Source organism: Megalobrama amblycephala, linkage group LG16 (genome assembly GCF_018812025.1).
Source record: "Megalobrama amblycephala isolate DHTTF-2021 linkage group LG16, ASM1881202v1, whole genome shotgun sequence".
In the NCBI taxonomy this organism is placed as follows: domain Eukaryota; kingdom Metazoa; phylum Chordata; class Actinopteri; order Cypriniformes; family Xenocyprididae; genus Megalobrama; species Megalobrama amblycephala.
Window position 1 is genome coordinate 11,104,205 of NC_063059.1, and position 72,089 is coordinate 11,176,293.

The 72,089-nt window shown below is 37.2% G+C and overlaps 2 protein-coding genes and 2 long non-coding RNA genes across 6 annotated transcripts; 1 reads left to right on the plus strand and 3 right to left on the minus strand.

The window, feature by feature from the left end:
* The first annotated feature begins 9,493 nt into the window (after nt 1-9,493).
* On the plus strand, nt 9,494-21,033 carry LOC125249699. Of its 2 annotated transcripts, XM_048162041.1 has the most exons (10): nt 9,494-9,825; nt 16,721-18,366; nt 18,447-18,584; nt 18,704-18,832; nt 18,910-18,978; nt 19,087-19,181; nt 19,288-19,414; nt 19,506-19,626; nt 19,715-19,875; nt 20,003-21,033. In XM_048162041.1, exons 1-10 carry the CDS (start codon nt 9,543-9,545, stop codon nt 20,099-20,101), a joined length of 2,868 nt encoding a protein of 955 aa, XP_048017998.1. In that variant the 5' UTR covers nt 9,494-9,542; the 3' UTR covers nt 20,102-21,033. The 2 variants fall into 2 exon arrangements, 1 of the variants encoding a protein (XP_048017998.1); XR_007180606.1 differs by lacking the exons at nt 19,087-19,181; nt 20,003-21,033 and having other exon boundaries at nt 19,715-19,855.
* On the minus strand, nt 11,418-12,593 carry LOC125249700. 2 transcript variants are annotated; one of them, XR_007180608.1, is made up of 5 exons: nt 12,353-12,593; nt 12,108-12,248; nt 11,858-12,007; nt 11,657-11,765; nt 11,418-11,539 (listed from the first exon to the last, which is right to left on the minus strand). It is a non-coding gene; the product is annotated as an uncharacterized LOC125249700 (long non-coding RNA). The 2 variants fall into 2 exon arrangements; XR_007180607.1 differs by having other exon boundaries at nt 12,108-12,574.
* A 12,137-nt stretch (nt 21,034-33,170) lies between the features above and the next one.
* Nucleotides 33,171-36,564, minus strand: LOC125249562. The gene is made up of 3 exons (XR_007180580.1): nt 36,319-36,564; nt 36,131-36,207; nt 33,171-33,871 (listed from the first exon to the last, which is right to left on the minus strand). It is a non-coding gene; the product is annotated as an uncharacterized LOC125249562 (long non-coding RNA).
* Nucleotides 36,565-68,138: 31,574 nt separating this feature from the next.
* LOC125249636 (P2Y purinoceptor 14-like) lies at nt 68,139-70,720 on the minus strand. Its single transcript, XM_048161961.1, has 2 exons — nt 70,256-70,720; nt 68,139-69,285 (listed from the first exon to the last, which is right to left on the minus strand). The coding sequence occupies exon 2, from the start codon at nt 69,275-69,277 to the stop codon at nt 68,276-68,278; it is 1,002 nt and encodes a 333-aa protein (XP_048017918.1). The 5' UTR covers nt 69,278-69,285; nt 70,256-70,720; the 3' UTR covers nt 68,139-68,275.
* Between the last annotated feature and the right edge of the window lie 1,369 nt (nt 70,721-72,089).

Consider the following 72,089-nt stretch of genomic DNA (forward strand, 5'->3'; position numbering starts at 1 on the left):
AGCTCTTTCTGATTCTGATAATTGCTTATGAATGGAAACATCAAGTCAGTCAAGTTACTACTTAGTATCAAAATATTAACAGACTGCTGTTACAATTAAACCCGTTAACCAAGTCCCCACCACCCACCACCCCAAAAAAAAAGGAAACTCGGAAAGTCTTTTGAAAGCCTTTTAAACTATCACAAACCATGTAATACAAATCCTGAAATTTGTAAATGTAAAAACATTTGTTCAAAACAGTATATCAAATGATGGAAACTCTCATCATCAACTTTTTTCCAATCATTTTGGATGTCACAGGGTACACGTTTTCTCAATGGTACAGTTCTCCAGTCGCAAGCAAGTCGACAAGGCAGATAAATGCAGAAGAACATCCAGAGTATGGAAAAGTGTCACATAAGAAGCTTGTTTTTCAAGGAGCGAACTTTCGGAGAGAGCTTGAGTCCATCGAGATCCATGAAAAGTTTTTGGAAGACCTCAAATGTGTATTTTAGTGTCGAGGGATACTGCAGATTTAGAAGAGTAGATTAGTCCCATTAGAAGAGCACAAGCTTTACTGGTGTTTTCACATTTAGTTAGGACCTTTGTTCCTTCCAGCACAATGGAAATCCCTGGCTCGCCGTCTCCATTTGCATTAACAAGAATCACCATCACTTCTTCCACGAAAGTCTTCTTGATTGGCATCCTAATGCAATCCAGGAAGAAGAGAGGGGAAAGCAAATTTAAAATGTTAATAATGTTTAAAAAATGGTCAGGACAATTTAACATCTTTCCACATGACAGATTGAAGCAGCCTACCAGGCTTTGCAGTCTTATGTCACCAACATGAGAATGACTGGGATACGGTGATTGGGTAATTAATGATTCGGAAATTGAGAAATACATTTTTACTTAAAGTGTTAGTTCACCCAAAAATGAAAATTCTGTCATTAATTACTCACCCTCATGTCGTTTCACACCCGTAAGACTTTCGTTCATATTCAGAACACAAATTAAGATCTTTTTGATGACAGAATGCTGTCAGATTTCCTTCCATAGTCTGCCTTCGCATCTGAAGCTTCAACACTTCAAAAAGTTCATAAAGCGATCGGAAAACTAATTCCATATGAATTGAGCAGTTTAGTCCAAAATTTCTAAACAGATTTTGATTGCTTAAATGATGAATAGATTTAATTTTAGGCTTTTAATGTAAACATTGATCAGCGAACATAAACTGAAACTCAACCAAACCTGAATGATGCACAAGAACAAACCTCTTCCGGAAGCTCAAACATGCTTGCGTAATACACGAGAATGAATCTCATTGGTTAAGCAGCATGTTTGAGCTTCCAAGAGGAGGTTTGTTCTTGTGCATCATTCAGGTTTGGTTGAGCTTCAGTTTATGTTCGCTGATCAATATTTACAAGCTCTCGGTTTCTCAACTTTGAACGATAGTTGCCCATTTTGTATTTAAGACTTTGTTGCCAGCCGTACATCCCTGAACAACATCCAGGTTCCTTCAGGCATGGATTACTTTTCTATCAAAGCCTCTATGACTGACTGTATCTGGGGATTTGTGGGATATGCTGTGTATTTAAATATAGATTCAGCAAAGCTTTTGCAGGATGTCAGATTTCACACTATGATTTTGAAGGAGAGTACCATCTTCAAAATATGCTTGGTTTCCAGCTTGGAGAACTCTGTGAATATCAAAGGAAAACTCAGGAACTTCAAATTTTTCCAGCCACTTCTCTGAGCGACCCTCAGATGGTGCCGATAGCATGGTATTCCTAGAACTAGTTGAGGGTTGGTCATCTGTAGAATGCTGGTCCACATCTATTGAAGGTAATAAGATGTCAGAGTCACAAACAGGTGTCAGTGTCAGAATGACTGATGGATCTTCTTTTTTAACGATTTTGATTGAGTCCTTGTTCTTAATGTCATCAGTAGAGGTCAGAGTAAAAATCTGACCAAAATCAGTGTCCATGTACATGAGACTGAAATGTTCATCCAATTGAAAAGTCTCTTTTACAATTGTCAAAAGATCATTGACTGTGTTTGGAATCCCAGATGGAAGGAATGTATTATAAAATAGGCACATAACCCTTTAATAGACACAAATGTAGTGTTTTAGAGACACCATCAGGTATCCTCCCATGGTGTAAGCTGCCAGTGGATACACATCTGTTAGCTGGACTTGTTGGATGACTTTAATATCACGAGTGGGTTCTAACATAAAAACCCTGAGATGTTCATTGTACCAGGTGCTTTGCAGCCTGACAACAAAGCTGAGTTCATCTTGAACAACGACCATTTGAACAATTTCTCCAAATTCAGGCAATCCTCCAGTTGATCCAAATGCTAACATCATTCCGACGGTGTAATCTATGCCCAAATAGTCAACCTTATTTGTCACGTGCACTGCAGTGGCATTGGGGAATTGTTTTCTCAGGGTTTCTTTTATTTCTTTATTTAGCACTTCAAGAGGCACTTTAGACATTTTTGTCACAGAAATGGCAGGTCTTGCATGATCAGAGTCATACAAATGGAACGCAATCATTGTTTGATGCTTTCTTGCCAGAGACATCAAAGCATTCTTGAAGCAACCAGTTTGCCGAAGAACTTTTCTTGAAGAAACGGTGTTTACCCTCGAACCTCATTGTCCATAATGCCACAAGGGGGCCAAAGGCTTTAATAAGCTGAGGGTAGTGTTCAAGAAAGTGATGTTTCGGAAGCAGTCTCTGTTGGGGAAAAAGTTCAAGGAACCTGTGTCGATGTTCAGAAATCTTGCTGTCAAGAAAACCAATGCTTGCATCTGAAAAGACAGGTGACAGAGCAAGATCAACGACATCTTTAAGAGTCATCATCAACTGCCATGCCTTTTCATCCTCTGGTATTTTATCTCCAACCATAAGTGACAGCAACCTCAATAAACACCAGTTTTTTGTGGGCATTTTGATTTGATGGTTGAGCTCAGCAAGAGTAAAATACTTTTTCCTTATCAACACATCCAAACACAGCGCCAGCTCAACTGGTACAATTCCTTCAAGCAAGTCATGAAGCACATCAGGAGGATACCCTGTTACTACATGAAAGTGATTCAGTTGGTCAGTATTTGGACATTTGTCTTTCACCCCAAAGCAATGGGTTGCAGTCCTCAAAGCTGTTTGAACATGCGTTTCGTGTTCATGTTTTTTTCTTGGTGAAAATGCACCAGATCTGACCTCCAACTGTTGGAATTGGGACCGTGCCCCAGTACAAAATCTGCAGATGTGTGATCCGATAAAGTTTTAAAGAAATCCTCCAACTGCATGAGCTCCAAGATTGTCAGCAATCACACAGAACACTGTGCCCTTGATAAATCCCCCAAAAGAGGACACAAAAACACTGTCTTGCTCCAAGCTCTTGAGATCAGTCAACAATGGTTCAAGAACACAAGAAAATCCATATTTCTTTGCATCATTTGCTTTGCACTGTGAATATGTTTCCCAAGACCCAATAGACGGCAGTAAATTTGTGTTTTTTTTCGTGACGTCCCAAGTGGATTACACACCTCCAAGTCATCAATGTTAGAGTATAAGAGGGATTCTTACTTCTCCAGACAAAAATATATTTTCTTTGAAATGTGAACCATCACAAAAGGATTCATAAGTACCTTATAGAGGTAGAGCTTTGTGTATTCCTGAATGCCTCACAGTTGTTTACTAAAATCTGTGTCAACAATGGCAAAAGGGGAACATACTGGAATGTTGAGTTTTCATCTAGTATGCACTCTACAGGTTCAACAATAGAAAATTGCTCCTTCAGAAATCTCTCTCTTTTGTATGAGGTCTTGAAAGGTCCATCCACCCCAAGAGCTGCATTTAGAGGATTAAGGGAGGTAAGATTTTCCACCAGGTCTAAGACTATGGACTCATCAACATTGCAACCATTACTTTTTATAGTTGTCTCAATAATCTGTTTGATAACTGGGCTTGAAGCAGTTGATGTTATAAATTGTAATTCATCTATTAATTCATCAATGCACTTATTAGACACATTGAAAACACTTTCTAATTGAAGAAAAAGGCAACCCAACTTATTGTTGATTATTTTGCCAAAATCTTATTCTTCCTCAACAGGTTCACATAAATTATTTTCATCAACACTAAATTCAGTATCTTCGGGTGTTTGGCAAGTGTAATTTTGAAGGATGGATGGTTTGAAATGTTCAAGTGAGTGGGGATTATGCTTCCTGCTTTTATGGGATGCAAAAGTTGAATATATATTTGTACTGTACTCACAATTTTTGAAAACACAGGTCACTTTTTTAGATGACCTCGAATGTGCTCAAAGTATTGTTTTTCTGAATGGTTACTTGCTGAATTACAAACGAGACACCTAAATGAGAGGACTTGAATGACTCTCTGTGATCTCTGGACAAATGAGAATGCAGGGCACTCCGGGTCCTGAAGCATCAAGGACAATCTGAGTAAGGGCAAGGAATTGAACGGTTTTGTGTGCTGTGCCAGTAGCCTGGGTGCCAGCCCGAACCCCGCCCACAACATTTTTTGGACGGGAAGTTCGGTCTGGACTCGATCCATTGTGGAGTAATTATGCTCGGCTCCCAGAAGGCCGAGCCAATCAAATTGCCAGGGCGGGCTTTAATCGATGATGGACAGGCTATCTGCGGTTACGTAACCACCCACGTCATCAAAGAGCGCTTGGGGAGTTTGATTGACAAGCGATCTAACCAATCAGAACGCCGCATCCGCCATTTTGTCCGACAAAGCAGTCAGGAGTTAGAAGATTAACATCGGTGGAGTTAAACTTGAAAAATTGTGCATATTGACGTCTTTCCGCGTTTGAAACAACATTCATTCTCATGTCCATTCGTGTTTATTTGATGCTATAAATGGACTAGTAGGAAGAGATGATCGGTTAACGAGCCTCTTGAGCTGAGGCGCTACAGCAATCTGTCACGATCATGGTCACAACACATTAAAGAGCCACAAAATGGTTTTTATTGTTTGAATTTTTTTAATAACTACACAGTTTGAAAGCTGGGACTTTGTTTAATATCATAAGTAACCTGCTCTGTCTCGTCTGTCGATGTGTTGTCAGTTTCCCCTTTGCTCCGCGATGTATTTTCCACTCTGTGTGGCGTAACAGCGCCACGGCTTGTCGGACAAAGCAACAGTAACTGAGGGGGGCAAGTCTTTGCGAAAGGTCAATTAGTTTACAACAATGATGGCTGTTGTTGAAGAACTGAGATGTGTAGATTCCGCCATCGCGTCCGTTATAGAAGATATCGACAGCGCATTAATTTTAAAAGAGGAACAGAGGACCGCGATCAAGGCATTTGTCGATGGGAAAGATGTCTTTGCCGTCCTTCCTACGGGATTCGGCAAAAGTTTGATTTATCAGCTGGCCCCGATGGTCGCTAAGAAGAGTTCTGTTGACAACTATGCGTCGCTCAACATACGTTACTTACTCTGTAGCTCTGATTGGTTGTAGGTCTATCCAATTGAGGTCTTTCCTGGATCGGTTGAAATATGCCCCCATAATCAAAGCCCAGTGGAGCAGTATCAGACTCATATTCTGACTAGAATTGAGTATGACCACGTCAGGCTACTGTGCCAGTGCTTCAGTCGGTAATGTTTTAGAAGTTCAGATCTTTGCAATGTAGTAAATTGACATGTTTTGTACAACCACCTCAAAAATTAATGAAGATTTGATTGAAGAAAGTTCATATCAAAATGCTTGAATCAATGTATGAAAAAAATCAGCTGTACCACTGAGTGGACTTCAGGGCAACAATTAATTGGTCTCTCTCTTCTGTCCCTCTCAACCGGTTTACATCAAATGCACAAAGGACTGGATGCACGTGCAAAATATTCTGAAATTAAGAGAAAAGACAAAAAAACGATCAGTAAACAGCAAATATTTTTACATAAAAACTTAATATTTTATTCACATCATTAATTTCACAAATTTAATGATTAAAAAGTAATTTTGACACTGCGTTTCTAACATAAAAACAATCCCGAAGAGCATCTGTGAGTTTTACAATTTTTTTTTTTTTTTTTTTTTATGTTTAGCCTGTTGCCCAGAATGAGATCACGCAAAGCACGTGTTAAAAAAGTGATCAAAAGAACTCAACAACGAAACGTCATAACTATCTAACGTCACAAATCAGATAAGACCATAGGGATAAGACACATTAACAGCATAACCGTACTAAGTTCTCGTTGCCATTTCCTCACATTAATGCTAGCATGTGACGCACAACATGAGAATAAATATATCCTGGCCACGAATTAAGAATTTGGTCCCTCGATTTACTAAATCGGTTGCACATTGTACTAATTAGCTCACGAGTTTTGATTTAAATAGGAATTATTGTAATTTACAACGTCGTCACGGTTTAGTAAAAGAAGAGAACAATGTATTAAACAGTATGCACGATTTAGTACATTAATTAGGAGATGGGGGAATGAATCATATCGTGCATATTTACTTAAAATGACGGAAAACCTACTCACATAATGTTAAATTGTGGCCGATACATATGTTTACCCTCCATAAAGAACCAATGCACACAGAATAACACATATTAAACAAAAAGATCACAGTTAAGGAACATATTCAAGTTTTTTAGGCGTATTTATTTAACTAGCGTTATATTGCTAACGTTTTACGAAACTAGCTCATCATTAAGAACACTCAAAACTTGTCAAATGTACAGCATTAGGTGATGATAACACAACCATTGAATGAAATTACATTTACTGAATAAATTAAATCTAAAAATCGACAATATAATGCAGTTTATTGCTTACCTGTCGAGACTCGAGTGCAGTGCTGATTGGAGAAGCCTTTGATGAGCGCGGGTTCAAGATGATGTAAATTTTACTCGATTTTTTAAAATAGCTTCAAGTACTTTATTAATTCATGTAAATATGCCAGAGAGTCACAAGTGAAATTTACTTGTCTGTTGGATGTCTAATATATACAAGTAAAAATTGAGTACATGTTTAGATTTTACTTAATATTATAGAGTTTTAACTTTTACAAGATTATTCGAAAGCAAAAGATCCATGATTTTTCCTGTTTTATTTACTTAGCCATAACATCATTTTTTACAGTGCATTACAGGCGACGTTCTCGTGACCATGCGCAACTTTGCCTAAAAGTTCTCTAAAAGTGATGAAAATTCTGAAATTTTACAGAACATTTGGGACATAAAACGTCTTCTTTTGGTAATGAAAGTGCTGCAGTTCAAGGTTCCTTATGACTTTAGGGGGACGTTTCAATTTGGGTAATTTTATGGTCACATAAGAATGTTACAATGAGTATATTTGGGACATTAACTGAACGTTGCCACATGGTCCTCTATTGGTCATTTAATAATGTTAATAAAGATATGAGTTTAGGAGGATGTTCTATTTTGGTTATTTTATGGCCGCACGAGAACGTTACATTTGGGACATTTGGGAAGTTATCAGAACGTCCTATAGTAAAAGTCCCCTAAACATTCCCAGAACTCCCTGAATGTTCCCTGAAGGTCCACCAAATAACATTCCCCAAACCTTAAAAGAACTCCACATCGTGACCGTCTCTGAAAGTTCTGTGAACGTTACTAGACAACGTCCTTGATACCAGTGGACGTTCTGAGAATGTTCTGGAAAATAAAATTTCTAGCGGGGTAACCTGTCACCTAGTAACGTTCCCAGAATGTTCAGAGATGGTCACGATGTGGAGTTCTTTTAAGGGTTGGGGAACGTTATTTGGTGGACCTTCAGAGAACATTCAGGATGTTATGGGAATGTTTAGGGGACTATTACTATAGGACGTTCTGATAACTTCCCATAAAATAGCCAAAATAGAACATCCTCCTAAACTCATATCGGGAACGTTATTAAATGACCGATAGAGGACCGCGTGGGAATGTTCTGTTAATGTCCCAAATGTCCTCTTTGTAACATAATTTTTTGACCATAAAATAACCAAAATGGAACGTCCCCCTAAAGTCATATAAGGAACCTTAAAGGTGCCCTAGAACTTTTTTTAAAAAGATGTAATATACGTCTAAGGTGTCCCCTGAATGTGTCTGTGAAGTTTCAGCTCAAAATACCCCATAGATTTTTTTTAATTCATTTTTTTAACTGCCTATTTTGGGGCATCATTATAAATGAGCCGATTCAGGGCTACTGGCCCTTTAATTCTCGTGCTCCACGCCCACGGAGCTCGCGCTTGCCTTGAACAGTGCATAAACAAAGTTCACACAGCTAATATAACCCTCAAATGGATCTTTACAAAGTGTTCGTCATGCATGCGGCATGCATGCGTCGGATTATGTGAGTATTGTATACTGTTATATTGTTTACATTTGATTCTGAATGAATTTGAGGCTGTGATCTGTGGCTAACGGCTAATGCTACACTGTTGGAGAGATTTATAAAGAATGAAGTTGTGTTTATGCATTATACAGACTGCAAGTGTTTAATAATGAAAATAGCGACGGCTCTTGTCTCCGTGAATACAGTAAGAAACGATGGTAACTTTAACCACATTTAACAGTACATTAGCAACATGCTAACGAAACATTTAGAAAGACAATTTACAAATATCACTAAAAATATCATGTTATCATGAATCATGTCAGTTATTATTGCTCCATCTGCCATTTTTTGCTATTGTCCTTGCTTGCTTACCTAGTCTGATGATTTGGTTGTGCACATCCAGACATTTATACTGGCTGCCCTTGTCTAATGCCTTTCATAATGTTGGTAACATGGGCTGGCATATGCAAATATCGGGGCGTACACCCCGACTGTTACGTAACACTCGGTGTTATGTTGAGATTCGCCTGTTCTTCGGAGGTCTTTTAAACAAATTAGATTTATATAAGAAGGAGGAAACAATGGAGTTTGAGACGCACTGTATGTCATTTCCATGTACTGAACTCTTGTTATTTAACTATGCCAAGATAAATTAAATTTTTCATTCGAGGGCACCTTTAAACTGCAGCACTTTCATTACCAAACTTTGCAAATAGTTTTTGCCTATTTGTCAGCAAGTATTTTTTACTCATTTAGAATTCAATAAAATTCATTATGCTCACTTATAAGTTAGAATTTTGTGAATTTTTTGAATGAAAGATCAAATAGATAAACAATGCAGATTTATTTTCACAGCTGCTTTTGCTCATATTTACTAAGGGTGCCAATATTTGTGGAGGACACTGTATATATGTGTGTGTGTGTGTGTGTGTGTGTGTGTGTGTGTGTGTGTGTGTGTGTGTGTGTGTGTGTGTGTATACATAAAGTACACAAACTGAATATGCATACATGTGTGTGTCAGAAACTCTTTATAATGCTTTATACTGTATAGATTGTTTCAGCAGACAAACTGAAAACTGGCAAGCAGCTCTAACATGCCAACAATGTTGTGTTTTCAGAACAAGAGATAAGAACACTTTCCAAGGACAATCCTGGCATATATCCTGTCTCAGTGCTCAGATATATTCAGAATGATCACAGACATTTCCAGTGACCGAAGATCCCACAGAAGAATGAGACATGGGTCGATATAAAAAACGTCAAAAACTCAAAAGATCAGGTCTATGGGAAGAGGCAGGAGGGACCGATTCTATAATAGAAAAGCTGCAGAAAGCTGATATTTTGAATAGAAACACTGAATATTCCTCAGATATATGGTCAGAGCTTGCATTAAGTTTTTTTAGTGAGGACTCACTAAAAAACCGTCGTTGGTGTTGGACTATGTGGACCAAAAACCGCAATGGCCTGAGAGAAAGGCTAGCTACAGCAGCAGCGAGACAAGAAATACAGCCAAGAGTTCAAGGTAAACTTTTTTTTCTTATTTACAGTGGGCTTAGTGCACTCAAAAAATATTTAACCCCAAAAATTAAAACTTATGTAATTCAATTGCATATAAAATTTCCATCCATTTTAATCACATAAATCCAATGTAAAAAAGTTAACTTTTACTTAAGCTTCCCCATCATGTTCAGTTGACTTGAATTAATTAAATAAAGGTTATGTTAACTGATAAACTGCAATTTAAGCTTGTGTAATACATAAAACTTACTCTTTTATTTATTTATATTAAATAAATGGTCAAACACATGTTACATTCATAAAAATTTATTGTCTCAATTGCTGCAGGAATAATAAGAAACATCCAATCTGACAAAAAATAGAACATAATGCAGTATTTCACAAGTTAAGACAACTGTTTACAGCAGTTTTGTGCTTTCTCCGAAACTAACACAATGGTTATGGCTCCTTGTTTGACTTTTTAGTTTTAAGTCTGTGTGCCAAAAAGTTCATAGATCAACAAGGAACCAAATTTCAACATCAAGCATTATTTTCATATATTCGAGGTAACATTGCGATCTCTCTGCATAGTATGGTAGTCAGTTTGTGCTTTTGCTTGTCTGAAACTTGAAACATAACAGTAAATGGTTACATTCCTTGTAAACGTGTAAAAAAAAACAAAAAAACAATCAGGACACTTGGGGAAAAAAAGAAAAGCAATTTGAGGGATTATATTTGACTTTACATATAACAGGTTTTCTGTTATCTGTCACATTTCAGCATTTAGACATTCAGCAGCCCAAGTGTCCTACTCACAAGTTAACTTCCTGGACAAGGAATAGCACAAGGGCTAACATCTCTGTTAAAGGGTTAGTTCACCCAAAAATTAAATTTCTTTCATTAATTACTCACCCTAATTTTGCTCCAAACCCCTAAGACCTTCATTAATCTTCAGAACACAAATTAAGATATTATGCGTGTACAACCTCAGCTGCGTAGGAGACTGACATAAAAGGGAAGAAAGTCGTTTTTTTTGTTTTGTTTTTTGCGCTCAAATAGTATTCTTGTCACTTCATAACATTAAGGTTGAACCACTGCAGTCACATTGACTATTTTAACAATGTCTTTACTACCTTTCTGGGCCTTGAAAGTGGTAGTTGTGTTGCAGTCTATCTGAGGTCAGATAGCTCATGGATTTCATCAAAAATAACCTAATTTGTGTTCCAAAGATGAACAAAGGTCTTACGGGTGTGGAACGACATGAGGGTGAGTAATTAATGACAGAAATTTCATTTTTAGGTGAACTAACCCTTTAAAAATATCAGTTAGAGGAAGTCAGAAGGTGCATTAGGTGTAGTCTCTTGATTTGAGTTAGTGTCATTGGTTCATAGTGTCATCGATCATACGGCCTTCAATTCAATGTTACAGAAGTTTAAACGTTTTCTAAGTCCTTCCAGTGGATCGAAACATCTATGTGATGTCCTAAAATCTAAATTCATCAGTACCTTCTGGAAGAATTCAAAAGTGAATTTGAGACTCGGAGCATAGCTTGATTGCGTAGATCAATCCAAACAGCAAACAGCATCCAAAGGAAAAACTCCTAAGTGTTGTAGTAGTTTTAAACTCTCTGTTGCTACGCCAACATCCACTGGCTCATCCTCAGTGCTTTCTTTAAGGGTCACAAAAGGGCCCAGAGTGGTCTCAGAAATTCCTCCCTCAGTTCCTTCAGGATTGCAGTCCTACGCAAGTAAATGAACAAATGAATAAATATATAACACCTTGTTTAGTTTCACTGAAATATTGGCAGCACACAGCATTATACTAGGTCATTACAAAAAAATATATACAGTACAAACCTGGAATTCTGGAAGAATTCTGGAGAACTGGAAGTGTTGTAATGTCCCCATTGAGATACACACACAGACTCTTTATGGCACAGTCTCATTTGAAGTGTATATCTTCGCACTGAAAAATATGACACAATATTAAAAACAGTGAATGATTATAGTTCAATCTTTGTAATTAGTTCCAAAGAACGGTAACGCAATTTACCACACCTTGTCTGCAACTGCAATGTGTGTGATATCTTTTGTCCAGAAGCTCCTTTGCTGCTGAAAACTTTAATTTGATTAACAGTGTATCTGTCCAGCTGCTATGAACATTGACAGAAGTGGCACAGTCGTTATCCGCATTAATTCCGCTTTTATCTGAGAGGAAAAAAGGAAGAAGGAAGAGATGGAGGCCTACTGTAGAGGAAACTATAGTAATTTACAAAAAAAATCTAATGTAAATAACAAAAACACTTACTTAATTTACTGTGAACAGGTTGACTGAATCTCTCCTCAAAATGTCCAAATTTAATCTTAGAATGTTTCAGTTACTTAAACATATTGGATACTTCTGTGATGCTTCTTCCACACACTTTACGTTTCCACAAAACTCACATATCTGAAAGTCAAAAAACAGAAAATCGACATCAACAATTTTACAAAGAAATGAAACGAGTAAATTTTAGTTTTAATACAAGAAATATGAAAAAATATTACACATACCATAATTGAGTTATTGTCCCACTGATGAGGTTTCTGAAATAGTAAAGATAACATACACTTTATTATTATTATTTATATATTTTTAATGAAATTACGACTTGAAAAGAATTCATGTTCCCTTTCATGGACACGACTTTTAACAGGATTTTTATTTTTTTTTAGTTTATATACAGTTGAATGACAAACACACTCTGTCAATGTTTTGGTATATTTCAAAACTATATTTCAAGCAAAGTAAAATGCACATCGAGATGACAAAGCAGGTATTTATATATATATATATATATATAACTTACTTGTAAAGGTACACAGTCAGTTGAATACATATCTCGAAATGATCAAATTTACAAATACTTGTAAGACAATATAATAGATAGATAACGTATTCATTAACGTAGATAACGTATAAGTTACAATAATGAAGTGTGTTTGAGCAACGTTTTGGCTTATTTGCAAAGCAAAACGTTAGCAAAGAACGCTGAAATGACGAATCTGTTATTAAAATAATAATAATAATAATAATAATAATAACTCGTAATCTATCTAAATGCGAATATGATGCACGGTGCACCGTCAAGTCGACAGCATAACGTTATCTTAAAATGAGCACAGTTACATATAACGTTACTCCTTTTACAGATGAGAAGACCTAAAATAAAAGTTAATAACGATCAATTCGCTTTAGCAAAAATGCGCCTTCACGCTAAAACTAAGAAAACAAGATAGAATAAACATAAAAATGGTCATTGTTTAAGTTTAAATCATTAATAAACATATCTTACCTTGTAAAAAATCCACATCTGTTCATCCAAATCCTCCTTTTCGCCGAGTCAGACAGTAGATCGCCATTGCGCCTTCAGTTGTTGTTTTTTGAACTCAGACTTCAGTGAGCATGCGCAACACTTGCATTTGCGCCTTATGGCAACAAATTAAGTATAGTTTATGTAATTTGATCAGGTTGGTCTTGTATCCATTTCATTCATGTTGTATAAAAGTAATTTGGAGTAATAATAGGTATTTTTATTAGTTTTTAAATATGTTTTATTAGATTTTTTTTGCTTAATTTCAAATAGTGGCAAGAATCATTTTTTTTGAGTGTGGTTATTTATTTAAATATTTCTTCTTATTTGTTTAAGATTATAAAAGTATTAATTTTAAGGGAAACTAAAATAATTTGTTTGATCAATAGCTAAACAAAAAATAGTTCACCCCAAAATGAAAATTCTGTCATCATTTACTCACCCTCATGTTGTTCCAAACCTGTATAAATTTCTTTGTTCTGTTGAACACAATGGAAGATATTTTGAAGAATGTGTGAAACTGAACAGTTCTGGGGCACCATTGACTTCCATAGTTTTTTTTTTTTTTCTTACTATGGAAGTCAATGGTGTCCTAAAGCAGCCTGTCTTTAAAATGTCTTCCTTTGTGTTTAGCAGAACAAAAAAATGTATACAGGTTTAGAACAACTTGGGAGTGAGTAAATGATGACAGTATTTTCATTTTTGGGTTAACTATCCCTTAAATCTGATTGAGCTTCAGGCATCACAAAAGACAGGCATGACCAACCAACTAGACAGGAGGAGGAGCTCATCTTTATCTTTTATATGCAGATTTATGTTCATGGTAGCATCATCAACTTGCACTTATTATAATCTTAATAATATAAAGTGATAATATTCAAAGATAATTTGAAGATCTTTCAGAGCTGTAGAACACAGAATTTTTGTGAAACTGTCACAAAATTAGTGATGCCTATAACAACGGACATTAGGTCTTCATAAAAAATAATTATTAAATAGTTTTTCTAATTTTATGTATTCTATGTTGTGATCATAAACTGTCATTCAGTTTTTTGTTAGTTTTAGTGATAAACAGAAACAGCGAATGTGAAATGAGTGCATGCACAGCAACACACACACACACACACACACAGGTTTTTTTCCATAGTCAGAATGGTTTTTATACTGTACAAACTGTATTTTCTATCACCCTACACTACCCCTACCCCTAATCCTAACCATCACAGGAAACTGTGCACACTTTTACTCATTCCGAATGATTTATAAGCCTTTTGAAAAGTGGGGACATGGGGTAATGTCCTCACAAGTCACCCTCTCTTTGTATTACCTATGTCATACCCATGTCATTATACACATTTGTGTCCTGATACACTACCAGTCAAAGGTTTGGAAACATTACTATTTTTAATGTTTTTGAACGAAGTCTCTTATGCTCATCAAGGCTGCATTTATTTCATTAAATATACAGAAAAAAAAACAGTAATATTGTGAAATATTATTACAATTTAAAATAATGTTTTTCTATTTTAATATACTTTAAAATATATATATTTTTTTCCTGTAATGCAAAGCTGAATTTTCATCAGCCATTACTCCAGTCTTTTGTGTCACCCTTCAGAAATAATTCTAATATGCTGATTTGATACTCAGTTATTATCAAAGTTGGAAACAGTTGTGTTGTGTGATACTTTTCTAACAATATAAATCTTTACTATCACTTTTTATCAATTTAACTCATCCTTGCTGAAAAAAGTATTAGAACGTCAGTATTAGAAAAAAAATACTGACCCCAAACATTTGAACAGTAGTGTATATTGTTACAAAAGATTTGATTTAAATAAATGCTGATCTTTTTTTTTTTTTTACTTTTTATTCATCAAAGAATCCTGAAAAAATATCACATTATATATATATATATATATATATATATATATATATATATATATATATATATATATATATATATATATATATATATATATATATATATATCAGTGAATATATATCAGTACAGTCCAAAAGTTTGGAACCACTAAGATTTTTAATGTTTTTAAAAAAGTTTCGTCTGCTCACCAAGGCTACATTTATTTAATTAAAAATACAGTAAAAAACAGTAATATTGTGAAATATTATTACAATTTAAAATAACTGTGTACTATTTAAATATATTTGACAAAGTAATTTATTCCTGTGATGCAAAGCTGAATTTTCAGCATCGTTACTCCAGTCTTCAGTGTCACATGATCCTTCAGAAATCATTCTAATATGCTGATTTGCTGCTCAATAAACATTTATGATTATTTTCAATGTTGAAAACAGTTGTGTACTTTTTTTTTCAGGATTCCTTGATGAATAGAAAGTTCAAAAGAACAGCATTTATCTGAAATACAAAGCTTCTGTAGCATTATACACTACCGTTCAAAAGTTTGGGGTCAGTAAGAATTTTTATTTTTATTTTTTTGAAAAGAAATGAAAGAAATGAATACTTTTATTCAGCAAGGATGCATTAAATCAATCAAAAGTGGCAGTAAAGACATTTATAATGTTACAAAAGATTAGATTTCAGATAAACACTGTTCTTTTGAACTTTCTATTCATCAAATAATCCTGAAAAAAAATATTGTACACAAATATTTTGAACAATTGTACACATTAAATGTTTCTTGAGCAGCAGATCAGCATATTAGAATGATTTCTGAAGGATCATGTGACACTGAAGACTGGAGTAATGATGCTGAAAATTCAGCTTTGCATCACAGGAATAAATTACTTTGTGAAATATATTCAAATAGAAAACAGTTATTTTAAATTGTAATAATAGTTCACAATATTACTGTTTTTTACTGTATTTTTAATTAAATAAATGTAGCCTTGGTGAGCAGACGAAACTTCTTTTAAAAACATTAAAAATCTTAGTGGTTCCAAACTTTTGGACTGTACTGTATATATATAATATTAAGCAGCACAACATTTCTATAAATCAGTATATTAGAATGATTTCTGAAGAATCATGTGACACTGAAGACTGGATTTAATGATGCTGAAAATTCAGCTTTGCATCACAGACATAAATTAGATTTTAAAGTATATTATAATAGAAAACCATTATTTTAAATTGTAATAATATTTTACAATATTACTGTTTTGTTCTGTATTTTTGATCAAATAAATTCAGTCTTGATGAGTAGAAGAAACTTTCTGGCTAAGTTTTTTCAAGCCAACTTAAAGTTTGTCTTGACAAACTTTTTTTATCTTGTTATTATTATTATCAATGATGAAAACATTTGTGTTCAACTTGTTTTCTGGATTTTTTGATGAATAGAAAGTTCAAAACAACACAATTTATAACACAATAAATAGCACTTTACTATATATTCATATAGAAAACAGCTGTTTTATATTGGAATAATATTTCACTATTGTACTGTATGTTTTGCATTTTTAATCAAATATATGCAGCCTTGGTGACTGTAAAAAACTTGAAAATGCAAAGGGCAAAAATAACATAATTTTCAGTCATCTAAATATGTTGGAAGATTTATTAATTGATGAAATTGATATACCACAGATGCGGAAACCTCACAGCCTGTATACCAAGAGCCCACAGAGTTCGATTCGACACTTCAAACAACACCAACCGAGGAACTCCTGGCTGGGAGCATGACTGAATGTCTCAGTAAAAAAGTGTTGAAGGTAATACGCTCGGAAATAAGAAAGCAGGAATACATTAACACCATGAAGGAAATATTCTTAATGCAGACAATATTTAAGGACATTGACGAAAGATACTTCAAACTGCCAGGCTACATACAGCATTTCGGTATGAATTCGTTCAGTGTTCATTTGTACACTGAGTTGGGCATCAACATTCTTGTGCATCATTTGCAAAGTAGGTCTCCTGTTTGCCTCTATCTTGATGCCACTGGTGGTGTTGTGTCAAAAATTCCAGAACAGCCAAACCCGGTGTTGTACTATGCGCTCACTCTTCCAGGAAATGCAGGTCGAGATGCACCACCACTCCCTATTTGTGAATTGCTCTCCAATGATGATACTGAGTGCTCAATCACGTATTGCCTCATGCAATTCACTTTCGATTTATCAAAGTACACCCAAATAAAAATTCACCAGGTCGAGACTGATTACAGCTGGGCTTTAATAAAAAGTGTGATGCTTGCTTTCAACAACGAGCACATCAGCGCTTACCTCAACAGAGCATATGACTTCTGCACGAACAAAAAATCGGTGGATGAAATGAAGTCATGTACTGTCCTGCACATTTGCTCTGCACACATTTTGCAAGCTGTGAGACAGGCAATCTCTAGGCAAACAGATGACAAAGGACTGAGAGACTTTGCCACATATGCTTTCGCAAGACTTCAAAATGCCAGCAACATGACTGAATCAAGAATGGTGTTCCGTGCATTATGTGCCTTGCTCACAACCCAACAAAACACAGACCTCGTCAAAGAAAGTCTGTGTATTTTGGAGAGTGTCATTTCAAGATCCAAAGAGGAGCCACTGGAAGAAACTCCCCAATCTGAAGACTGGGAAATGTGTGAAAGTGAAGACAGAACACATGCAACGACCATCAGTGGCAAATCACCATTCTATGCCTTTTTTCAGCAGATTATGGAAGAGGTGAAGGAAGAAATGGTTGATGATGGCACAGGGTTGGCAACAGAAGACAACCCATACTTTTGTCCAGGCATCCTCACAGTCCTCTTTGATACGTACCTTGCCATCTTTCCTCTTTGGAGTGGCTTGCTGTTGGGAGACCTGACTAGGTATGAATGTCATGAACAGGACATGGTGACAACAAAGAAACTACCAAAAACAAGAGATACCAACTGTCACACTGAAAGGTGGTTTGGAATTGTCAAACATTCCATAATGCATAAAGGAAAAAAAGTCAACCCAGGGGTCTTCATAAGAAAAATGCGCAAATCTCTTCAAGAGAGGTATAGAGAGCATATCATCAAGCATGAACTTCCTCAAAAGCTTTTGTGCCAACCTGAGGAACCTTTGAACCTTGATCAGTCTCAAGAAACTTGGAAGAAGGAAGAATGTTTCCCTTCCACCAAATCCAAATTCTTTTCTGTTCCACAAAAAGTACCTGCTCCCCCAAAAAAGATTGTCAAGATGGACGTGGAAGTGGAAACTTCAAGTTCTGATGCATGTCAGCTTCCTGCAGAGGTACTCCATGTAGATGAAGAGGTAATGAATTAGTACAAAACTTTAAACTATTAATTGCATATATGAAGGTACGCTATTATTGACTCTTCGTATCATTACAGATCCACAGGCTATGGAAGAAGGAGGCACATACAGAGCTGCTTGTAGCCGTCGTGAGGTCTCCTAGCCAGGATCTCGAGTTCCTTTTACATCACAAGGAATTCAATGCACTGAGGCCACACGAATGGTTATTTGGAGAGGTACACATTACAGAACAAAAATCTAAATGCATAATTGTACAATTATATTTGTATGTAACAGTATGATAAGTAAATGCTGTCCTCAATGATTCAAATTGAAATGCTTTATCATTTTTTAGACTATTGAGTGCTATTTCAGAGCTCTACTTAATAAGAAGGATGCAAATCTCTACCAGCTAAGCCATTTCACCACAGGTGTCGTTTTAAATGGCACAAGAGAGCAGATGGAACAGCAAGGATTGCGAAAAGTGAGAGCAGCTACTTATGATATTTAATTTTCACATGTACACTGCACAGACATGATCTTTACATGTTTGATAAACAGGTCAACTTTGAGCAATATGATGGGGTCATCACTTTTGCAAATATCACCCAAAATCACTGGAGGTTTGTGGTAAGTATCAGAGTGCTAATTTCAATGATAAGCTACTACATATGCCCATATAGACAGATTTTTTCAGCGACATTTATTTGCTAATTTATTTCTTTTTATCCAATTTAGTTTCTACATGCTCAGACTGACACCCTTTTCGTGCTTGACTCTCTGAGTGGTACAAATGAAATGCAAGAAGCCGAAAAGGCATGCCAAAAATTCGGGTATGATAGTCTGTTCTAAAAAAGTTATTTAGCATGTGTAGATCCAAAACAGTATTAATGGTAACTAAGACCACCATAATCACACACTGCATTTTTCCAAAAAAAGAGAATTTTTCCAAATGAGAAGAAATCTGCATGGAAGAGAACACTGGGTGGACAAGAAGTGGAAACCTGCCACAATCCAACATTCTTTTCAGGAGGAGGGTTGCAGCTGTGCTGTCTTTGTGATGCTGGTAAATTGGGGGGGGGGGGGTTTACATAAACACTGTCCTCACCTTTTCCCATATGAGACTTCTCTATTAATTTTCCCTGCTTTCCTTCTAGATGGCGAAACAGGTGGTGGAAGAGTTCCCAAAAATTCCTGACATCATAAATATAACACCCAGCAAGGAGATGATGTGCCACTACAGGGAAAATGTGGCCAAAGATATTTTGCTGGCATCAGGTATAAAGTACTTTAAAAAGAACAGCTGATTTCCATGTTAGAGACATACAGATTAATTATAATCCTGTCTACATTCAAATCACTGCAGTGTCAACTGGGGAGTATTGCTCTGTGTGTGGACAAAAAGAAATACCCCCAAAAGAGGAGCAATGCTCTAAGTGTGAACACAAAGAAAGTCATCACAAAGATGATCAATGCTCAAAGTGTGGATACAGACAAAGAGATCCAGTAGAGGTGCTCTGCAACTGGGTATTGATTATGCCATTTCTGCCTGTTGACTCTTCGTGTTAAGTGAACGCATGTGTTTTCACAAATACATTTAATAATTACAACACTTTGGAAACAAATCTAACAACATGTCCTATTTTCTTTCCAGATTCAGTGTGCAATTTGTCTGAGATGGTATCATGTGCAGTGTCTCAACATTAAAGTGCCACCAGAACAACAATCATGGATGTGTAATTTGTGTTCATAAACTATTCTGGTAGAGGAGCTTATGCTGAAAGTGTTCTTACATTGTAAGAAAAAAAGTATTGCCTATTTGATGTGTTATGTAAAACTTTACACTTTTTTAGTATTCGGTATGATTCATATTGTTGTGTTGCTTGTTGTCCTCTGCTGGTCTTTTATGTGAATGAATTTTGGGGGAAGAAATACTTGCATTTGGGAGGTTGAAATATTTGTGATATTGGATAATTTCATAGTTGACTTTTTATTATCTACAAAACATTTTGATATGTTATGTAAATACTTTACACTTTTTTAGTATTCGGTATGATTCATATTGTTGTGTTGCTTGTTGCCCTCTGCTGGTGTTTTATGTGAATAATTTTTGGGGGAAGAAATACTTGCATTTGGGAGGTCAAAATATTTGTGATATTAGATCATTTCATAGTTGACTTTTTATTATCTACAAAAAACATTTAAAACACCTAATTTTCTTTCTTCTTTTTTTTCATAATTAGGATGCAAGTGAAGCGATATGAACAATCTAAGGGTTTTCAATAACAATCTCTTTTACTTTAAGAAAGTGTTGTGGTTTATGCTCTATGTAAAAAATGACTTGTCAAAGATCTTTGATTACAGAAGTGTTATTACTTTATTGTACAACCAAGGAGATAGCCTCTTCAGGAGACCACTCCAGATTTCTGCTGTCGTCTCACTATATATACAGGCACAAGTCCTTCGCCATACATCTTATAGATATTCTGAGAAATTTACCATTTACCATGTGACACATATTCTTCAGCTTGAAATATATTTTTCCATACATTTAAACACATTCCTTAAGCTTCAAATTTCTCATGAATACAGCATACTTTTTTACTAGCAGGCACACACCCTCCTGTATATATTTGTGGAGTGAGACATGCTATATCATGCTGTATTATAGTCAATTTCACTATAATAAAATCTTCTTCAAAAACAAGTGTTTTATTTTCTTATTATTTTGAACATTATTTTGTTTGTTTTTATTATACATTTCATAATCATTTATAATCATAAGTCATTTATGTAGTTGTCATTGATTTATCATTATTATTATTTGATTAACATCATTGATCCATTTTATAATTTAATCATTTTACATTTTACTATTTTACTAATTATTATTCTACATTTAAGTAATATTATGTATTTGTATTTTATTTTACTTATTATTTACTTTCTATTGCTGTTAAAAGTTATGATTGTGTGGTCTAAAGCGATGTTTGTCTTCACTGGTAGGAGAAACAGAATGTCTCCATTATCAGTCAATGAGAAAGACATTAATTTGTAAACATCTATTATTATTATTTGCAAGAGTTCATAATTTGGATCTCTGCTGCTCTAAACATACCATCAGTAAAGTCTGAACAGTGTTAACTTGCTAGTAGGGCTGTGAATCTTTGGGTAGACAGCGATTCAATTTGATTCACGATTCATAGGTGTTCGATTCGATTCAAGAACGATTTTTGCAAATTCAGAACAATTCGATACCAGACGATTCACATTCAAATTTGATGCGATTCGATTAATTCAATTAGATTCTGCATTTTAACATGCATTCATAGGATTATTGAAATGTTTCCCTCAATGTGTCTTATTCAGAGTAAGAATTACACAGCAGCCTTCAGGGGGTCAGAGAGTAAGGGCAAAAAGCAAAGCACGTGAATAGCCTATCGCGATATTATGTTTGGCGATACTGTATCGATTCTCAAAAACACTGTATCGATATTTATTTAAAGCATAATGTTACCTGTCAACACTCCCGTATTTCACACCCATCTCTCGCCCCACTTTGTTATTTCTCCCGGGAAACTCCCGTAATTTGTATGGCCCCCTACCTCGTTATATGAATAATCACATCAATTCATTATTCCAAGGTTGTCCAGTTGCCAGATCTTGTATGAAACGCATCCTACTCACACAATTGATATCATACAATTTTGAATCCATTTGTGACCTCAACCTGGCAACCTACAACTCGGTTGCGCTGTTGATATCTGCACAGGTAGACGGGGGAATTTGAATCAAGCGTCACTATTAAAAATGGCATTAGAAAGCTCAGGCGGTGCTGCTACGGCGAAAAAAACTAAATATAGCTGCAAATATAATAACAGCTGGACGGAGGAATTTAATTTCTTATCAAGAAGCAGCATCGACAATTCCCACGCTTTTTGCAAAGTATGTCGCACTGATTTCAGTATTGGACACGGTGGGAAAAAACAACGTAACGCAGCACAATAAATCACAACGGCACAATCGCGCTGTGGAGGCACAAAGGGGCACACCGGCGATTTCAAACTTTATCACTAAAGCCGAGTTCAGACTGCACGATTTTCAAAGTAGTCGGGTCACTGTTCTTTTCACACTGCATGACTATCTTGGCCAGCATTCAGTCGCTGCTGTGTTCAAACTGCACGATGGGTTGGCGACAGAGGGTTTCACACTGCATGACTTTACAATAGGAAGAATCGCCGACAACTCTGTCTGGCACGCAAACTACGTTTCACAACCAAACACACGCGAGATGTGACAAGGAAACAACGCGATATCACGCGTGCAGGACCGGAGTTATTATTATTATTATTAAAAACGGTAGCCCGCAAGAAGCTTGCAATACGAGTTGCCTGTGCACTGATTTGCAGCAAATATAAGAAAAAGAAAAGAAAAATATGGAGGAGGAAATGGTTGGGTAGACTGTGGATTGTGTGTTCTGCAACGAGAGTTGGAGGTAAATACATAACTTTTCAATGTGCTGCTGTTGCGGATGGTCAAGCAAATGTTTGTGTTTTGTTTCCGTTTGATACAATTGTAATGTTTATGTGAATGAAGCCATGCTGGCTGATGTTGTGGTCTATAACTCCTCCCCGAACTCCCTGCTGCTCTGTATCTTGCTCTCTCATTGGCTGTCGGTCATCGCCGATGTAGTTTTCAGTCAGAACACTTTTCACACAGCAGGAGTTTGAATCGCCGACAGGTCCAGATATTTAGCATGCCAAATATCTCACGGGCGTCGGCGACTCGTCGGCGATTCTCTCAGATCGCGTCTTTGCTCATTCACACTGCGTGATTGTCACTCGCGTGAACGAGCACCGATTTGCCTGTGATTTCGGGCATTTGTCGGCGATTTCTCAAAACCTGTCGGCGAGGCAAAATCGGGGCTAAAATCGTGCAGTCTGAACTCGGCTTAAGGGACGGACGGAGGCAGAAACCGTATTACAGAGTGAACTAAAAATGACAATGTTGATTGCAAAAAACAAAACAAAACAAAACAAAACAAAACAAAACAAAACAAAAAAACAAACAAACAACAAAAAAAAAACATTCCATTTTCTTTTTGCGATGAATTCAGTGCTAGTGTGGCATGTTCCCGGATTCTGCCATAGCTAGAAAATACTCCTCTGGAAAGACTAACAACTCAGCTTCTTAAAGGTAAGTTCATCTATCTACGTTAATGTTTACTAATAAAACCTATTGTAAACTGTTACCATGGTATTTATATGCTGTACAGTTTTTTTTTTTTTTTTTTAAATAGCAACATTTTATGTTTCACATTATTTGAAAATTCACATTAATGAAGATCTACATTTCTCAGTTTTATTCATGGTGAAAACGTGAAACGTGCCATAGTTTCGTGGAAGATTGCTGCCATCTACTGGAAAACAAAATCTTTTGAAAGTGCTCAGTGAAAAGTTTGTGCATGAATGTAGGCCTAATCACTCTTGTTATTTGTGTTTAGGCTGTAATTTGGCTTAGGTGTTATTTTGTATAATTTAACCATCCATATACAAGCCTATAAAAAATAATAATAATAAAATAATGAACACAGTTACTGTGTGCAATGGGCAGTCAAGGGGCACGATAGAAAATCTTGCCTAGGCTGGCCCTGTCTATTAATGCTAGATTTACAATGTGTTAGCCTTTTGACAGAAACTAAAACAAAACAGACACTTTAATACATCATCATCTTATTCTTTTTTTATATCATCGCCATCTTTGACCACTTCTTTTTCTTCTTCTTATTATTTGTTAGGTGCCATTGCCCCAGAGCTTGATGATGAGGTCAAAAAAAATATGCCAGACCCAGCCATTTGGATTACTTTGTGATGAGTCAAACAAAATGCAGACAGAAAAGAACTGGTTATACTGGCAAGAGTGTATGATGAGAACAGTCTTGAGGTTGTGACCAAATTTACTGACATGCCAGTCTGCAATGTGGGTACAGCAGAAAATATTTATGATAAGCTGGAAACCTCTTTGAGGTGAGTGTATTTACACAATCAAGAATGCTCTTAAGGCTCGTTTGAATTCAATGGCGTGAATGTTTAAAAAAAAAAAAAATTGTCTGATTATGATAGAAATAGAGGAATCCCATGGGATAACCTGGTGGCCTTCAACTCTGACAACTGCAGCGTGATGAAAGGAAAGCACCATTCAGTCATCACCAAACTAAGAGCTAGTCAACCTTATGTTCAGGATGTGGGTTGCATATGCCACCTCGCTCAACTTGTCACAGGCTGTGGCATGAAGGCCATCAAGGCCCCAGTGGAGGATTTACTGGGTGGTGTGTATAGCCACTTCCACAAAAGGTCAGTATAAAAGAAGAAAATTTTGTCAGTCTGTTCTTGGTAAATTTAGGGTATAGTGACTCAGTTTATCCACTATTCATGTAAATCATCTTGTCCTTATTTTTTGTTTCTTGTGTTTCCTGCAGTGCCAAGAGAAGTGAGATGTATAAGAGTTTGTGGAGTTCACAGACACAGACAAGCTAAATCTTCTCAGATACTGCAGTACACGATGGCTCAGCCTCCACACATGCATAGAAAGAGTGAGAGGAGGATGAGAGGAGTGCTAAAATCAGGAACCTAGCAGGCTACTTCAATGATCCTGAGATCAAGTTCTATTTTCTGTTTCTGAGTGCCGCTCTTAAGCCATTGGTTGCATTCAACACTGCCTTCCAGGTAGGTAGAATGAATGGTGAAGACCAAGCATTATATATACATTAAACATTTTTTATGTACGTTTTATGTCATGTTTTATTTAAGTTTACCCATGTTTGCCCAATAGGCAGAGGGAGTGATGATCCATAAGCTACACAGTGAGATGACAAGACTGGTCAAGAGATACTTGTTTGATACTACACTGTTCCAGCTAGATTAATTGTGGATATTCCAATCAGTGAAGTATCATATGGACATGAACACCAACTGGCGAATGAGGATCTCTTCATTGGGGCTGAGGCCAGAGCATTCCTTGAAAATGAAGAACTGTCCTCCATGTCAATGACCAAAATATATCAGTAAGTTGTAACTTAAGTAATAATAATGCCTGCACGCTTCATTTGTCTTTCTTCATGATTCCTTGTTAATATGTGATTCTGTCATAACTGTGCTCTTAGAACAGTGAGGGCTTTCTATGTGGAAGTCATTGGGAAGATGCCGAAGGTCTTTCCCCTAGTCTCACAGCTGCTCTGTGACCTGAAGGTGTTAGACCCAGCCTCTCGCCTGGACATCTCTCCTGAAACAGGTTGACCTTGTTTGTGATTTACCTACCCCCTCAAATGATCTTATTATTGTAAGAATAGCAGCTCTGTACATTTAACTATGAAGTATTTAACCTAACTGATAATGTGTTGGAAATCCACACAGTGACAAGGCTAGGTTGCCTGTTTCCACAACTGAGGCTTGATCCAGATAAACTGAGAGAGGAGTTCACAGACTGCCAGGTCACAGACAGCAAGGAGTTAATCCAGGAAGAGAGAGTGGACAGATTCTGGGGCCTTGTAGGGAAAAGTGAGACTGAGACCAGGTTTAGTCAGATGGCTAGTCTGATGAAGGCACTACTTTGCATTCCTCATAGTAATGCCTCCTCAGAGAGAACCTTTAGCATGGTCAGAAAGATTGTAACAGAAAATCGAATGAGCATGAATAATAGCACACTCTGTGGCTCTCTTGTGCTGCAAAATCAACTATACAAAACCTGCACACAAGTACACTCCCTCCAGAGGGGTACTTATAGCAGCAAAGCCTGCTACTTACAATTATAGTTCTGGATGTAAGAAACACTAGGAAACACCTTCATGTTAAATACATGAAGTACATGAAATTTTTTTGTTACATGTTCCACATGCACCACAGTGTTTCCTTTTATGTTATATAAAATTTGTTATAATTAAGATAAATAAAAAAGAAACATGAATAAGTCCCATTATTATCACAATAATTCTTATTAATAATTATGTATTTACTTATGTGTATTTAACTTGCCTCTGACCCGCCCCAAACCCAAACCCCATCTCCCGAGCCCCGCCCCAACATATATAATATGTAGTATGTACTGCACGTTTTCCTCTCAATGACAAAATAAACACACAGCAAAAATGACAGCAGTGACAACAGAAAGCATCTGATCATAGCAATGTGGATATGTTTGCATCAGCTCTGTTCAGCACTTCAGTGAAGACACGTTAATTTAAAGGTGCTAAAGAGGATCTTTTCGTCGACTGAGAAACCAAAGACTGTTACTGAGTTTTTGAAATGAGCGCATGTGTAAGAACAACCCCCCTCCTTCGAAGGAACGCTTCCCAAAACTCGTAAACACTCGTATTGGAACACGAGTGTTTACCACCGGCATTCGCTGTGTTGTGTTAGTGGATTCATTATGTCGGACTCACCGCAGGTAACTCATAATCTGCAGTTGTTACTCCTGTCTCCTGACAAAAACATTGCATGCAGCGCCTGTGGAGTGTGGAAATTTACTGGAGCGCGCAGCCACGCTTGTCTCTCACAAGGAACGCCATGGCAGTGATTGACAAGCCAGAGGGCCAATCCGCGCACGTCTCTCACAAGGAACATCACGGCAGTGATTGACAAGCCAGAGGGCCAATCGTTTACGCGATGATTGGCTGATGTTTTTAAGGCCCTACCTCGTGCACAGATGATGTATATTAATATTATTCCTTTCAGTGCACCTAATAAATAGTCTTTTATCAGTTAGTAAAGACAGTTTCAAGTAATATTGCAAAAATGTATAAAACAAAACATCCTCTTTAGCACCTTTAAATAGCACTTTATACATTAGACTGCTTTAAAGGGGTGGTTACATGCGATTTCACTTTTTTAACTTTAGTGTGTAATGTTGCTGCTTGAGCGTAAACAGTATCTGCAAAGTTACAGCGCTGAACGTTTAATGCAAACGGAGATATTGTCTTTTAAAGTTATGGCAGTTTATTGCCTACAAAAACGGCCAGTTTGGACTACAATGAGCTTCTTCCCGGGTTGGTGACATCATAAACCCTTGCTATTAATGCTGCGTTCACGTCACAAGTATTTACCGGAGTCTTGAGATGACAACACGTGACGTTATATTAGGAGCTGTTCACGTCCTTTTGGTCCTTGGACTGGGAATTATGCGTTTCCATGGCACCACTATCAACGCCTAAATTAATCTACAGCGGTCAGGTGGTATAGTGGCCACGTGGTACATCTGGGAGCTTTCAGAAAACTCCCAGTTTACAAGCTGTAACTACGATCTCTATGATGACGTGAACGCTTTTTACAAGCTAGAATCTCATAACTACAGGAATTACAAGGCCGCGTGAACGCACCTTAACATAAACACTGCCCCCGGGAACACGCAACAAAGTGGGCGAGGCCAGGGGGCGCAGCAAAATGGAAGTGGAAGAGTTGTGTCAAAGTCCCTTTAAGACAAGTCATTTCACTCGGCGGCCATCTTTGAAACACCTCTCGGGCATCCTGGGCATCATGCAATCTCTTTGAATGGGGAAACATCAAATTCTCCAAAACTGTACGCCAACCTTACGATTACATTTCATATTTAAAATCGCCAATGAAATCTGACAACAGCTGTCTTATAAATGTTTTACCCAAACGGTCGAATCATGACAAAAAACTATTTTTTTAGGCTGGATCAAGCTAATGCGCATGTGCAGACCTAAATGCGCGTCTCTTCTGCCATGTTTCAGAGGCGCGCGTCTGACTGTTTCTATAGACGGTGCTTCTAACCATAATGTCTATGCTTCTAACGGCTGCTGCAGTGACGCGATGACTTTACCAGTCGGCGATTGGCTCTTATTTAGAAGGCGGGACTTATTCCACCATATTGCGCGTTACACTTTCTCCCATTCAAAACAATACGAGTGACACGTCTTGTGTTATTCTATAGTCTTTGGTTGTGTACACCGGACGCGAGCGGCGCAAAAGATAATAGAACCCATTATAATCTGTGATATTTTCTACACTGGATGCGGCGCTGAAGACAGCTTCCATAATCTACAAGAGTTCAATGCTGGATTTGCACAAAAGCTATTACTGAAAGATGAAGCAATTCCCACTTTAAAAACAGAAGCTGCTGTTTATTGGCTTCAAACTGTAAGTACATTTTATTGTTTGTACGTGTCTTTTAAACGTAATGTTATAGTTCTGTTGCTATTTTTAATGCATCAAGGACATATACAAAGAGCAACTCGTTTTTGCTAGCCAGTTAGCTAAGTTCTAGTGCAACAAACACCAACAAACGTCTCTGTTCATAGACGAACAGTTGTTCATGCTATAAATTAAACGATACCTTTACAAAAATGCGACTACTCAGTCATGTATTCAGCTACAGTAAAGCTTTAATCAGGATAAAACTGTATAGTGAAAGCTAACAAACAGCAGTGACAGCATATCTAAACACTTTGACACAAATACTAAATGAAATACCATTCATAAACGTCCTTTAAAAGCCGTGATTGCAGAGGTTTTGCTTTACCCTCTTCATCTGGGTCTGATTCGGCTCAATTTGATACAGCAATATAGATGCCATTATTTACATTTCCAGCTTAGCGCATAACTACGAATGGTAAGGGGCGTGGCGTTTCCGGACGCTTCAGCGAACCATGATACACTGGGCCAGCTACCAACCTGCCAACCAATCTGAGCACATTGCGTATTTCGGAGGGAGTGGCTTAATAGAAGCAGGAAGTCAAACGAGCCGTTCATATGACAATGGAAACAGAGGTGCAGAATAAAGCTAAAATATATGAAAAATACAGCGTTTTCAAGAAAACGAAGCATTAAGACATGTTAAACTGTGCCCCCAAAACACAATCAAGCCTAGAAAAAAAACACTGAACCACCCCTTTAAAGCAAGCAGCTACAGTAATAAACATAAAACAATCAGACATTCATATGGACCATGCACTAGTTGTTAAATTGTTTAGAAATTAAAAACTGCTGTGAACCTTTAAAAAATATACACCTAAAGAATCCTGCAGTCACTTTACTATTTTCCCTTAGATTGCACAAAATAGTGATTAGTGATATAAATGCAAATGAGACTGTATTGATTAAATAAAAATAAAGTTGTTTGTAAAGTTTTATGCATATGATGGTGTGTTCTTTATGATCGTTTTTAAATCTTTCTAAAAAATATATATATCGCCTTTCTTACAGTATCGCAATATATCATAATATATCGTACCGTAACTCCTTTATCGTGATAATTATCGTATTGCCAGATTCTTGGCAATACACAGCCCTACTTATTAAAGTGTTCCAGGTACATTAAGCCAAACAATATACACTAACAAGAAGCGACACTTAATAGAACGTTCATTTGTAACACCGGCGCCCAGCAGCAGCCCTGCGTTTCCGGCATTTTGTGGTGAAAACCATGCGGCGGTCCAGTAGATTTCAATGGCAATATCAGCTGCTTTGTTAAATAAAACGTACATTAAAGCTGAAATTAGCCGAAACCTGAATGATGACAACACAGAATAAAGTACAAACACTAGTCTAGTGATCTTTTTTTTTTTTTAACGGTTTATTTTACAGACTTTGTGTTTATTTCTTCCACTTGTTTTCCTCCACAAAACCTTTGCTCTCTAGAAACCATGTCAGTTTGGGTTGAAATTATTTGAAGTTCAAGTATTAGAATTATTAACACTGAATTAATACCAACATATGAAATTATAATATGACTTTTAATATATAACAGGAATATAACAGCTTGACTATTTTTGCAGTATTGTCATTAATGTCAGTTAAAGCGAGACATCTGTATAAAAAAAAAAAAAAACACTTTGTCCAAAAGTGGCAATTAAGGGATAACAGACACAGCAATGCATCATGTTCATCATATTAAAAACATACTATATATTTCAGACCTAGTGGAGTAACTAATAATAATAATAATAATAATAGTAAATTTGTAAAATTGAATAAAATTCAAATTCTCAATAAAGTAGGCAAAACTACCTCAAATCTGTATTTAATGGTTGGATTCCAGAAGTGACAACATAAAACATACAGTACAAGACAATACAACATAGTCATAAAGTCATAACATTTACTGAGTGAATTCAAGAAATTTTCTATTGCGCTTTTTATTTGGCTGTGAGATTCTGTGATTTTGTGTGCGTAGGATGTGATGTATTCTGATGCGTATAAAAAGTATAACAATGTAGATGAGTGACTTTTTGCACTTCTCTGTGTCACAGACATGGTCCCAGACTAACTTACTCCCCTGCACTCACTCACAATCACTACTGTGAAATAGCTTCCAGCCCAACTGAACTGATCTTTTTTCGAAAGTTACACTCCAGAGCTTTAACTAAATCCACCAGTGCCATGCTCCCACTTCAAAACGCACAATATTTCTACACTTTTTTTGAATAATTACCTTTCAGGGTCTTTGGGAAAACGATGAAAGGCAACATTTGTACTATCACACTGATAGTTTTTGCAGTGGATTGCCGAACATTGTGTTCTTTTATTCCACGCTGACTTTAAATTCTCTTTCGTTGTCATTGTTTCTGTATGTCTGCGCTGTTATCCGGTTAGAATATTCACCCCAAAATGGCGGCAGCGCTACAAAAGCGCCACCTCGTGGCTGCTACCCAAAAAGTATAGAAGTGTCGCCTCTTGCGTTCTAAGCTCTTTGATTAAACATACTAATGCTTACATGGAGAGACTACCCTAGAATATCATGCACTTTCACAAATAATCCTAAACTAACTTTTCTTCAAAGGAATAGTAAGAAAAGCCCTCTTTGTTCTCTTTACGGAGCATTTTCCTTACGATGATTCAGAAAGAAAATGCGCTGGGTTTCTACTGTTGCTATAGTAACGAAAGCAACTAACGCGCATCCGATTGATAAACCGCGCGCTCTTATGTCAGTGTTGCTAAAGGTGCTAAAGAGGATCTTTTCGTCGCCTGAGAAACCAAAGACTGTTAGTGAGTTTTTGAAATGAGCGCATGCGTAAGAACAACCCCCCTCCTTCACAGCTCATTTCAAAGGAACGCCTCCCAAAACTCGTGCATTGTATTGGAACACGAGTGTTTACCACCGGCATTCGCTGTGTCGTGTTAGTGGATTCATTATGTCGGACTCACCGCAGGTAACTCATAATCTGCAGCTGTTACTCCTGTCTCCTGACAAAAACATTGTATGCAGCGCCTGTGGAGTGTGGAAAGTTACTGGAGCGCGCAGCCGCACTCATCTCTCACAAGGAACGTCATGGCAGTGATTGACAAGCCAGAGGGCCAATCGTTTACGCGATGATAGCACCTTTAATGTTGTAGTCAGGGACTTGCACAGACATTTTGGGGGGCAGGGGCTCAAGTGGAAAAAAGGGCACTTCTCATTTATTTAAAAAAAATATATATATATAATAAACATAATATTAATCATCTAAATACATCTATGACTTTCTTACCAATTTATTTTAACTCCCTAACACTTGTGCAATTGTTTCATACTCCACAGATTTCTACAACATAATCAGTTCACACAGAGACCATGATCTTCTTTAGGTTTATCACATGAGCAGGTAACAGCGAAGGAAACTATGCCACAATGTGCATGTTTTCTACACTATTTTCAAGTAGCTATAGAATAAATGACTGCACCAGAAGAGGGACAGCGATCGTTTCAAAATAATTTATTTTGCACAAATCAATAAATCGTTCTAATTCTTCTGGTATTAATGGAATACTTCTTTCATGTAGTGGACAATTTTAAGATTGTGGTCTATTTTTGCTTCCATGTCTTCTTTTACTCTAATGGAAAGAAAACTTACACATTTAGATGGTGTTTGTTTTAAGCCTACTACCCTCCGTCTGTTTGCATCTGTAGTTCTTTTTCTAGGGAACTCGCACTGCGTCCCGAAGGGGGCGCTATGGGAACGCCCTCAGCGTCAATGCGTCTGATGCACGTGCGTCAACTAGTCTAATGGCGAGAGCGAACGTCACGACCAGGAAAGCTCTCTGTGTTTATTGTTGTTTGTCCTCAAGCATTATTCTAGACAGGAATTTATTGGCGAGCAAATAGCAACTTGAGTCGTGTGTTCTTCCCTGCCCTCGCGACTTTGGTAAAGTTGGTTTTATATTCGCACATTCGGACTTCTGATAAATTCAGACTTTCCAATAAATGTGCAATAAATTAATGTTTGCGAATTTTAAGCAGCGACATGATATTGACAACCAACGATTGTCAACTTACAACATTTTTCACAGTCGATCAAAATAGGCAAGTGTTGTTTTAATGGCATATTTACTTGTGAATGTCCACTGAATGTCCAATGTAGTGTGATTAACAAGGCTATTGAATACGGATGGCCGAATGTGCGAATATAAAACCAACTTTACCGAAGTGCCCTCGCGACTATACGAGTGGATACACGCGATTCATGTGTTGTTTGTTTGAGAGCAGAGCATGCACTTCAGCTCTTGTATTGGATCTGACACAGTGTTCATTCATAAATTTCCCGATGTGATGCACTATCGAGACTTTTAGCTCTGCTCCTCTTGGCTTTTTTTCTCGAGGGAATAATTTCTTAAGAAATAAAGAATCTGGCTTGGATCTCGCGTTGGCCGAGGCGACGCGTTGATTTCGGGTCTGCAAACTGCAATAAAGATTCTAACTGCAGTTAAGTGAGCCGTCAAACCAGCCGCCGCCTGCACGGATACATGGAGCGGCCAAAATCAGAGAAAGACGTGTATTTCAGATGTTATTCATAAAATTTGGCCAATGACAGGTAAAACCTATTAAAACTACATTTATGTTGCACATCATAAAAATACGCTTCAGTTGTACTCGAAGATATTTTAATGTGGAGTTTTACAGAAATTAAAGGCAAAATCTGTAACATTGGTCATTTCTTGCATTTTGTACTGCCATTATTAAAATGACTTCAGAGTTGACATGAAATTTTCAAAGGATTCTTCTTTGGGATGAACATCTCTGTCCACAGCAATTTTCACAGTGTTTTACTGTAGAGTTTTACAGAAAATTAAAGGCAAAGTCTGTCAAAATACATTATAACATTGGTCATTTCTTGTATTTTGTACTGTCATTGAAAATTTCATGTCAACTCTGAAGGAATTTTAATAAAGGATTCTTTGGGATGAACATCAATCCCTGTCCATGTTCATTCTCACAGGGTTGTAGAGTTTGGGAGGAACTGACAAAGTCAAAATTACAGAAATTAAGAAAAAAATTAAACATCTTACAAATTGGCAGTCTACAATATCGATATCTACAGTTTGTTGAAACAGATCAAAGGGTTAAGTTAATTTCACTGAGGTCTGTGATTGTTCATGGTTCAATGATTTTCATTTTGTATTATAGTTGAACAAGTTGGAACTTATGCTCAAAAAAAAAAATAAAAATCCCAGGCTGTGTTTTTTGCTTGCTCAAATTGTACTTTGTTCATCTGCACGCACGCTGCATAGAACCACCGTGTACAGCTGTCACACTGTAAATGAAAAAGGACAAATAGAACACTTTACTAGAAAAATAAGATTTTTCATTCAAACATTTTCTGCACCAAAGCTATTTTCAAATCTCTCCCCACAAGTTTACCATTATTTCAGCAAATGTTACATTACTGTCAGTTTCTCATTTACATTACTTGAGAAACTGCAGTAGAATTGTTATTAATGAACTTGACAGCTGCCAGAGGGCAAGTGCAAGGAAAAGAGCAAGGTAGAGTAGAGATATGGATGCATCACTGTGGCTTGCTGTAGATGTTTTCAAAGACTGCAATGTTTTTCAAGACCGTGATGAGAATGTATTAAGTTTCTAAATGTTTTTACTCCATTGACAACTCTAGCAAACAAGTAATAATCCTCGAAATCTCTGAACCCTATACACTATTATTTTTTTCTATTTAAAATAGTACATTATTGTCACAGTCACCGTCATGTTCTGTTTGTTGTGTTCTTCATTTTGTCACATGTTCCTTTTGTTCTAGTTTCCCGCCACTATCTGTTACCATGGACATTAATCATCATCACAGCTGTTAGTCATTTGAGTTCATTAGTGTGTGTGTATATCAGTTCAGTTCTGTCAGTGTGTCTTTGTTGGGTCTCGTTTGTACTAGTGATGTGTTGGTGTATACTCTGCTGTGGATTATCAAGTAAAGACTCATTGTACGTTACTCTTCCTCATCGTGTGTTTGATCTACCAGCATTGCGTAACAATTATGGGTGCAGAGTAGGGGTGCACGATTTGGGGAAAATGTCATATTGCGATTATTGAGGTCAATATTGCGATTGCGATTTGCGATAGCGATATAATAAACAAATAGTATCATGAGTCATCTTGCTTGGTTCTCAATGAAAATACCAACAGATTACTGATAATGTGAAATGTGTATTTCTCAACTCAAACTGCAACAACAGCAAACAAATGCACAGCGTTTTCAAATTAAAATATTTTTATGAAATTAAATAACTCTTTGCATTACTGCAAACTTGTTATAATCCATTTAAGATATTTGTTTCTTTACTAATCTGTATGGTTCAACGGATCACAAAACTCATGTTCGGATCACATCAAGTTATGACGTCACAGATAGGATCATTTTTCGGATCAGCACAAAAAATTTTTTTTTTAAATTGGATGGGGTAACTTAACTTTGCTTTATTACTTAGCCCACTTAAACTTCTGAACCAAGCAAAACTGCTAGCCTAAAAAACATTATTAAAGGCAAGTGAACAACTGTAAAAAGAACAAATACTGTACACCAATTAAAAAGCATAGATAAATACTACATAAAGTTACAAATAAAGTATAAGGTCTAACTGTAGTATTAATTTTCATGCACAGAAATGTAATAATTAAATGTAAAATGACACTTCATTGTATAAATTTAATATAGATTAATCTTTGTTAAAGCTGGTTTTGTTGTTTGATTTACATGACAGACTACAGCAGGTATTTATAGGTTGCTGTCACTTTAAGAGTAAGACATGCACGCACACATCAGATAGATACACAACCGAATTCTCACCCCGTGCAATTAAGACATAACTGAATGTGTTAAATGAATACTTGCTGAGAGGGGTATTTTGACTGACATAATGCGTGTAGTGACCATCCAAGTGCACTGAGGACGCGAAAGAGAAATCAATTTGGAGTTCGCGCGCTATAACGCGCCTCTCTCTCTCTCTGTGCGCGCGCGAGCCTTGTAATGTGCGTCACGCACTAAACAGCGCTGGAAATTAAATCCTCTTTCCTCTTCAACCACTACTAATCTGGACATAGCCAAAATTCGCCATATAACAGAATTTTTTCTTGCCAAAGTGACCGTTTGCTCCGCATCCATTTTACCCGTTCTCTGCGCTGCAACCGGAAAAGTATGACCGCGCGCGCCAACATATGCCTAAATAAACATGGTCTTCTTTTTATGGGTGTAAAAATGGGCAAAAAAAGTGTTGTGTCCAGTATTTTTTTTTTTTTTTTTAATTTATTTATTAACTTATTATTATTTTATTTCATAAAATCGATTTTGCGTCATATAATCCACAAGCTGATGCATCAAGTACTGCAGCTTCAGTGCCGAAATAAGCCTAATTTATGGCACCAAATGGTGACATTGTTGCCCGCCATTACCAATCTCTCTATATTCTGTTTGTCCACTTTCTGTTCAAGCTTTCAACACTTCAAAAAAAAAAAAAAAAAAAAAAAAAAAAAAAAAACACAAAATAACCAATTAAAAACACCACCTTACCCAGTCAGTCATGGAAGGCCCCGGACTTGGTGGTTTAGATGCTGCACACATGGAGCAGTTGTTCTGTGCATTAAACACTAATGGAAATGGACATTTTAGAATAAAAGTACTTAAATATGGCAATATAAATACATATGGGGAAAAAAAAAAAAAAAAAAAAAAAAAAAAAAAAAAAAAAAGTAGGATACCTGATGCATCAAGTACTTTCAGTGCCGAAGCCCTGCATTCCTGGGCCATGTCTTTTTTAGACGTCCCAAATTCCATCATGCATATGTTGGTAAACTGCTACAAAGTCATCAAGTCTTTTGCACCTCCTCCTTTGGAACCGGATGTTTTCAGGTCCCATTGACTTTTTTCCATAATTCCTTGTGTGCAGTTGTCTTGAGTAAAGTTCTGAAAATTTTAAGGTACATCTATTATCTGTTCACATTTTAAGGACAATACTTTTTTTTTTTTTTTTTTTTTTTTTTTCTCTCTTTCTTGAATCAAATTCTTGAAATTCTTGATTCTTTGTTATACACCTTACTTAGTTAATGGTACACAGAGCCTGTCCCGTGATGTCCTAGATCCCCTAAAGACCATTTAAAATTTGTGAAAGAACTGGACACAAATGCTGTATTGAATAATAATTTGTCATCTTAAAGGTGCTAAAGAGGATGTTTTGTTTTATACATTTTTGCAATATTACTTGAAACTGTCTTTACTAACTGATAAAAGACTATTTATTAGGTGCACTGAAAGTAATAATATTAATATACATCATCTGTGCACGAGGTAGGGCCTTAAAAACATCAGCCAATCGTTTACGCGATCATCGCGTAAACGATTGGCCCTCTGGCTTGTCAATCACTGCCATGACGTTCCTTGTGAGAGACGTGCGCGGCTGCGCGCTCCAGTAACTTTCCACACTCCACAGGCGCTGCATGCAATGTTTTTGTCAGGAGACAGGAGTAACAACTGCAGATTATGAGTTACCTGCGGTGAGTCCGACATAATGAATCCACTAACACGACACAGCGAATGCCAGTGGTAAACACTCGTGTTCCAATACTCGTGCACGAGTTTTGGGAGGCGTTCCCTCGAAATTCTTACGCATGCGCTCATTTCAAAAACTCAGTAACAGTCTTTGGTTTCTCAGTCGACGAAAAGATCCTCTTTAGCACCTTTAAACCAATGACTCAAACCTACCTAGCATCATTCCAGACCACAGAGTGGCATGCGGAAGGAAATATTTTGCCAAACTGGAGATGAATGCTGGAGCATAATAAATGTTACATTCACCATCAAGGTCAAGCAATGCACCATTGATTATTCCCTGGAAATGGTTCATGAGAGGCATTGTTCCAAAGTCATGCTGAAAAGCAATATTCATCATTTGAGACACATTTCAAATGTTTATATCATAACACATTACTAATCATTTATTCAGTTTAATACTAATCTTGCTGATTTATGCTGGACTGATCTGAATTGAGATGCATGATATATCCTAAAGAGATGTGTTGAATTAGTTCATACACAGAATTAGATTTTTTTTATATACTGAACGAGTTACAACTATGAGTCCTTGTGCTGAAAAAAAGTCTAATATTAACATTCTAATACCTTGTAGTATTCAGCAATGATGTTTTTGTCATCCAGTGCATACGTCCCCCTTTGCTGCATAAGCAACTGCAGATGTTGGTAGAGCTTTGCAACATTTGGTCCACTGTAAAAGATGACTGCTGAACTCGAAAGCGCCTCATCCATCTCTTTCAGTGTAATGCAACACGCAAGGAGCCCAAATGTGTGCATTCCAAGCTTGTAGTGTTGGGGAATTCTACAAAAAGCAATCAAAAACACAAACATTATAATCATGCATTTAATTTCAAACTCAACATAAAGTAATTATACTCATATGTACTCTTTCTTGCAGAGATCCTTGGCATTCTTCATGATGTGGCTTAAACAACTGTGAAGAATCGGGAGGTCAAATTTGTCTGCAGGATATTGCACACTGATTAGGAGGAAGTACTTGTTCAGCAGATCCTCCATACCCGTTCTGCATTATGGTATGGAAGTGGACTGCATAAGCGCAAAGGAGCCATCACATGTGATCATAGCCGGCCTTTTGTTTGCCCCATTTCCTTACAAGATCAGTCTGAAGCTTGCAAGATATAGGTCACAGAGGATGTGGTGTGGTCGCATGTGACATAGGTTGCCACGGGTAATGGTGATGCACCCTTAGGTGGGTTTCTGACTATGAGCTCATACACACAGTACAGTGGACTTGTTCTCTCTTGTGGAATTATACTACCTGTGGCGTCCAGGTACACAATGTCCTCCTTGCACCTTTTGAAGAAGATGAAGAGTGTCTTCCTTGACCAGAGCATTATTCCTTTTGGGTGCATCATTACCCTCTGCAGAACATCGTGGTCTGTGCCACGCTGGTGGTCAACAATGCTCTTCAGACTTGTGAGCTCATCAGAATGAGGTCTGTTTTTTTCCTCTCACTCCACGCAATGGTTTTTAGAACTTCCTTAGATGGAGCATCAACCCGAGTCAATTACCATCGGTGGGATTTTTTTCAAAGACTCCAAATAGAAGCTCCGAGGTAATTTGGTTTTAAGGACTTCTGCGGTTGACTGCCGTGCACCTGCACGCACTGGTCTTCTATGCAGCTCCTTGGTGTTATGATTAACAGCACCTCCAGAGAAGACCACTGCTGCTTTTAGGGTGTTTTCATCAGCCACTTCAACATGCACAGTAACTGGGCAGTAACTCATACATGTAAAAACTGGAGCCAGTGTCTTTGACCGCAGGGTTTTTACACGGTGTCTCTTAAAACCAAAGCTGCAGTAAGGATGCAGAGACTTGATTCCCTTGGCAATGATATTGGTCCACTGGAGACCTTGAAAAAGTCTGCCTTTTTGATGTTGCCTTAGCTCTTGCCATTCTCTTCTTTCAATAAAAAAAGAAACAAGGCTGACATGGCAAAGAACATGTAAAGTGTTCATCTTCCTCACTCCTGTGCATGGAAGCCTTGTCACAAATCTATAATAGAGGAAATAATAAAAATGTTACCAAATAGTAGATTGCCAAAAAGTTTCCCTGTTCATTAGCTTACAATTATGTTCACAAACTACAACCTAAGTTTAAGTGTGACAATTTTTAATCACTTTAGAAAATGTGTAAGCATTTTGCTATACACTAAAAAAAAAAAAAAAAAAAAAAAAAAAAAAAAAAAAAAAACATTTCCTCTGAGAATCCTAAAATAGACCTAAATATTCTGTGACACCAAATAAGAATTATTTTCTACAATACCAAGTCTCTTTATAATGGTTATTACTGCATTTTTTTATTTTTAGCACATAACTCTTCATGGTACAGGAACATAAAAAAGTGAAAATTAAACGTTATTCGTCACATTACAGTTAATCAGCAATGGATAAACTTATATCCAACATGTCAAAAGTATTTATTAATTACATTTGTCATTGTGTAATGATTTGAATGGTTACATTTAATAGAAATGTATAATTAACCTTTTCACTTGTGGCACAGTTTGATTCAAAGTCACCATCTGACGAACTACAGACTACACTGTCAGAATTCTCCCAAACGTCCTGAAAAAAAAAAGGGAGAGAGAGGGGTAATTTCTAAAACTGTATGCAAGACAGAACACAAAATGAAAAGCAAATTAAAAATAAAGTCACCAGTTCGAGAGGTGTGTGCGCACGTGTATTTCAATATTTATATTGAGTTTTGAGTTATATAACTAAAAACAACCTGTGTTTGGATGACTTCGGACTGTACATCAAGCTGTTTTGGCTCTGGAGAATTCTCACTTTTCTGTAAAAAAAAAAAAAAAAAAAAAAAAAAGGTTTGGGTGGAAACATTAACAGTTAAAGATTAATAAAAAAAAAAAAATAAATAAATAATAAAAAATAAAAACCGTCACCAGCTTGAGGGGTGCACATTCAGCCTCTTCATTTTGGGATGAAGACAATTGACTTTCGTCACCCTGTCAGAACACATATATATATATATATATATATATATATAGAAAAGTGCAAGGTTAATCAATGCAATTTTCATTTATCCATTTCTGGTTTTGGTTTTCATAGCAGTGAATTTTGAATCAAAAGTGTCAGCAAATAAGTATAACTCAAGCACTGCAGTGTTAGTGCACATTAATCTTCCTTCATGAATGTAAACTTGGACACTTATGTCTAACATTTTCAATACTGACCATTTTCAAAAGGAAAATGACCTTATGTTGTTCAATAAAGAAGTGAATAAAAGTAATAAATACAATTTATATTTAATCAGACATTTCTAAAGCACTTTTCGTGAATATGTAAAAAAGTAAAATGTCTTTTAAAAGAATGGATAAATAGGAATTTGTGGATTTGAGGTTGACATGTGGGCAAACAATTACTTCCGTTTTAAAGACAGTACAATTGGAAATTGTATAACTCAAGAAACATATTTGAACCTGGCATATGTAAATGTAAAAAAAAAAAAAAAAAAAATGCATGGAACAGTAAGGGCTTTTCTACAAACCTAAGAAGTTAAGTGTTCTTTTGTCAATGTGACAATAGTGATGCTATGCTTCACAAGCACATAATATCAATCTTGAAATAGCTCAGCAGGTTAACTCTTTTAAGTCAGCCTAATGACAAATGACCTTTTATAAGAAGCAGGGATGCCTGAAGAATTTTTTTGTGATTTGCATGTTAGTATTTGGCACTTGCAAATCTTTGGACACATTGGTCCAAAAGCCAGCTGCTTTGTGGACACTGTACTCTTTTATACTGGTCCCAGGTAGTGCAAATTTCTTTATGCTGCTCACAATCTCTAGTATATTTTTCGAAGTTCTCCGTGCCTTTGAAAGTAAACAAATTATCATTTGACATGTCATTAAACACCACATCTTGTTCCATTAGAATGTGAGAAAAACTATTGCAAACAATGATTAAGGAGTAAAGCACTGTTTTTAAAAGTAGTGTTTGAGTTTAATTGTAACACTTGCCTTTTCAAATATGGAGAAAGTGCAGATTCTGGAATAAAAATAAATAAGATTCAAACGAAAAATGAAAAATAGGTTTTATGCAAATCATAAACGAATTGTATACCATAGAGAAAGAGACAAAACCGATTATTTTTAAATCTTTTTAAATATGTTTAAATTTAACCACTGAAAAGGGCTACAAAACGAACATCTTATTTAAATGTATGCATTTTGTTGTGTAATGAAAGAACCTGAGTTTAATGGAATACTATTAATTAGCACCCTAAAAAATAAATCATTCTATCAACTTAAAGTTTTGGTTGAGTACAATAATAACTAATGATAAATATCTATCAATAGTTGCATTTAAAATATATATAATAATCATTCAGATAATTAAAATGTAAAAGTAAATAATAATAATAATAAAAAAAATAAATAAATAAATAAAAAAAAAAGTGTCTTTATTTTGCATCAGCCTATCATTGTCCGATTTGTACACTAAAAAAACAACGTTTTAGACTGTTTGGTTGATTGGATGCTGACCTATATGAACTCGTCCTCAAATTCAATAGAACTGGAAAAGTCGAACACGAAACCTGCAAAAGCAACAAATAAATATAAATACACTAACAAAACATTAATGAATACACAAATCCACATATTTCTGCATAAATAAATAATATAAATATAAGCCTACAAATATAAATAGCCTATATGAATAAGTATACGTGTGAGAGGAGATACAAACCTGAAAGTTAAATTTTTCTCCTAATCCTAAACTTTAAACATGGAAATGAAAACATCAGCTGATGGATGTGAAAGCACTGCAATTGCACATTAAGATAACATTAGCATTGACGAAAGATAAAATTAAACTTGCTTACCAGAGATTCCCAAACACAAGCAAACACTGCTTAAAAAATAGCCAAGGTTATGTGCTATTTATATACTATTCAAAATGAACTCATGGCCAATAACAAGTCAATCAGCCAATAACAAGTTTCATCTGCTATTGATGATGATTGATAACAAATTGACACAATAACATGGGCAAAACATTCAACTTTTTGTTTTAGAGCTCTTAAACATTCATAAAGTTTTTGGCTTTTTTCTCTGTTTTTATTTAATTTTATTTATTTATTTATTAGTAAAAGCTAATTACTTAATTAACTATCCCCTTCAGACCATGTGTCCATTGGAATGGTCTTCACATGGATTTTAGTTTAAACCAATAAGATTTTTGTTTTATATTATAAGTACTGCCTGGTCATTGATTGGTCCTTGATCTACCAATCACAATGAAAGTATGCTCCATTACTTAATTGAGCCTTAGGCATCATAAAAGACAACATGGCTAAACAACTAGACAGGAGGAGCAGATCCTTTTTATCTTTTATATGCAGATTTGTTCATGGTATCATCATCAAACTGCACGCATTATAATCTTTATATATCAAGTGATAATATTCAAAGTTAATTTGAAGATCTTTCAGAGCTGAAGAACAGGATTTTTTGAAGTTTGATGTCCATCAAAATGGACACTATATCTGATTTTTTTTTTTTTTTTTTTTTTTTTTTTTTTTTTTTTTTTGCGCCATTAGTGTTGTGATCATAAACCGTTGTTAGGTCATTGTATAATATATATATATATATATATATATATATATATATATATATATATATATATATATATATATATATATATATATATATATATATATATATATATATATATATATATATATATATATATATATATATATATATATATATATATATATATATATATATATATATATATATATATATATATATATATATATATATATATATATTCACCCACTGCAAACAACAAATAATAAAAACTTTTTTTTTTTGAGAATTCATCTTCTCACGTTTTCTCTACATTCCTTGTTGCATTGCTTTTTGTTACATAATGTCATTTTCAAAATCTTCAATGCTAAAGCTCATATATTGTATATGAACCTTAGCTGATAAAAACTATATGGGTAAAATATGACACATTTTTAGGTTGCTTCAGCCCAGATGTCCATTGTAGTGGACATAAAAAATATAGTAAAAACATTTGCAAGTTTGCACAAATCTCTTTCTTTCTTTCCTTTTTTTTTTTTTTTTTTTACTCTTTTAAGATCAAACATCAACATTTGAACATTTGAACATCAACTAGAGACCTACTGGCAGGTGAGGGTGGATGTACAGATGGGTAAGGAGGTCTCCAGGGCAGGTCCAGGGACTCTAGGCGCCATAGCGGGTCGGGAGCCTCGGGCAGCCACAGCGGGTCAGGTGCCTCGGGCAGCCGTGGCAGTTCGGGAACCTTGGGATGCCACGGTGGTTCAGGAGAGTCGGGCAGCCATGGTAGTTCGGGAGCCTTGGGATGCCACGGTGGTTCAGGAGAGTCGGGCAGCCGTGGCAGTGGGACGCCACGGTGGTTCAGGCGGGCAGCCATGGTAGTTCAGGAGAGTCGGGCAGCCATGGCAGTACGGGAGCCTTGGGACGCCAAGGTGGGTCAGGAGCGTCAGGCAGCCATGGCTGTTCAGGAGCCTTGGGACGCCAAGGCGGTTCAGGAGAGTCGGGCAGCCATGGCAATACGGGAGACTTGGGACGCAAAGGCAGGTCAGGAGAGTTGGGCAGCCATGGCAGTACGGGAGCCTTGGGATGCCAAGGTGGGTCAGGAGAGTGGGACTGCCATGGTGGGTCAGAGGCCGTGTGTGGCCAGGACGGGTCAGAGTTCGTAAGCGGCCATGACGGGTCAGAGGTCATAAGCGGCCATGACTGGTCAGAGTTTGTGGGCGGCCATGGTGGGTAAGAAGCTGGTTCGTGGAGGGCTGGAGCTGGTTTATGGAATTTTTTTTTACTCTTTTATAAGATCAAACATCAACATTTGAACATTTGAACATCAACTAGAGACCTACTGGCAGGTGAGGGTGGATGTACAGATGGGTTCAGCGGATCAGCGGAGACGTGACGTGACTCTGGACGATCAGCGGAGACGTGACGTGACTCTGGGCGATCAGCGGAGACGTGACGTGACTCTGGACGATCAGCGGAGACGTGACGTGACGATCAGCGGAGACGTGACGTGACTCTGGACGATCAGCGGAGACGTGACGTGACTCTGGACGATCTGCGGAGACGTGACGTGACTCTGGACGATCTGCGGAGACGTGACGTGACTCTGGGTGATCTGCGGAGATGTGACGTGACTCCGGGCAATCAACTGTGGCTTGATTTGGCTCACGAAGATCAACGGTGGCTTGACTTGGCTCATAAAGATCAACGGTGACTTGTCTTGGCTCATAAAGATCAACTGTGACTTGACTGGGCTCATGAAGATCAACTGTGACTTGACTGGGCTCATGAAGATCAGTTGTGACTTGACTGAGCTCATGAAGATCAACTGTGACTTAACTTGATGTCACATTTCTCCGCGACACCCACAGTAAAAAGTGAACCAACTGTGAGCAGGGCAAAGTCCAGAAATTCCACGAACAACCCTCAGGGACCATTAGTGAGTAAATAGTCCTTTAGTGGTTTGTTTAATCCATAACCAAAGAAGTCAATGAGAGCACAGTCAGTCAGGTCAGATAAACAGGCAAACTTCTGAATATGGTCCTCGAGTGTACAATTACCTTGCCGAAGGCAGACGAGACATAATGCTGGGTCCATGCTGAGGCTGGAAATGCTCATAGAAGCCGCTGGATCTTGGTAGGGCGAAGTCTTCTGTAACAAAGCAGGACTTAGGCAGGGATCCAATTGCAAGCTTTTTATTATAAAAGAGTGTGGTCGTACTGGCAGGGTCAAACAGGAGCAGACAGGTATAACAAGGGACAGGCAGAATCGTGGTCAGGATACAGGCAGTAGATTGGGGCAGGCAGATAAAACTTACAGGTCCAGGTAACAATAAACAGTCCAAAGGCAGGTGGCAGAGTATTGTAAACGGGTAACAGACAGGATCAGAAACGGACAGGATAATAACACTCAGAATTGCAACACATGTTAATAAGACTTCGTAATGATGTGTGATGAATGAGAGTCTTTTATAGTCCAGTTAATGTGCTGCAGCTGGGTGTGGTGATTAGTGATTAGTGTGGAGTGTGTGCAGGTGACTGGCAGGGAGATTTATGGGAATTGGAGTCTGGGAAGTGACAGGAATCGTGACAGAGATGTTAATCACAAAGACGAATCCTTTGAAAATTTCATGTCAACTCTGAAGGAATTTTGATAATGACAGTACAAAATCCAAGAAATGCCCAATGTTATAATGTATTTTGACAGATTTTGCCTTTAATATTTCTGAAAAACTCCACATTAAAATATCTTCAAGTACAACTCGAGGTTAATAGGTTTTACTATTTTTACTATTTTTACTATTTTGTCATATTTTTCGCATGTAACGTTACTTGCGCTGCTGGTGTGTTGTTCAATATAGATTTGTGTGTACAATTGTAAAATGATTCTGCCAGTGTAAACTTATTAAACATATTTAGTCATATTTGGAAATTGTAGGCTACACTGCATATATTAAATGGGCTTGCAATGCATTAGTCATACTGAAATAAATAAGCCACAAGTAATAAAATTAATTCCAATAAGTAAACTTAAAAATATACTCAAATTTAAGTTTAGATACAATACAACTTCAGGATATTAAATAATGTATTTTTAAATGTACTTCCAGTGCATTGTTACAGTGATCAATTTTCAGCACACAGTTAAAATATACCTCAAATATATTTGTATAAAGAGCAAATAAACTAAACTTACACTTCAAGTACATTTTTCTAAAATATATTTTTTAGAAAACATACTAAAGTACAATTATTTTAAAGTGTGTTAAAAGTTGTATTGTGAAAATATGATGCTAATATAATATAGAAAAAGGGAATATATTTAAAATACAATAAAGTATACTTTTTTCACTAGGGATGTCTTCCTGTTGTACATATTTTAAGTCTTCTTTGGACTCCAAGTTGGAGCTCTGAAGTTTCGATATTATTTGCCACTGGGTCTCTTCAGACAGATTTGGCAAGGTCTTGCAGATGATCTCTTTGATTTCTTCACTCATGTTCGCCATCGTTCTGGACTAGAGGGAAAGAATGGTGAAGAATTATCAGTGGTGTGCCATGGACAGTGTACTCAGGCAAGGGATAGTAATCAAGCAGATTCTCCTGATTAATACAACAGACCTGGATAAAACCTGGATTTTTTTACTTTGTCTCTGATCAAAATAGGCAACATTCTCAGCAAACACCAATTCTGCACAGCATGTCCCCCAAATTTTCTACCCTCTGGATTAACCTCACACGGTTTGTCTTTAGCATCCCTACCAAGATACTTGAACTGATTTATTCGTCGATTCAACTAAAGATAGCTAAACATTTTATCTACCTTAACAAGATGGTTAATGTACAGTGCCAGATCAGAGGATACAATACCTTCAAAAAGACTGTGGCCAAGACATGGAGGCAAACCTGGCTGACATACATGGAAGTATTTGAGCATATTAAATGCAGAGTAAAATATTTAACACTAGATGTAAATTGTCCTTCACTTCTCTGAACATGACCACTGTATGAATGCACTGTGCGTTTTGTGCTCTGGATAAGAGGATCTGCATGGAATGCTTCTCTGCTGATATCACAATATCTGCAAAAGTGTGAACTCCTGCTGAAGTTCTCCACAAAGCCTCCTATGTTATGTGAGCCTAGGTTGTCGCCTGCAATGGCACACAAAGTTCCCTTGTAAACCTTTCCATCAGACAGGGTAACACCATTGAGCTCAAGATCTTTAAGGTCATTGACAAGAGTGTCCATAACCAAGTCTTGACCAAAATCGTGTTCTTTACAGAGAAGAACAAGTTGCATTTGATCAGTGCTGGATCTGTTGTGTGGCATTAAATCTGCAAGAGTTAGATACACTGAAAGTATCTTATGTTTTTTCTTTCCAGATCCCAGTGGGTTTACCACTTCAAATGCATCCTGATACAGGATCAAGCTCAGTGATGAGCTCTCCATATTTTGCCATCCCACATATCCTTAAGAATATCCTTAGAACCAATACTGGAGTGTACTTGCTTATATTGTTCCTGCACTAATTGGCAATAGAATAGAAAATCAATTGTCTGTTTAATAGGAACATACTGGGCAAAACACTCTTTGCCTGCCTCATTCTGACCTAGACAGATCTGAACTGGCTCAACATAGTTGAAGCTGTTCTTGAAAACTGTTTTTCTTTTCTGATCAGTTTTCAGTGTTGCAGGTCCTAAAGAGATCCTCAGTTTTCATGACTTCAATCACATTGTTGGTGTCTGCTTCAGAAATCCCAAGTGTAATCAACTTCTCTTTGAGTTTGAAAAGCAAAAGTGTCTGGCTTATATCATGTATTTCCTGAAAATCTTCAATAATTGTTTGGATGACAGAGGATGAAAGCAAACACTTTGCTTGCAATTTCAAATAAAAAAGGGCTAAATTTTTAAAGAACTGTGATTCATCAGCAATTTCTGGGTAAATCTCTTGTTCATCACCTGCATCACTGGGAGGATCAATCTGCATATCAGACTGATCTTGTTCACTCTCATGGGAAACACCAGGATTCACAACAGACTCAGCCAAATTTTCCTCAGCACCATTTTTATGTGTCCGACTCATGTGTGATGTGAATGTGGCTAAAACTGTAAAGCTCTTGCAACTTTTTTCCCCTCTCTAATGTGTGTTTTCAAATGAGAGTAAAATGCCGTCAAAGTCTCACACCTTGCACTGCAGATATCAACATGACATGTTAGTTCAACACCAGACAAAGTAGGCCTAACTACACGTTTGTTATGTCTGTAAGTGTGACACTTAAACGTTGAAAAATTTTGAAGAGTCTGACTGCAATCTGGCAAAACTCACTTAAAGGTTAAATTAGGTGTATTTTTATGAATTCTCATATGCCTTATGTATGTCACTATTGTGGCACAGTTATGACAACAGGTCTGACGGGAACATTTTGTTATTGCCCGATGGTAAATTCCTTGTAGACTTGAAAATTTTCATCAACAAACATGCATTAGTCTTGATTACGGCTGCTGGCTGATTTTTACTGACACCGTATCAGTCTTCGAGCAGAAACGTTTAACCTTAACCGTGTTGCAATGTTAAGATCGTGAAAGAAAAGCCACAGATGATGCAAAACAGTTTTACTCTAAAAACGCCTATATTCAAAAACAGTTGAGAAGTTGGCTGTGTGAGACGCGCAGCGACAGATATATAAACAAAATGCATTCCAGAAAGACAATATTTTCACACCAATTTGGCGTTTAAACAGAAAAATGCAAAGCCTTGACGATTCAGCTGTCTTTAACTGAACTACAATTAGCTTAATTTTCTTGTTAAATGTTTGTAAAACACTTTTCATTAAAAGTCGACACAAACAAAATAAAACTACCAAAACCATCTTGGTTAGCCTATGGTTTGGTTGAAATAAATCCTAATCACCGGGCAAGATGTAGGCTAATTATTCCAGTATCCTAATGCAATTTTCCTGCTGCCTCCATCTGCCGATTGGCCGCTCTCTCTCTTGCCGGTTAACAAGTGTTGTTCCTTGGATGCATAAGTTCCGCTAACGTTACCAAAATTAAACAGAATACCACCCAAAAGTTATATTGTTTTGGCTATACAAATCTAAGCCTCACTGTTAAATGAAGTTCAAATCCCTAGCAAGACAAGCTCCTGTCAGTTTGATGTCAAGCATTCTTGGCAATATGAATAAGATTTGAATTACCGTTTAATTTGTAGATGCAAGACCCGATGGATGTTGATGAAGAACACTCGACGATGTGCAGCACGTCATCTAAATTGTGCGTCCTCTTCTGGAAAATCTCCTATCCAAATGATGGTTCCCGAAGTCCCTCCAGGAGTTAATGGAAAATTATTTAGGAAATTGACCAAAAGCAGTAGTCTCAATTTAAAAGACTAACGTTGTATCAAGCTTCTGACTGTGCTCTAAATTCCCCAGTCAACACGCAGTTTCCAAAAAATACTGTAGTTCCTAAAATTTAAAACATCAGCGTACTGTTTAGGGCCTCTGTCTTGTTGCTCCAATTTAAGCAGCCCATAATGCATTGCTAACTACAGTACTAAACTGTTTAATATGAAAACAGTATTTTACTGTTGAAAATTGGCTGTAAATTTACAGTAATTGGTTACAGTGTACGGCACAAAAAGTTTCAAATTGATTATGATGTTCAGGACACATGTGCAATAAAGATTCTGTTCCACAAAATCCTTTAATTTGTCATTTCATTTTAGTAACAGTAACTGCAATGAGACACAAAGTACCAGTAAAATCACAGGAGTATACACAAAATTGAATTGTGGTTATCATCCTCTACATAAAAAAAAAATAAATAAATAAAAACATTTAAAGCTGCTATCAAAATTACAAACTCTATGCAACTATATATTCAGTAGATTTCAGCTGGTGCAAATTGATTGTTCACAAAATGTCTTCCTGTCATGGGACTGACCCTGCAGGTATGCTTTTAGAATGTCCTTCTGATCTTTAGCAATTGTGGAGCCATTTCTTGCATGGGATACAGGTACAGATGGGAGAGATGTATCATTCCGCCAAACACCAGGGATAATTTGGTGTTCTGCATCCTCGGTATCAATAAGTGCTTGAGGGATATATGTATCTGGAGCGTGTGCTCGCATATAATTGTGAAGACAAGCCAGGGTAATCTTAGATACTGCCACTGGATCCAGGTGAATGCTGGAGAGAAATACTCGCCATCGGTTGGCCAGTATTCCAAAGGCATTTTCAATGACCCGTCTTGCTCTCGACAACCTGTAGTTGTAAATACGCTGGTCATGAGTAAGGTGTCGAGAAGGGTATGGTTTTATCAAGTCAGTGCAGAGAGGATAAGCCTCATCTGCAACAAACATGTAAGGCATCTCAATATTTGTGCCTGGCAGTGGTTCGGCTGAAGGTACATTTAGAATTTTTGTCCATTGCCTCTCAAAGATCGGAGTGGGTGAAGAGGCCACCATCAGAAACTCTACCCTGAGTTCCAACATGAGCATACAAAAATATTTTCTTAGATTCAGCAACTGCCATCAGCAAGACAAAGAAGCAAGATTTGTAGCTCCTAAAAGTGCTCCCACTGTTGCCTTGCAGGAGGATTGTTATGTATTTGCCATCAATTGCCCCAAGACAATGTGGAAATTGGCACCTTTCCTGGAATCCCTTAGCCACCTCTCTACACTCAACTTCTGTCACTGAAGTCTGTATAGACACAAAAAGAGCATGAGAAGAACTATTTCTTGCAATCTATGAAACAGTTTGCATGTAATAAATTAGCATAAATAACTAGACATCAGACTTAAGATACATTTTTATGTGCAAGATACAAAATTGTGTTTATACAGTGCTGTGCTAAAATGTGCAGAACTCTAAATTGTAATGTAATGACTTCAGGACTTAAGTCTCCCCCAAAAGAGTTCATTATGTGTAGGCCAAGAGAGGTCACACAAGTGATTACATTATAATCAAAATGATTGTGATGATATGATATTGCTTTTTGTATTGTGTTTTTATTGCATGATGTTTTAATTTGAATCAGAATATGCACACAGCATAGGTGAAATTACAACCCAGCGGGCTGGGCTTGTCCATTTTTGACCCAGTGCTGGCCTGAAAATAACCTAGCATTATTTAGAGTGTATGAAATGTCCACAAAAGTCTTGTACATGTCTTTAAGCACAAGGTACAGTACCTCACATGTCTATTGAATAATACACAAGACAGTGCTTCTTCGATTCTGTACTGAAAGCTAAGGGAGGCAAATGATTCTCCTGGTAACCACAAAACACATCATGTTAAATTTCACTTTTATAACAGTATGTATCTCTAATTCATAATTTTTTCTTACCTGTGGCCAAAAATCTAAGCATCACAGAGAGCCTCTCCCTAGCAGTGATTGCTCTTCTGAGGTGTGTGTGTGTCCTGTTTATGTGGGGAGAGACCAATTCCAGCAAATGCTCAAATTCCTGCACATTCATGTGGAGAATACCTCTAAAACCTCTTGCATCCTCACTCTGTTAAACAAGTAAAATACTGTTCTTGCCTTGTGAGTGACTGTGTCTATTTTGACCTTTTTTAAATCATTTTTTTTTTTTTTACCAAATTTGCCCCTAAAAACGACAAATCATTAATCGTAATCATTATAATCACAAATCATTAATCATCAATGGAAACATTTAGGGTGCCCTTGTTTGTAAAACAATATAAGCTAACGTAAAGGTGGAGTGTTTAAAAAGGATTTCAAATGGCTTTTCTATATTATAGTCAACACAGTTACCTCAAGTTCACCCTGTAGAATCGGAAGTCCATAACAACCTCTTTTGCCATGCCACAATTTGCTCCACACTCATCTCCTTCATTTTTTCTTCTTTTTATGCTCAAGACAAGTCATGATCAAAATTAACGCTAGATGTTGTTTCTGTTTGCTAGCCATAATTTTGCTTCAGCGTGTGTATTCTGCCCAGCCATTGCCGATCTATCACGTAAAACTTTTTCGACACGTTTGTTTGCGTCAGTCTGATTTTGTCTTTAAAATCGTACAGTCTGACATTGATGGAAACTGAGATTATACAGTGTATAATCACTTTATAATCACTGTAATCAGACTTTAACCACGATCTTGTTTGCACAGTGTGGCAAGCAACAATCCTAAAGGACTATTATAAATCGCACAGTGTGCACCAGGATTAAGGGAGCTGCCTGCTTAAAGAACCTGCCATTAGGGGGAGGCAGCTTCAACCTTAAAGGTGCCCTAGATCCAGTTTTTACAAGATGTAATATCAAGATGTAATAAGGTGTCCCCTGAATGTGTCTGTGAAGTTTCAGCTCAAAATACCCCATAGATTTTTTTAAATTAATTTTTTTAACTGCCTATTTTGGGGCATCATTAACTATGCACCGATTCAGGCTGCAGCCCCTTTAAATCGCGCGCTCCCTGCCTCCCAAGCTCTCGACTATAATACAGTGCATTTACAAAGTTCACACAGCTAATATAACCCTCAAATGGATCTTTACAAGATGTTCATCATGCATGATGCATGCATGCATCGGATCATGTGAGTAAAGTATTTATTTGGATGTTTACAATTGATTCTGAATGAGTTTGATAGTGCTCTGTGGCTAAAGCTAAAATTACACACTGTTGGAGATATTTATAAAGAATGAAGATGTGTTTATGCATTATACAGACTGCAAGTGTTTAAAAATGAAAATAGCGACGACTCTTGTATCCATGAATACAGTAAGAAACAATGATAACTTTAACCACATTTAACAGTACATTAGCAACATGCTAATGAAACATTTAGAAAGACAATTTACAAATATCACTAAAAATATCATGATATCATGGATCATGTCAGTTATTATTGCTCCATCTGCCATTTTTCGCTATTGTTTTTGCTTGCTTACCTAGTCTGATGATTCAGCTGTGCACAGATCCAGACGTTAATACTGGCTGCCCTTGTCTAATGCCTTGAACATGGGCTGGCATATGCAAATATTGGGGGCGTACATATTAATGATCCCGACTGTTACGTAACAGTCTGTGTTATGTTGAGATTCGCCTGTTCTTAGGAGGTCTTTTAAACAAATGAGATTTACACAAGAAGGAGGAAACAATGGTGTTCTTTTCGGTCTACATGGTCTTCTGTCTATCAGAATAATTCATGTCATCGTGATTGTGATCAGACATACACAAAAACAAAACAAAAATAATGACTTTATTCAACAATTTGAACCGTTGTCATACGTAGTGAACTCAGTGCAGGCTTCCTTGTTTACATCCAAACACCAACTCAGTGTTGGCCAAAGCTGAACACATGAGCAGCACAACGCACGCATGTGATGCTGACACAGGATGCGCAAATAGTGTGCAAGGCCACCCCTGCCTGACCTGCAGCCACGTACACCCTGCCATTTAACTGAGATGTAACTCATAATGGCTTAGTTGGCAGGGCTGGAGTCCTCAACATCAATGTCTCTTCCATAGAAAGATAGTTCGAGAGCACATCTTCCATAGGAGGCATTGATGCATATTTGTACTTGCTCATTCCCTTAGGCAGGCTGAGAGGGCTTCATCAGCATTTCATCACCCTCAACAGCCACATCCTGTTCTTTCTAACTCAAAGCCAAAAGAGCGCTGTCTGCTAGATCACATGACTCATTCAGAGAATGTACATCTGCATCTAGCAGATCGCTCGAGTAAGCGGTAGGGGAATGAGAGAGAAATTCCTCCACCAAATTCCTCCACCAGCTCAACCTGCGATCCCCACGATCTGAGTCTCCACTGGGCTTCGGCTGCAGCAGGTCCTGAACCTGGGTGCAGACGCAGAAAGAAAAGGGGACAGACGTGAACTGAGCTTTTTCATAGAGAACCCCTTCGCAATCTGCGGAAGTGAACCTGAGGAACTTCCTGTGCTGGGGAAGAATGGATGTACATATGAAAGTATGCATCTTTTAACATAAGTATTTGTCTGGCTGCTGTAACTGTGTGTTTCTGATACACGTTTGTTATAGCAAAAAAGCAAGAGAATCTCTGATCAGATGATGTTGGTCATTTTTTAAGTGATGATATAGTCATCATAAAGTGGTCTGATCTTTGATTAACTTGTTTAATATTAGTTGTAATGGTAACACTTTACATTAAGGTAAAGGGTTTGTTAATGAGTAATAAGTCATTTACAAATGCATTATAAATCATTAATAATGCAGTTACAACTGCATGAATAAAAAGGGCGACTTTAATGCAATACCTGCCAAATAGTGAGCCGTTTTTAACTCATATGATATAAATGCTTAATAAATGTATTTATTAACACTTATTTAACTCAAAACCAGATTCCTGGTTTATTTCATGATGCAGCAAAAATTGACTATCATAATTAGACTGAAGGGTGTTGTATTTTTGCTTTTCTTATAAATATCTCATGACTGCCACTTTTCTTACTTTTCTATGTTGCTTATCAGAAGTTTCTGTCTTACCCATGATACTCTCCAAAAAGGTCATGATGCCTATCCACAGCTTGTTTATCAAGATGAAATTGAACCTTTTTTTTATCAATATATTTATTATTTTCACATGAACAATTTACAGAATCAGTTCAGTAAATTATTTTTTCTAAACACCCTCTCACCCCTGTCCCACCCCTCAAGAGACAGAACTCTTCCAAGGACATTATTACAAGGCCTTGCGCTGATGTGTAAGATAAAATGTATAATAATAATAAAATAAATATATAAATACATTAAAAAAAGTTAAAGAATGGTTACATTATCACATCAGCATTTTCAATCAATATAACATCCAAATTATTCAAATATTCAATAAATTTGCCCCAAATCTTTTCGAACATTGATGATTATTTTTTTCAAATTATCAGTCCCTCCAGGATTCCGTGATTCCGCGAAAATATACCGCAAAATCAAGCAAACTCTGCAAAATTCGGAGGGGCTTGCATTTTTTCTAAATTGCCACATATTTTCTACATATTTTTGGGCCTAAACCAGGGGCGGTTTCTTCATTAGGGTAATAGGGCAACGCACCACCAAAAGTGAGAAAGGGACGGATTTTTCAATCACATTCAACCACAGGGTTACACTAGCTGTCACTGCTAGACTGTTTGTTCTGCCTCTGGATATAGTCCAATCAGCGTCGAGTCACGCTCTGTGGAGTACGGCTTCTTTTTGGGCGATTTCAGTCTGGCCGAGATTTGCCCCGACTGCTCCCATAGACTTCCATTCAAAGAACTTTTTTTTCGAACTGCAGGCACTGCAATGCATTCTCTATGGGTTCCGGGAGGGCTAGCACTAACGTGCTTTCGTCATCATACGTAACCTTAATGATTGGTGGAAACAAACATACCACTATTAATATTTTTTTAAGCTGAAGTGACATCCAATAATTTCCTCAGTGCATAATTTACATTTCACAGACATATTCTCCATCTGTGAATGTTAGAAAGTCGAGAAAATATTTCCATTTTGCAGTCAGGAGTGGACGAGCCTTCAGCAAACACAAACTTCCGTGAACGAGCGCCGCCGCGCGCATGTGCGCCAAACAGATGGAGCTCAATAGATTGAGCGCAATAATTCTGAGTAAAATACATTTTGCTAAAAATATTTGTTGTTGAAAATTAGTTTTTGTTGGCGAACATAATTATGCTATATGTAGAATTTCGAACCTACAACTAAGTGTATTTGTACGATAGCAACATAGACTGTAAAAAATATGGACGTAGTGTCCATGACGTCACCCATAGAATTCTGAACAGCAGTTTTGACGCAAAAATGAGGCCGCGGCCATCTTAGCTGCACGTGACCGCACGTCACTCACGGATAACTGAAAATGGGCAAAGAGGCGGGACGTAGTTGGAGCCCATGCGACTTGTTGCTGAAACCACGCCCGCCCTAGCTATCTATCTTAGACACTATCTAAAATATTAATAAAGATAACAATATCATTAGAAAGTACTAAAGGTTTACTGTCAATCTACAGTGATTTTTAAGATAACGTTATAGATGCTCTAACACCAGTAGGCTAATTAATTTGTGTGGGGTGTGCAAATAACACAAAAAAATCAACTGGGACTTCATACCTTTAATGAAATAGAAATCGCGAGATGAATCCAATCCGTTGCACTTGGGTAAAATGTCCATTTCAAAACATAAAACATCGTTTATAATGTAAAACTCTATACGTACATATATAGGTACCAGATATCTGTATAATGTTCTCTCAAACTAATGAGCACGTGTCCAAAGTATAATTTTTCAAAATAGTGCAGCAGTTTTAGTTATATCCAAGCAGTGCTGTCGGAGTTGTATATCCTCCTGGTATTGTCATTGTAGTAAATCTCAGGAACAAAGCTTTTAGCCAATGCCACGACGATCCAACAACGTGTGTTCCGCATGCGAGCACATGTACACAGACTGACATCTGTCTCGAGTATGCAGCAAGCCATAAATTGTATAAAATAATCCAGAAAAAAGGCACAAACACGGCTGAGATGCCAAATTCAGCGGCTAGAATTAGCTGAGGTAACATGACGGCTCACAGACAGCAGCGCCGATCCACCTGTCACTCAAGTGACCACGCCCTTAATTATGCAGAACTTTAAGGCTTAATATAATTTAAACGGATGAGTTATAAAAAAAATTCACCCCCCTCAGAGTTGTCATGAAGGACAAAATTAGCAGTATAGACCACAACACAATGTGAACCAGAGTGTAAACATGTTTTTTTCTGCTGTAAACTTGGCTGTTTTAACATTATGGTCAATGAGATTCTGCTCCCTTTTGCAGCCTGTACCTAGCGGCCAGTCGATGAATCGCAGTTTAAGTTACTTCCGTATTGGCTTCACGAGAAACTGGGGGAGGTTGCCGCTTGATTCAACCACAGAGTTACACTAGCTGTCACTGCTAGACTGTTTGTTCTGCCTCTGGATATAGTCCAATCAGCGTCGAGTCACGCTCTGTGGAGTACCGCTTCTTTTTGGGCGATTTCAGTCTGGCCGAGATTGCCCCGAGTGCTCCCATAGACTTCCATTCAAAGAACTTTTTTTTCGAACTGCAGGCACTGCAATGCATTCTCTATGGCAGGGGTACTCAAGTTCAGAGGCCAAGAGGGCCGCATTTTAACCAAATAAAACGCGAAGGGCCACAAATTATAACTTGGATCGTAAGACTTTTATTTAGGCCTACTTAAGACAATATTTGTAGTTTTACTGTTTATTTACTAAAAGTGCAGTTTATTATCTAGCTGAGTCTTAATAGTATGGTGTCCTTTTTAAAGTGTCACTTAACATGATAAATGGCATTTTAAAAAAATATTAATAGCTTGTCTTGCTGTATTCTTAATGTACAAATGCATAAAGAAAAACAAGAACTGATGAAAAGAAATCCTTATTCATTTGAAATGTCGGCATTGTTTTCACAAGAAATTTAAGGTCTGGCTGTTGTTCACTGGCTGATGAGAGTTTGTCCATAAGACGAAAACATTGCACTTTTTATAGTCTCTATTATAGTCTTTTTATACTCCATTGGACCTTTTTAACACTTTTTATAGCACCTATTTATACTCAGAGAATAAACGTTTTATTATTTGTATTATTATTACCTACCTTTTAATTTTGGTCAGAATCGAAAAATCTTTTTTCTTTTTTTTTTTTAAATGTTCAATCACAATCTCATGAATTATCTAACTATAACCAACGTTGTAAACATGATAAATAAGATATTCTCCGTGAGCTCAATGATGTGATGACAGATCTGTAATGGGAGCGCTCCTTGCTTTCTGTTTATAACACATTGACATTAAGAATAAAAGGGTTGTTTTTCATGATGCTCGGCAATTTACACACTGCAAAGTTTGTGGAATGTCAACTGCATTTCATCATGGAAAAATAAGGTTCGAACCTTTGATGGCGTTCACGAACACAAGTGCTCGACACATGCGCACTAAAGAGATTCATGCTTGTCTACTCTTTTTCGCTCAAATAGTTACAATAAAATGTCTTTGTACTTGTTTAAAATTTTAGAGTTGCTGGTATCTTTTAATCTCCTCAAACGAGCGCTCTTCAACACGGTCTTATCCGTTTCTTTTCAGACTGAAACAACAGCCCGTTTCAGTGCTGACACCTTGTGGACAAACTAAATTAGTGCAAAAACTATGTGCCTTCAGTTTATTTTGTTCTTTGCGGTTAGAAAAACTGTGCTGCGCGCGTACACGCGCGTTCTCTGCTGATGATTACAGCGTCACGCGCACTGTACGCCTACCCTAGTGTACGTGTAAAATAACGAAGTAATATTCACGCTAATTTTGGACGCAAATTATAATAAAAATACATTTATGTAGCATGATGCGGGCCACAAATTTAATGCTGACCGCCTGTTGAGTACCCCTGCTCTATGGGTTCCGGGAGGGCTAGCACTAACGTGCTTTCGTCATCATACGTAACCTTAATGATTGGTGGAAACAAACATACCACTATTAATATTTTTTTAAGCTGAAGTGACATCCAATAATTTCCTCAGTGCATAATTTACATTTCACAGACATATTCTCCATCTGTGAATGTTAGAAAGTCGAGAAAATATTTCCATTTTGCAGTCAGGAGTGGACGAGCCTTCAGCAAACACAAACTTCCGTGAACGAGCGCCGCCGCGCGCATGCGCGCCAAACAGACGGAGCTCAATAGATCGAGCGCAATAATTCTGAGTAAAATACATTTTGCTAAAAATATTTGTTGTTGAAAATTAGTTTTTGTTGGCGAACATAATTATGCTATATGTAGAATTTCGAACCTACAACTAAGTGTATTTGTACGATAGCAATAACTGTGTAAAGTGACTGTTGTAGGGTAATCAAAATAGCCTAATAATTAGTCTGTTATTTTGTTTTTATTTATTTTCATTTTTAGTTTAGTGTATTTAACTTCTGCTTTAAAAAAAATTTAGCCTACATTTACAATTTTAGAATATAGCCTAATGTGATTTGACCCCTTTTTTCGCACATAATATAGCATATACTACACGGTTACATTCAGGTTTGTTTTTATAGCCTTCAATATGAACATTGTTTCTAGGACAATATTGGGCAGGATGTGAAATAATTTTTTTTTTTGATTAAATACAGATTGTTTTTTTGTTTTTGTTTTTTTAGATCCCAGCCCTATGGTAGCCTATGCTTTACTGAATTTTCCACGTTTTAGATAAGCAGTAATGATACATTATTATATCACTTGTTAAATGATTATTTAACAATTAGCCTATTCATTCCTGCATTTCTAAAAAAAAAAAAAAAAAAAAAAAATGTTTTTGTGCCCCGCCACTGGCCTAAACACCTCGTGTGACGTAATCACAACGTACATTCAACCAAAGAAAAGCCCACTTCGAAGTGAACTTGAATCGATCGATAAACAACTGTTTGCGGCGTTGCTTCGGCTATGCATATGTCAGTCAACCACCGCAATAATCCCGCTCCCGCTGTAAGCGCGCATCTCTCACACACACAAGAACACACACGAGCGACATTTCCATCAATCGGTTCAATTTATCAACAGTGTCTGTATGTTGCATAAAAGAAGCTTGCGTGCACTCTGAAAACAGCCCCAAAATGGACGAGAAGCAAGACGGAACAAGTGAAGGAGAGGCTGAATGAAAATGTATTCGATAATATTTCCAGGGTTACCCCTGTAAAAACAGCAGGCAATACTTTACCTTTCTGACACTGCTTGTGTAGCCTACTAATTATTTACGTTCGAACTTTATAGTTATGTTCTTTTGCACTTTAATCTGTATGAAACATTTGTTTGCTTTATACATTTTGTGTATTCTTCAAAAGTAGGCCACTGTTATATTTAAGGTTCTTTTTGTTGTATTATAAATATACTAATCAACCCTGTAAAGCTTGAAATAATATAATAGTCAGAAAATAATATATATATATTTTTTTTTTCACAGAACAGTTTTTTTTTTTTTTTTTTTTTTAACTTTAGACAAAATATAAAAGAAAAAGTTTGCATGTGTTTTATGTTTTGTCATGTATTTGATACACCAGGATTTTATGGCCCATATAGTATGATATGGATAGAGTATGGAGGGGGAGAACAGTTTTTATTCAGAGGCCAAAACTGAGCAAAAATTTCAGTTTGCTGCAGTTGTTCTTTAGAAAAATGTAAATCAAAGAGATCTGTATAACAGTACAGCAGACTAGGCTACTTACATAAAATGCATATAAATATAATTTGTCACCATATCTCTTATATGTCTTGGTAAGAAGATATGCTATAGTTTTATGATGAAAGCTCTATTTTTATTGTGGGGGCAAAGCACAATGCAATGCAATGCAATAGGCATCCAATGATTATTGCTAGATGAACAAATAAATGTTCCTCAAAGCCTGTTGCATCATATTTGATACAAAAAAAATATACAAAATTGATTGATAAAATATACAAATCTTTCTAAATGACAACCATGCCCACATAGTTTCACAAAATCCTGTGGGAAACACTGTAATATAACATGTTTATATATTTTTGTTTGTTTAAGTTATTATCAGTGTTCTCCTTTTAAAAATTACAGAGCCCAAACTTGAGCTCAGAAAAGTAATAAAAATGTTAGAAGAATATTGATGGTTGTATTTTCACTAAAAAACTACACAAGCAACACCGCAAATATTGCCGCAAATTTTGAGAAAAGCCGCAGCAAAATCAGTCATTTAGCGCCGCAGAAATCCTGGAGGGACTGAATTATACATTATTTTTCACAGACACATAGGACAAAAGTTCTCTAAGCCATACAGCATGACTGGGCAGTTATTCCTAAATTCTTCCTTTGATCAAATTGGAGGACTTATTCATTGCCCACAAGTGAACACATGTTTATAATGAGTTATAAACATTAATAACATGTGAAGGTGTACCTTAATGTAAAGGGAACACATGTGAACCATTTATTCATGAGTTATAAACATAACCTGTGAAAGGGCACCTTAATGTAAAGTGGAAACCTGTGAACCATTTATTAATGAGTTATAAACATTAATAACCTGTAAAAGTGAACCTTAATGTAAAGTGGAAACCTGTGAACCATTTATTAATGAGTTATAAACATTAATAACCTGTAAAAGTGAACCTTAATGTAAAGTGAACACATGTGAACCATTTATTAATGAGTTACAAACATTAATAACCTGTAAAAGTGAACCTTAATGTAAAGTGAACACATGTGAACCATTTATTCATGAGTTATAAACATTAATAACCTGTAAAAGTGAACCTTAATGTAAAGTGGAAACATGTGAACCATTTATTGAGGCATAAACATTAATAACCTGTGAAAATGAACCTTAATGTAAAGTGAACACACGTGAATCATGTATTTATTAAAGCACACACAGAAGATAGTTTTTTTTTTTTTTTTTCCTGGTGACAAATTTTATTGTTGAAATATTAATAAGCAATTCATAATTATTCTTGATATCATGATAAAGGATACTGTAACTTTAGTATTTGGCCATCCACACAATACCTGTACGCGACAGAAGCGGGAGCGCCAGAGCGGTTATTTGTTTAAGATAACTTCAAACTAACACAGTGATTACACTTTAATATTCAAACTAACACAGCAATTACACATATAATAAACACTTGAAAAAGATAGTCTGCAATGTCACCTCAGTTAGCTTACAATAATGTGACAATAATGTATAATATGCAATGTATTCTTTTTATTATTATTATTATTATTATAATTAGTAGTAGTAGGCTATATTCTTTATTATACTCTTTCTGGTTCACATCACCATGCGTGTTCTGGCGTGTGACAGGAGTTGGCGCTAGTGAGCATCCACAGCATCCACATTTGTGTTTACTGATTTGATGGGTAAGCTAATTGAGGTGAAATTGCAGACTATGTTTTTCTAGTGTTTATATTATATGAGTAATCGCTGTGTTATTTTGTAGTTATATTAAACAAATAACCGCTCCTGCTTCTGTCACGCAGTGCAAGTTACGGTGGCCTTTATCATGATATCAAAAATAATTATTGAATGCATATGAATATGCTAATGTTCTGTAACGGTGCATTCGGTCATTTAATGATTTACACAACTGTTAAATAAAATAATTCATATTAGGTGCCTTTATTCAGCTTGTATCAAATATGTTTGGCTTATGTGATGCTTATCTTTTTTGGATTACTTTGATTGTTTCTCTGAATGTTTTAATGTGAGTTTACTTGCATAAGCCACTTTTCATGAGAAGTCATGCTCTGTAATGTTGTGCTGTAAAAGAAAAGTTTAAACGTTTTTTTGTTTCAAGTTTAAAGTTGTGTTTACTGATAAATGCATCAAAAATAAAATATTTCATCAGTAAAAAATACTGTCTTCTGTGTGTACATTAATAATTAATAAATACATGATTCACATGTGTTCACTTTACATTAACTTTCACAGGTTATTAATGTTTATAACTCATTAATAAATGGTTCACATGTGTTCACTTTACATTAAGGTTCACTTTCACGTGTTATTAATGTTTATAACTCATTAATAAGGTTCACTTGTGTCCACCCTACATTAAGGTTCACAGGTAACTAATACTGGATTTAATTCTTTTCATTATTAATATCTCATCAAGTTATATTATATTATCTTATGTTTTAATTTCAAAATAAAGTTGGAATTTCATCTTAAAAAAACAAGAAATCAGTTTTTATACACTGCTGTGGATAGGCATCCTTTTTGGAGAGCATCATGGGCAAGACAGAAACTTCTGGTAAGCAACATAGTAAGAAAAGTGGCAGTCATGAGACATTAATAAGAAAACCACAAATACAACACCCTTCAGTCTAATTATGATAGTCAATTTTTGCTGCGTCATGAAATAAACCAGGAATCTGGTTTTGAGTTAAATAAATGTTAATAAATACATTTATTAAGCATTTATAATGTGAGTTAAAAACAGCTCACTATATGGCAGGTATTGCATTAAAGTCACCCCCTTTTATTCATGCAGTTATAACTATATTATTAATGATTTATAAATGACTTATTACTCATTAACAAACACCTTTATAAACCCTTTACAAAGGGAACCTTAATGTAGTTTTACTGTAGTAATTTCACATGCCAAAACTTCTGCAGTTCTGTGATAATATAAACAATTTTATTAAATCATTATGCAGAAAATGTTTTGTCAAGGTCATGAAGACTCACACACACATCAAGAATCAACGTGTGAATCTTAACAATGGTGACAAAAAACAAAATCAGATCAACTCTGAATGTCACAAAACAAGCTACTAAAGTCATTTACTAAGGTGTGCTCTTTGATACCAGTCTTTCATTTGAAGGCCATGTTTCTAGCATCTGTAAAACCACATTCTTCCATCTTAAAAATATATTTAAACTATGACATATGCTCTCAATGAAAAATGCAGAACAGTTCATGCGTTCATGACCTCAAGGCTAGATTACTGTAACGCTTTACTGGGTGGTTGTTCTGCTGGCCTGATAAATAAACTGCAGCTCGTACAAAATGCAGCAGCTAGAGTTCTTACTAGAACTAGGAAGTATGACCATATTAGTCCAGTTCTGTCATTACTGCATTGGCTTCCTGTTAAACATCGTATAGATTTTAAAATCTTGCTAATTACTTACAAAGCACTAAATGGTTTAGCTTCCCAGTACCTGAGCGAGCTGTTAAAAAAAATTATAGTACTTCACGTCTATTGCGATCTCAGAATTCAGGCCAGCTGATAATACCTAGAATATCAAAATCAACTGCAGGTGGTAGATCCTTCTCCTATTTGGCACCTAAACTCTGGAATAATCTTCCTAGCATTGTTCGGGAAGCAGACACACTCTGTCAGTTTAAATCTAGACTAAAAACGCATCTCTTTAACCTGGCATACACATAACACATTATCAATTTATATTTTCAAATCCGTTAAAGGATTATTAGGCTGCATAAATTAGGTCAGCCGGAACCGGGAACACTTCCTATAACACCAGATGTACTCGTTACATCAGAAAAAAGAATGGCATCTACGCTAATATTAGTCTTTCTGTTTATCCCGAGGTGTACCGTAGTCAACCGGATCCAGGCCGTATCCAGGTGAGACCAAGGACCTGCGCCTTGACACGACCACAACGCAGCCCTGAAGTATCAGCAGAAATTGAGTCAACTAGATCATCCACTGTGAAGGCCTCATCAACATGACAACCAGTGGCGCAGCTCCTCAACAACCGTCCATACCGGCGTGATGAATACGATCCTCAACTGGATGTAAATGAAATAAATACTTTGAATGTTGTGATACTATCGGATGTTTACCTGTTGGAGTTTGGGTTCCTTGCCGCTGTCGCCTTTGGCTTGCTTAGTTGGGGACACTTGACATTTGACTCGACATTTGATATTCAACAGTGCTTTGATCTGCCTGCATTGACACTATTCTTTAAGAGCTGCTGTGCAGCCAAAATAATGTACCAGTTATCAATGTAAAGCTGCTTTGACACAATCTACATTGTTAAAAAGTGCTATATAAATAAAGGGGACTTGACTTGACTTTTTGCTATGACAAACATGCATTAAAAACACACAGTTAAAGCATCGGAGAAAAACTAACATGAAAAAGCCAGGGGTCAAGAGCCCAACAAATGCATACTTCCATAATGGCGACATCAAACTTTTTTTTTCAACAAGACATCAACATTTAAACCTCTGTTAATTGTCAATAAGAACTTCTGTATAAAGCCCGGGATACACTGCATGATTTTTGGCTGTCCCAGACGAAAGATTGCCATTGTGAAACAATCGTGGCGATTTCTGTGATCGTGGCTCTTAATCGGTGGTCCTATGTCGTACAGTGAGAGAGGTTCAAAGACGGCTGTTTTCCTGGTCTTACAACCAAAGATAGCCTACGATACTTTTCTGACAGTGTCAGAAATTCAGCATGATCAACGCACAGTGCGTTTGCTGCTACGACCTACGTCTACTGACCAGACAATAAAAATGCGACATGAAATCAACTCGACATGGCCCTAAAACTTAAAACTGCTTACCTCAAGCTCCTTTCCCTTCTTCTTTCGCTGCTTCCTTTTTTATCCCAGCACACATAAAAACGTCTAGGTTCCCTGAAGGAGGGAACGGAGACGTTATATCAGAACAGTCTGACGAATGGGGTCTCGCCCTGAGAGCCCAATCACCTTTGAAGTGTTAACAAAACAAGCCAATGGTACACTGAGTACCTTGGTCTGCGATATTTGCATCACAAACTCCGCCCACACAGTGTGGTTATATAAGGAGCAGTGTGAGCAACTCACATTCATGTCTTCACTGAGGAGCCGAGCCAACGACCTGGCATTTCAGTGGAACAGCAATCGTGGCAAAGGGACGTAACATCTCTGTTCCCTCCTTCAGGGAATGAGGGTTACATACGTAACCTAGATGTTTCCTTTCAGTCGGTTACATTCGACGTTACGTCAGAATAGACTGACGAATGGGGTCCCTACAAAACGCCACAATAGCTGTCTTCCAGTGACCTGTAAACGTGATTGCACCCTGCCGTGAGGCTTAGCACGAGCAAAGGACTACACTAAATACAGAATACACTGGGAAGCATACCCAAAGAAATATGCTATCAAGCTGACTGCTCAAGGAGGACTTACAAGGGCATATCAACCAGCATAACGGTGATAGAGAAAACTCCGAGGTATCCAGCCCGCAGGGTGGAAGTTACACATCAGAGATGGCAAGTGGCTTGCCAAGGGAAGACACATGCACCCAAAGGAGACTTACTGTGGAACACACGTAGGATTACCTAGGGAGGGGAATCAACACATGGCGGCACCTAGTCCAACACGGGCTGACCGAAGAGGCATGCACACAAGCTGTGGAACTCATCTGAGAAAAAAAGCACACATCCAGTCCATAGAGTGGAATGGCGCAGCAAGTAATGACACCAAGCAGGTCCTACTACTGGCCTGAAGAGGCGAGTACCCGAGAGGACACAGGCTCTACACAAAGATTACAGAATCTCATGAATGTGTTAGGTGTCGCCCAGCCCTCAGCTCTACAAATGTCTGTCAGCGAGGCACCATGCGCCAGCATCCAGGAGGAAGCCACACTCTGAGTAGAATGGGCTCTCACCCCTAGGGGGCATGTCAAGTCTTGAGACTGATAAGCCAAGACAATAGCATCCAATATCCAGTGGGATAGCCTCTGCTTGGAGACAGCCTTTGCTTTCTGCTGGCCTCCATAACAAACAAAGAGCTGATGTGAGGTCCTGAAGCACTGAGTTCTGTCAACGTAAGTGCGAAGAGCACGTACAGGACAGAGCAGTGCCAGGGCTGGGTCTGCCTCCTCCGGGGGCAGAGCTTGCAAGTTCACCACCTGGTCCCTGAAGGGAGTGGTGGGAACTTTGGCACATATCCAGGCCGAGGTCTCAAGATAACGTGAGAGTTACCCGGCCCGAATTCCAGGCACGCTTCGTCAACTGAAAAAGCCTTCAGGTCCCCAACCTTCTTAACCTAAGCCAAAGTCGTCAGGAGCGCAGTTTTCAATGACAAAAACTTGAGCTCTACTGAAAGCAAGGGTGTGAAGGGAGCCCTCTGCAATGCAGATAAAACTACTGCGAGGTCCCAAGAAGGAACTTGTTGAGGGCGAGGCAGATTAAGCCTCCTAGCTCCTGAACCTCCTGGCAGGTGTGTTGAGGCAAGATGGAGCTAAACTCTGTAGGACAGTGGCCCTCCAAGACCGAGTTTGGAGACCCCAGAGTTAGAGACTCCAAATTTGCAAAGGTCAGACTGTCCTCTAACTGTGTGCCAAATTTCACAACTTTTTACCATACGGTTCTATGGGCTGCCATAGACTCCCAGAGCAGAAGAAGAAGCAGAATAATAATAGTTAAAAAGAACGGCAACGGATACAATAGGTGCCTCCACACCTTCGGTGCTTGGCCCTAATAAACCACACATGAAAACCCGCAATACACAGTAGACATGCTTTTGTGCAGCACAGAGATGCTCTCTTGCACTGTATGATGTGACAGACAACTAGTTCTTTAGCTTGGATTAGCATTTTCTTGTAGTTTAAGTACCAATGTTAGATGTTTTACTGTTAGACGTGAATCAGTATTATAGTCTCTGAGTTGTATATATACATGACACTGATATAAGTGAGTTTTAGTGAGCTTTTAGTCTACACAATAATTAATTTTCTGTCCATAAAAATAGAAGCCACTTGTGCATCCCTACTCAAGATTTTCACCATCATCAAATCTTTCCACTTTGTGTGCCATACTGATGATTACGCATGTTTTTTTTTTTGTTTGGGTTTTTTTTTTTTTTTTTTTTTTTTTGGATTTGACTTCAAACCGTTTCTGCATCTTTGGCTGTACTGATCCTCCCATTGTTTCAACTGGTGAAGTGCAATCATAAGTGTGTAGGTAAAAGTTAACATTTATTTTTTTACTATTATTATTATTATTATTTTGTGAATTGTTGCTGTTAAGCCTATGTTTTGTTGTTGTTGTTGTTGTTGTTTTTTAATAATTCTAGTAAAAGAAGCAAGCTATGTTATTTTGATTGGCAAAAACCAATGGAAATGGGTTCTGCATTAACTAAGTGTCAAGTCTAAACACATCCTGTCTCTTCTGAACCAAAGATCGCCACTACTGTGGTGCAGTGATGCATGTAAACAAGAGAAGTGTGAAATGTGTGGGAGGGTGTTCCACTTTAAAGAAGTAGATCAACCCAAAATGTCATTAATGTTTCAACCGCATCTTGTTCCAAACCTGTATGATGTTCTTTCTTCTGTGGAACACATCCTAGGGGGCCCACAGCTGGGGGGCCCAAGCTACGGCCCTGCCAATGGCACTAATCTTTTAACCAAATATCATCATGTCAGATGTCCTATAATGATGACATCACCACATGATTAGACCCTATTTGATTTGAGAACTGCAGGATGCAGCAGAAAGGCAAGATTTTCCTTGAATAAAGACTTACACAAGACCTGACACAAATCTATTGTATGAATTATTTATGTTGATGATTTTTGTGATTTTGGAGCTTGAGAAAACAATAGTCTGGGATATTCTTCAAAATACTCTCTTTACTGGCGTATATGGTTCCATAATGAACCTTTAACACCCATGGAAACTTTCCATTACACAAAAAGGACCTTTATAGTGGAAAAGGGATTTTTAGATTATTAAAATGTTCTTCACACTAAGAAAAATGTTTCTTCTATGGCATCACTGAGAAAATTCCCTTTTGGAACATTTACTTTTAAGTCAGATTTCAAATGACATGAGGGTCAGTAAATGATGTCAGAAATACCTTCCGTTTAAGGGTTGGCTTACTTCAGTAAATGATTTTGAGAGCTGTGGTTGGATTTTGTTATTTTCTTTGGAAAACACTGCTTCAGTTTGACTTTCTTTTATTCTGCCTCATCATTCTGCATTCTCGTATACAAGGAAACCACAGCTAGGTATGTGGTTTTAAAAAGTTTTTCCATCTTGCAAATGGCCAATGCACATCTCTCTTGTTGCTCTTTCTCTTACAGATTGCCAATAGTCAGCCCAGTGCCGATTGAAGGCCTCCTGTTTTCTCGGTTTACAGAAGACATCTTCTGCAAAAGTGATTCTCTGAATGTCCTGCACATGAAGAAGTAAATGATAGGATCCAAACAGACGTTAAGAGCAGACAGGAAGAGCGCAGTTTCTTTTACCTGGAAGAGAGTGAAGTGGTTGTGCTCACTAAAACCAGCCCCGGGCCTTTGGCTAAGCGTATAGGGTAAGCGACAAATGTGGTAGGGCACAAAACAGAAGACAAACACAGCCAGCAAGCTAAAGATGCTTCGATTTGACCTTCGTCCTGCCTCGCTGCTGTCCCGTTGCACCCGTTTGTTAGAGCGGTACACGTGACAGGCGATGGAGGTGTAGCAAAACACCATCAGGATGAACGCCACCCAGAAGATTCCAACGTTGAAGTGGACTGAAATTTCGTGCCAGCGCTGACCCAGTTCACTTTTCAGGGCCATGCAGGAAAAAACTTCAGGCATGGGCTGGTTGGTTAATATGGTGTTGGGCAGCATGAAGAACATCATGACGCCCCAAGCTACCAACGCGAAAGCCTTCGCTACCGAAACGCACTCCAGAAGGGAAGACATAGCAGAGGTGCTGCGGACGACTTTGAAGTAGCGCTCCAAGCTGATGAGACTCATAAAGGTTATTCCTGTGTACATGCAGAGGTAGAAAAGCACAGCTGTGTAGCGGCAAACTATCAGCTTCAACTGCAAGCCGCCGTAACCAAGATAACCCACCACACGCCACGGGTAGGTAAACAGCATCAGAATGTCTGCCACCACCATGTTTTTTAGGTAAACGACTAAAGCTGAGGAGCTGGGAACACTGAAGAAGATCCAAGCGGCAAGTCCATTGAGAATGAAGGCACAAGCACAGATGATGGAGTAGAGCACAGGCAGAACCTGATGCGTGAACACACTGCTGACATTCGTGCCGTTTTTCTGTTCTGTCTGTGTATTGTTGATGTAATCCATATCTAAAACTGAAAATGAAATAATTTGTTTTAGTGAATGCTTTGATGATACCAGGAAATATTGTGGCAGAGATAAAAAGTGCCACTTTTAAAGTGTACTGCTGAATGTACTGACAAACATTTATGCAAACTACAATATACTTTAATGTCATTTCTGTTGAAACTTGAATGTATGTATTTAAAAATATTTGTAATTACACATTTGTTATGATAAAGTTGCAAATTAGTATATTTTTTTTTTTTTAAATGGAGGAAATATCAAGTGTAATATCAAAAAAACACACTATAGTTAAAATTATAATCAAGTAAGCCTACTTTACATACTGTGTTGGTAATAGCATCAAAATAAGTGCACTTCTTAAAAGCAAAACAAAAGATTATTAAAACATACATTTTTAAAATGTGCTTTAAAGTAAAACTTTATAAAAGTAAAATGATAACAAAATGCACTTTTTAAAAGTTTGCTAAGAAACATAAACACTCTATTAATGTAAACTTAAGTGGACTTTTATTTCATTAAAATTATTATCTGCAAATATTAGTCTTATCAGATTTTTTTTTTTTTTTTTTTTTTTTTTCTTATTTCTTATTCCTGTGGAACACAAAAGGAGATGCTGTGCAGAATGACACTATTAGTCACCATTTGCTTTCAAAAAGATGCATTGGAAGTGAATGGTGACTGAGGCTGTTAGTCACTAACATTCTAACATCTCCTTTTGTGTTCCACAGAAAAAAAAAAGACATATGGCTTTGAAACAACATGAAGGTGCAGAAATAATGACATGATAGATTTTTTTGTTTTGTTTTGCATCAAATAAACCACATACATAATTCAATTCAGACAATTTGAATGACTTCAGTCTGAATATGGTGCCATTTGTATTCAGACATTTCTAGTATAGAAAACACTCAAAATAACTTTGCCATATCCTCTTATTAAAAATGGTTATAAACTTTTACCATAATAAAATAAACTTACTTGAAAAGTTGAGTCAGCTTGTATCATGACAGAGATTGAGAAGAAGCATGTTGGGGAGAAGAGCCTCACATGACATTTCAGAGGAAGGGGGCGTTGACTTTGAGACAGGAACTAAAAGAACCGCTCAGTTTGGGCGAACACTTGCTCAGCACTGCAGGAGCTTCCTTCAGTGTCTCTCTATACAAACAGATTTCTCCTCCCAGATCTTCAACATAAGCCAATGTGATCATTGCTCATTAGTGTATATGGAGTTACCAGTTGTGTTTCAATAAAACATAAAGATATTGCCTCGGATGTTTCTAAATTCAAAAGAGCTTTATTTTCAGCACATATAAGCACATAGATGTATACAGTGAATGAAATAACATTTCTCTGAGACCTAATGAACAGTGCAAGACAACATAAAGGGCAACAAAATATGAGACTATAAATAAGACAATATTTAAATAAAAAAGAATAATATAGAGAACATATATCATGCAAACCAGATATGTTGCTTTTTGAGCATAATGTACTAGACTGGGTAAACCCAGCCTGATCTGCTGGCGATTTGATTTCGCCCGGCAACTCAGTCTGGAAACCCGTACATTAATTTCTGCTGCTTCTGTTACACTTTTGCGGGAACCAATCACAGACCGGCTTATCCACCTTGCTCACTATTCAGTTGTTAAGTCTGACGTCACGCGGCAGTGCTTCCGGGTCCAAACGCTCTATCTCATACCACAAGAAAACAACAAATGGTGCTAATACACACACACGATGTGGTGTAATACTACAAAAAATATATCAATTATCTCCATACCAGTATTCCAGATGGCCAGACAATGATCTTCATCTTTTATAAATCGTTAAAATATTAATGTCTGTGACGCTGTGAGCACGGATACTGTTGTGTATACTGTAAATATTTAAAGTGTTTAACATTTTAAAATGATTGATGTTTAATATGAATAAACAGCTCATAAACAGCCATCGATGGCATTCTCAAGTGAAACGAGTCGAGGCTTGGACCCGGAAACGGCGTTCCTTACGTCATGACTTAACAAGCGGATTGGCGGGTATTCCGATGACGATAGAGAAGCGACAGCAAGCATGACCGTCAGTCAATCCCTTCGCAAAGACCTGCCCCCCTTAGTTACTGTTGCTTTGTCCGACAAGCCGTGGCGCTGTCTCGCCACACGCAGTGAAAAATACATCGCGGAGCAAAGAGGATACTGACCACACGTCGACAGACAAGACAAAGCAGGTTACTTTTGATTTTAAACAAAGTCCCAGCTTTCAAACTGTGTTTTTTAAGAAATTCAAACAATAAAAACCGTTTTGTTGCTCTTTAATGTGTCGTGACAGATCGCTGTAGTGCCTCAGCTCAAGAGGCTCGTAAACCAATCATCTCTTCCAACTAGTTAATTTATAGCATCAAATAAACATGAATGAACATGAGAAGAAATGTTGTTTTAAACGCGGAAAGATGTCAGTACACACCATTTTTCAAGTTTAAGTCCACCAAGGTTAATCTTATAACTCCTGACTGCTTTGACGGACAAAATGGCGGATTCAGCGTTCTGATTGGTTAGATCGCTTGTCAATCAAACGCCCTGCGAAGGGAATGACTTCTTTAGTTTAGCAAACAAATCGCTTGAGTGGGTGTAAATACCACTCACTTTCATGTTTTTTTTGCACAACCTGCAAAAATCACTTGATGCCATCGCTGCTTCTGTAAACCGCTGATCAATGCTACAAACCAATACAAACTAAACCTGTCTGGAGTTTTCGCGTCGCTCTGCAAAGTACGTCACCCGGATCGTTGATCTGATTGGTTGAAGGACTGTCCAAT

What these genes read in the sequence shown, in the direction of transcription:
- LOC125249699 (XM_048162041.1), top strand. Translation starts at nt 9,543, where the DNA reads ATGGGTCGATATAAAAAACGTCAAAAACTCAAAAGATCAGGTCTATGG. An exon ending in AAGGCATGCCAAAAATTCGG is followed by an intron (nt 19,182 to 19,287) that starts GTATGATAGTCT and finishes TTCCAAAAAAAG; the next exon opens with AGAATTTTTCCAAATGAGAA. An exon ending in TAGAGGTGCTCTGCAACTGG is followed by an intron (nt 19,876 to 20,002) that starts GTATTGATTATG and finishes TTTTCTTTCCAG; the next exon opens with ATTCAGTGTGCAATTTGTCT.
- LOC125249636 (XM_048161961.1), bottom strand. Translation starts at nt 69,277, where the DNA reads ATGGATTACATCAACAATACACAGACAGAACAGAAAAACGGCACGAAT.